Source organism: Malaclemys terrapin, chromosome 2 (assembly GCF_027887155.1).
Source record: "Malaclemys terrapin pileata isolate rMalTer1 chromosome 2, rMalTer1.hap1, whole genome shotgun sequence".
Lineage (NCBI taxonomy): Eukaryota > Metazoa > Chordata > Testudines > Emydidae > Malaclemys > Malaclemys terrapin.
In genome coordinates, this window is record NC_071506.1 from 263,393,675 (window position 1) to 263,465,763 (window position 72,089).

Genomic DNA, 72,089 nt, shown 5'->3' on the forward strand with positions numbered 1-72,089 from the left:
GTGCTTCATTTCATATCCTGAACCAAGGGGGAGGGGGAAAGAGGCTGTTTTCTATGTCAAACATTCAGCTGCTGAACTAATTCTAGGAAGTGAGGGAGGGTCCCCACTCTGTCTCCGGAGGGGACTGTGGTGTTCTTCTGTTGTGTTTAATGTATTAGTCCTACTGCTGTTGCTGCTCGGGGCTCCAAAGCATCCTTGTGCTGCTGTAAACATTGGCAAGTCTGGTAGGTGCTTTTGGCTACTGTTTCCCCCATAAACGCCACCAAATCCACAAACTCGCGTTAGACAAGAACCAGAAGGAGTGATGGGGAATGAGGTGGGAGGGGAGCAAGGGAATGACTGAGATGGAAAATATGCTGCTGTGTCTTCTTTAGGGTTATGGTGTCTCTTGCTATTTAAAGCCAAATTGATGCCAGTGGAGAGAGAGAGAAGTGACCTACATGTGAAGTGTCCTACCCCCAAGTGAGAATAGCCATTTACTGTTGGTGAATGCTCCTAATGAACTTCAGATATTTTCAAACAGCATCAATTGTTTTTTCATTTAAGGATACATTATTAACTGTTATGTTTTTGAGTGCTTAAGACTATATGTTTGCAGTTGTGCCCCATTAAAACCTGCTAGTCTTTCTGATTTTCCAGTATTTATCTACATTGCCTTTTAAAACATCGTCACTACTGCACTGGGGAAAGGGATCGCTTTCTGACTGGCATAGTTCAGTGTGGGTTTTCTCTGGTAGAGTAGTACTATTTAAGTGTAACCCATGACAGCTCATAGCATTACCTTCTTGTTACTTCTAGCAACCTGCGCTTCAGGAGCTGGACTAAGAAGATCAACTTGTTTAATGCAGGCTAATGAACAACCACCCAAGAGTAACAATTTTTCAGGCGCTACAAAAGTGGGAGGGATTTGAATCAGTGAGTTAGAGGTGAAAGGGTCTGCATCCCATTAACAGTGGTCTCTTTAGACATCCAGACTCCCAGAATCTTCATAATGGAAGAACTCCAAGACAGGAGGAAATTGGGAATAAACTAGGCCTGCAGAGGGAAGACAAGTATGCAGAGAGAATAAATGGAAATGAAAGATGGATAAATAGAAAATGGGGAAAGCTTGCACTTTTACTGGAAATGAGTTACAGGAAGGTCAGATTAACTTTGGGATTTATGAGCACTCATATGAAAGAAAAAAAGATGAAAAAACAGAGGGTTATTAAAGTGCTTATATACAAATGGAAGGAGCTTAGCAGCAAAGATAAGAGAGCTGATGGCGTATACACATTTGGAATGTGTGATATTATGGGAATAGCCAGAACTTGGCTAGGAAATGACAAAAATGAGGGGATTACTGTGAAAGGAGATAGAGTTTTGAGGAGACAGACAGAGATGAGAAGGGGGAGGTGTATGCCCATTTGTGAAGTCAGAGGGTTTGGTAGTTTCTGAAAGAGCAATTCAGGAATGGTATAGAGATATTTGAGAGAGTAATGCTATCGCTGGTGTACGCCATTACTCCTCAGTCCAATAAAGGACTGAATTTCAAAATCATTGCACAAATTAAAACAAAACAAAGCAAAACATGTGTATACTTGGTAATAATGGTGCTAATGTGAAAATATTTTAATTCAGCATGTAAATATACTAGCAAAGAGAAGGCAGAAGCCAATATGAATACAGACCTGCATGATCTGCAAATGTTTTATTCTGCCTTGTTGTTGGCTTCAAATACAGTAGTGCACCTTAAGATTGGCAGAAGCATGGTTAGCATTATTTCCCTCTTAGAGTTTTACTGCTTAAGGGCTCAGTCCTGGAAGATGCTGAACGCTCACAGCATGGTGCTGATGATCAGGGAAAAGCAAGGAAACCTTCAAAAGGAAACAATTGGCGTACTTTTCTTGGTAGTTTCCTTCTCTGAGAACAGGCCTGGCAATCTTTTACTGAAACAATGGGTAGTAATTCATAGCGATAAAGGAAGTGAGAAGGGAGAGGAAAGAAATACGTTTAAAAAACTGGCACCCCTCTACCAAACGAAAAATGTTTGTAATTTGGATATGTTAGATCAGACCATGCTCTGGCTTGATGATGAATTTACTGACGCCATACATTTGACCATCTAGTGTCTCAAGAAAGTATTAAAGCTTGTTCAGTTGGCGGCCTTACAGCTTCTGCTATGGCTGAGTCTTTTCCCATCTATGAGGTAGCTGTGGCCCTAGGAAGGCGACTGTATCGAGTTGGAGGTGGGAGCATACCTTTAATTTAAAAAACTTCTGCTAAGCATTGTTTATTGACCTTGTAAAGATATCTGCTGCCTTCTTATCCCTATCCAGGTAAGTCACAAATGGTGAAGATCATTTCAATCATTTTATTCTCATGAAAAATACACCACTTTGGTTCAATACATAAAACTACCCATTTTTTTCTTCACCGCTTGGGGCAGCAAAAAAGCTGGAGCCGACCCTGTAAATAGGATAATCACTGCTGTAATGAGGAGGAAAGATTATAAAGAAATAAGATATACTGTAAGAATCCCACGAAGGTGTAACTCTGCTTCTGATTTCCATTCTCTTTTGCACACAGGCAGAAATCTCGGAGACCTGCAGCCAGGGACTGGGGCTTAAGGGATGGTAGATCTAAACTGCCTTTGTTTCTTCCCAGCAGGAGTCACATTAGTAATAGATTGCCAGAACTATTTTCACAGGAGAAAGCTCTAATGGAATTAATTTATCTAGGGACCCAGAAACCATAAGGGAGTAGCAGAGGGGACATGATTCTCTTGCTGGGTAAGAGGATTAGGAGAGTGAGCTCTAGTCATCCCTCAGAGATTCTGAAACTCTGTGGATGAGTCTCTACTTTGCCCATCCACTTATTTGCACTTGGTTGTAGTTTACTATGCGTTCTAAAGTTACAGCAAATCTTGGCTACTAATCTGTTGGAATTGGTAACATTTGCAAATTATTTTTTAAAGATCTGTTGTCAAGGTTATAAGAAAGACATCAGCTCCCCTTCTTTCCTTGCTGCACTATCTTTTCCTGTTTCCTCATTGTATATCCTGGATCAGTGTGCAACGTTTCATTGTGGCTGAACCAGTTCAGTTGAAATAAGAATTGACCAGAATCTTTACGTACAACAAAAGTCAAACTGTGTTTCAAGGGTGAAAAGATTTAGATAACTTTTTCCTCATTGGTTTCCATTTCGGCCACCTCCAGTCTTTCTAATTCCGGCCTGGATAGGAAATGAAGTGACTCAAGAAAAGTTGTATGCAAGATAATTCAGGCCTGACTAGAAGAAAATACCATAAATAGCAAGGAGATAGATCCTCCTAACTTCATATCCAGCCCAGTTTTGCAGACTGAAGAAGACTGAAAAGCTCATATTATAGAAGCATCAAGCAAGAGACTGGAGTAGAAGACCTCACAAGATCCCTTCCAGTCCTACACTTCTATGATTCTATGATTTGGGTGTATCTGAATTCAACCAATGCTCTCAAAAACCCAACTAAACTTTTCAAACAAAGCCTGGGCCGCCTTCTAATCTTAAAAAAACAACAAGGAGTCTGGTGGCACCTTAAAGACTAACAGATTTATTTGGCATCCGAAGAAGTGAGGTTTTTACTCACGAAAGCTTATGCCCAAATAAATCTGTTAGTCTTTAAGGTGCCACCAGACTCCTTGTTGTTTTTGTAGATACAGACTAACACGGCTACCCCCTGATACTTCTAATCTTAAGTACATTAGTGTGAATCAGGAGTAATGCCTTTGAAATATCATGGACTTACACCACTGGAAAACTGGTGTCTATTATAAGAAAATCACACCTCTAGTGCATGCAGGAATAGGCCTTCTGGGGTCTCTATGTATTGCTGAATAGATACCTCTTACTCCCAATACACATGCTTAATGTAATTGATAGTTACTTTAATACAAAACGTTATGAGTTTTGTATGAGTTTGATCTTCCAGAAAGGTATTTTTACAACTATGTACCAACCCCGCCTTATGTGTGGAGGGAGAGTATAATGTGCAGAGGGTAAATCTGAGAGTTAAGGCATTAAATAGAGCAGTGGAAATGTTTCAAAATAGTATCAGAAATCATGTACTTCCAGCAAAACTTCAAACAAGCAAGTAGAGAAACAGCACAAAATTAGATATAGTTTCACATTCTTTAATTTTAAACAATATACACAGTTTTCCACTTCCATATCCATCCCAAACTCAGTTGGGAACAAAGAAGGCCTATGCTACAGCATCAGAGCATTTATAATATGACTGGGAAGAAAAAGCAAAAAGAAAGAGCAGATATAGGACATCCAAGGAGAAGGAGGCAGACAAAATAAGGTTAGATAGAATGGAGTGTAAAACATTTATTGAACAAGCTTGGAGGTAGATGAAATAAAAATAACAAAGGAATTAAAATTAGATAATAGTTTCTTTAAATACACCAGATAAAGAGTCAGTGGGGGCTATTAAGGGCTATTATTGAGAAGTTAATGACAGATCAGGTTGGTAGTCCTAAAAGGCTGAATGAATTCTTCACCTCAGTACTCAAGAGAGAAGCTGAAGGACACCATCTAGAAAGTAGGATACATTATCCTGGAGGAAAGTGAGATATTACTGTGTTTTGACTCCAGCTAGTGCAAACATAAAGTTAGTTTGGATAAAGTCAAGACTACAAAGCTGGAACATGTTCACATTTAGAACTTTCTAGAATAGGGAAAATAGTAGGAAATAATTTTGATATTTTTTAAATAGTTTGCTAATGTTGGAGGAAATAAAAAAATGGAGGTGGCTAATGTAGCTCTTAAATATGAGTGCAGGTGAGGAATTAGAATTCAATGACTATAGGTTTTATAAGACTGGATTTCTTTATGGTGAAAGCATTGATAAGGGCCAAGATTAAGTAATATTTCTGAATCTGACTTCTTCCTGCTCCGTCAAATATTGCTTAGAGCACAGGTAATATTTAGAGATGTGAAATACAGAATAGTTAGCATGAATTCATACAAGAGAGACTGAAGAATTTTTGAAAAGACCTATTCGATTTGTGACAAGTTGCACCCCTTAGGATGCCACCTGATGTGCTGAGATACCACTGAGCCCACCTGTTTGCTAGCCTGGGCACCCTTTCTACCTATCTTGCTAAGCCAGGCTATTAAGCCTCCTCCAGTAAACACACAGGCAGGGCCACACCCAACTGCAGAACGAAACAGACACTAAGCTCATTTGTCCCTAGACAAATTAGAGGATTGGGCCAAAAGAAACCTGATGAGGTTCAACAAGGACAAGTGCAGAGTCCTGTCGTGCACTGTTACAGACTAGGGACCGAATGGCTAGGAAGCAGTTCTGCACAAAAGGACCTAGGGGTTACAGTGGACGAGAAGCTGGATATGAGTCAGCAGTGTGCCCTTGTTGCCAAGAAGTACATTTTGGGCTGTATAAGTAGGGGCATTGCCAGCAGATCGAGGGCCGTGATCATTCCCCTCTATTTGACATTGGTGAGGCCTCATCTGGAGTACTGGGTCCAGTTTTGGGCCCCACACTACAAGAAGGATGTGGAAAAATTGGAAAGAGTCCAGCGGAGGGCAACAAAAATGATTAGGGGGCTGGAGCACATGACTTATGAGGAGAGGCTGAGGGAACTGGGATTGTTTAGTCTGCAGAAGAGAAGAATGAGGGGGGATTTGATAGCTGCTTTCAACTACCTGAAAGGGGGTTCCAAAGAGGATGGATTTAGACTGTTCTCAGTGGTACCTGATGACAGAACAAGGAGTAATGGTCTCAAGTTGCAGTTGGGGAGGTTTAGGTTGGATATTAGGAAAAACTTTTTCAATAGGAGGGTGGTGAAGCACTGGAATGGGTTACCTAGGGAGGTTTTTAAGGTCAGGCTTGACAAAGCCCTTAGTTTAGTTGGGAATTGGTCCTGCTTTGAGCAGGGGGTTGGACTAGATGACCTCCTGAGGTCCCTTCCAACCTGATATTCTATGATTCTATGATCACTTCTGGGGCGGTTCAGCTTAAGGGACTTGCCCCAGTACTCAGGTGTCCACCTCCCTTGGAGTGCAGAATGAAATGAAATCTGCCTCCTCCCTCAATGTGGAGGAAGGTATTCACAGCCTCTTATCCCCCTGCCCCATTATGAATTGCATAAACTGGGTTGTATTATAAACAAGAAATAAGTTTATTAACTACAAAAGGTGGATTTTAAATGACTATAAGAGATAACAGACAGAACAAAGCCGATTACTAAGCAAATAAAACCAAACACACAAATTAAGCTTGTTTCACAAAAGAAATGATTACAAATTCTAATTTTTCACCTTAGATATTGTTACAGGCAGATTACAGAAAGTCTTGAAAGGCAGCTGCCCTGGACTCCAGCTTGAGACATCTGGTATTATTACTTACAAACTAGACACCCTTCCAGCTTGGGCTCAACCCTTCTTCCCCCTCCCCCCATTCAGTTCTTGCTTCCAGATGTTTTTCAGTGTCTCTTTGGGTGGGGAGGCAGAGGAGAACCCCAATGATGTCACTCCCATGCCTTATATAGCTCTTGTAGAACCCTTTGTCTCCCAGTGGAAGAACACTGACATTGCAAGGGGTGGACCCAGTACCAGGTGACTCAGAGCCACGTCTCTGCAGGGCTGTGGCAGCCATTACTCGTAGGCTGTCTGGAGCATCCACAGGAAGACTAAGTTCTTTCGCAGTCCATTGTCTCTGCTAATGGCCTATTAGCCCTGTCTGGCTTTTCCATTGTTGTACCTGAAGGACTGGTTGGGGGTGACATCCAAAGTAACACATTTGAAATACAGATACATAGTTAATATTCCTAATGTCAGATACAGAAATGATACAAGCATACAAATTGAATAATCACATTCAGTAAATCATAACCTTTCTAATGATTGAAATAAAGTATATCTCAGTTATGTTAGATCCATATTATAAGCACCTTTTCGTAAAGAATATGGAGTGAAATATCATAAGATTATACAGGCCTGCTTCTCATACTTTGTCCAATGGAGTCTTAAATGTCTGAAAACACAATTAGTGAGTGATGAATACATCTGTCCATTTGCTTGGCATCACAAGGAGCATAACACACCAATTTTCTGAAGACTGGGTTTGTTGAAAAACTGGACTGCATTGTTGGTATCTCCAAATATATCTCCCTAGTTGAGTGCCACTACTACAATGGAAGCATGTTTGCTAGTAGTATCTAAGTTTGAGCATCTGAGAGCTGGAGGTAAGGTGTGCTCAATGGAGGAGCTTCTATTCTCCCATGGGCATTGAGCCTCCCGAGACTGAATGTTAGCCTTCATGGGACATTGTATTTTTTGACCCAGATTTTTACCAGCAATATGAGGGTGATAGATAACTTAACAGTAATTAGTCTCCCAGGGTGACAATGATCAATTTAAAAGCATTAAACAATTAAAATAATCCATATAATGTGGCTTCCATAAATTCATACATGGTGAACTTTGCTTAAATTCTTTGCATATGCTGCAGAATTACTAGGGAAAGTGACAGATGAAATTTCTCTGGATTTCAGAAAACCTTTTCTATCTCAGTGGATGTGCTTCAGTGTCTCTTGTCAGATTAAAAATCTTATGTTCTTAGAGTCTGAGAAGCATGAAATGAGTGATTCTGTCACCCTAAGGACTTACTACAGTCAGTGACACGAGTCTTGATCTGAAAAAAGCAGAGACAGGCAGGACCACTGGAATAGGCACAGACTTTTATTTTTAGTCATTTAAAAACCAAAGTTTTTACTTTTTAATTCAACGTTTTTCAGTTTTACACACTTCATAGAAATGGGCGAACTGATTCAAAAGTCATAAGAAACACACACACCGAGCCTTGGGCTGATTTTAGAACTGAGCTTGAGCCATACTTTTTTTTAAAAAAAAGTTCTGAAATATTCTGAGTAGTAAAATAAGAACATAAGAATGGCCATACTGGGTCAGACCAAAGGTCCATTCAGCCCAGTATCCTGTCTGCTGACAGTGGCCAATGCCTGGTGCCCCAGAGGGAGTGAACCTAACAGGTAATGATCAAGTGATCTCTCTCCTGCCATCCATCTCCATCCTCTGACAAACAGAGGCTAGGGACACCATTCCTTACCCATCCTGGCTAATAGCCATTAATGGACTTAACTTCCATGAATTTATCTAGTTCTCTTTTAAACCCTGTTATAGTCCTAGCCTTCACAACCTCCTCAGGCAAGGAGTTCCACAGGTTGACTGTGCGCTGTGTGAAGAAGAACTTCCTTTTATTTGTTTTAAACCTGCTGCCCATTAATTTCATTTGGTGGCCCCTAGTTCTTACCTTATGGGAACAAGGAAATAACTTTTTCTTATTCACTTTCTCCACACCACTCATGACTTTATATACCTCTATCATATCCCCCTTAGTCTCCTCTTTTCCAAGCTGAAATGTCCTAGCCTCTTTAATCTCTCCTCATATGGGACCCGTTCCAAACCCCTAATCATTTTAGTTGCCCTTCTCTGAACCTTTTCTAATGCCAGGAAATCTTTTTTGAGATAAGGAGACCACATCTGTACGCAGTATTCAAGATGTGGGCATACCATCGATTATATAAGGGCAATAAGATATTCTCCATCTTATTCTCTTTTTTTAATTATTCTTAACATCCTATTTGCTTTTTTGACTGCCGCTGCACACTGCGTGGACGTCTTCAGAAAACTACCCACGATGACTCCAAGATCTTTTTCCTGATTAGTTGTAGCTAAATTAGCCCCCATCATATTGTATGTATAGTTGGGGTTATTTTTTCCAATGTGCAGTACTTTACATTTATTCACATTAAATTTCATTTGAACATTTTGTTACCCAATCACTTAGTTTTGTGAGATCTTTTTTAAGTTCTTCACAGTCTGCTTTGGTCTTAACTATCTTGAGCAGTTTAGTATCATCTGCAAACTTTGCCACCTCAGTGTTTATCCCTTTCTCCAGATCATTTATGAATAAGTTGAATAGGATTGGTCCTAGGACTGACTCTTGGGGAACACCACTAATTACCCCTCTCCATTCTGAAAATTTACCATTTATTCCTACCCTTTGTTCCCTGTCTTTTAAACAGTTCTCAATCCATGAAAGGATCTTCCCTCTTATCCCATGACAATTTAATTTATGTAAGAGCCTTTGGTGAAGGAACTTGTCAAAGGCTGTCTGTCCCTTTACAGAAACCATGTTGACTTTTGTTCAACAATCTATGTTCTTCTATGTGTCTGACAATTTATTCTTTACTATTGTTTCAACTAATTTGCCCGGTACTGACGTTAGACTTACCAGTCTGTAATTCCCAGGATCACCTCTAGAGCCCTTTTTAAATACTGGCGTTACATTAGCTATCTTCCAGTCATTGGGTACAGAAGCTGAACTAAAGGACATAAATATCAGAAGCAGCATTGGCTCAGCACAAAATACTTTTCCAGCAGGGCCAACATCCTTTCACTTCTTACAATGCCTTTGAAAATCTGGAAGACTGCATTTGTGGACAGTTCTGAAGGATGTGCTTTGAGATGCATTGAATTAAACGTCAATTGTATTCAAAGCACAATGTTGTCTTCTGAAAGAAATAAATTGTGATAGATTAAGCTGAGGGTGAGGTGGTTCGTGATTGGATGATCCAGTAAGAGTGACTTGCTGATGGCAATACGATCATCCATTGGAGCTGTGTTCACAAAGTACTACCAGGAGAGTGGCACAAAGTAGGAAAAATGTGAACTATGTAATTTACCTCTTTCAGTGTTTGTTTCAGAGACTGGTGAACTCACTGAATTGTTTATATGGGCTATTTACATTGACATCTGTAAAATAAAAGGTAGTGTAATATGCAAATGATTTGTGTAGTTGCATTTCTTCTTTCCTCTTGTTCTGGGTAGTAGGTGGGAATTATGGGCTTGGGGATCTGGCAGTGATAAATAGGGATGGCTCCATTCACTGCAATGGAGCTGCAATAATTTATAGCAACTGAAGATCTGACCCTACGAATCTCCATTTAACTTAGAAACAATCAGAAAATCATCGCCAACTGAATCTGAACCAAACACGTGTAACCAAAGAAGAATAGTGTATCATGTATGGGTTCTATTGCTTTGATGAGGGTTTGATCTTCTAAGGTGTATGGAAATGTTGGCCCTGATCCAGACAAGTACTTAAGTATTTGCTTAAATTTCAGCATGTGAGCAGTCCCCACTGACATTGCCCTTGAGTAAACCATATGCTTAACTGCTTTGCTGGGTTGCAGCCAGAGTGCTCATCCCCCTGTAGGATAGATCTCTGAGTGTGCAGTAAACATACATTTTTATATAAGTATAAAGTTTAATACTCATTATGGCTGCCAATGCCAAACCACGGCCAAGTTTAGTATGCAAATGCAATTCTTATGATTGGCATGGCATTTTTTTGGTGTTGTCAAATGGATAACCAAGGAGGTATTCAATTATATCAATAACTCTTGATAAATAGCAGCGCCACCTGTTGAAACATTACCCAAAGTCTCTGATCTTCCTCTTTTTGGTTTAACTCACTCTAAGGTGGTCTCTCAAATGCCATTAGCTTTCTCTTCTATTTGTTGCCTTTCTCAAGTGAAATTTCAATTCACAGAAGACAAGGGCCTCACTTTAACTATATTGCATATTTCATCGTCTCAAATTGTTAAGCAAATGCCTTATTTGGTCATAAGGTTTTTATTCCCCCCCCCCCCCCAACATTTCACCCACTATATTATGGGCATCATCAGATTATTTAAATCCAAAAGCCGTTATTGTGGTTCCAAAGCTTCAAATCAAACTTGAAAGTTCAGCTGATCTTTTATAAATATGCAGCATTTATAAAGTAATAAGTGTCAATACAGAATCCCAGAGAGCATTGCAATAAGCTGCGCTCACTATATTTAACTAGGGACATGAAAGCTATTTAGTTTCCAAGAAGTGGTTAAGTATTACAAATGATGACTTTACAAATTCATGAATTATTGATAAAATAGAAACCTCACTGGAATTTGAGTAACTTTTATTTGAACATAATTCTCCATATTTGTGTACAGCCATCTTAACTGCATTTTTCAATTTCCGTTTCAGGTCTTGAATACGCAGCCCCTGTTTCTCATTTTGCAAGCTTCACAAATACTCCAGACTACTCATGATTAGAAACTAAGCTTCACACAGCACCAAATATCCAGCCTCACAATCTAACAGTGCACAGTGCTTTCAATTTATACCAGTTCCCTTCAAAAGAGAAAATGTATCAGCAAACTGTGACGCTGTATAGAATATGTGTAATATTATTGATACCAATTTTATAACATTGCAATGAATTGTCCCAGATATGCTGAGTAAGGTGTCAGTGAAAATGTTATGATTTGCCAAATGTGATAATCTTGTTTATGTTTGTATTTGTTTATCTTGTTTATGTGATATTTGTGAGTTATAGATATGTAGGGATATCTGTATTTCCAAACTTGTGCTGTGTTTCTGGGTGACATCCCCAGATAGATCAGTATCAGCACTGCCTAGCCTGTTTGATGGCCCATCAAGGGTCATTAGTTGTACAATGAATCTATTGAAAGGAGCCAGAGGCTACACCTTATGTGACTCATAAGCAAGGCATGTAGGGGCGTGCCTGTGGACAGCGGACTCTAAGGCTTTTCCATGCCATGCGCTGTAAGCTTGTATTTGGGCAAAGGACGTACAAGGCACATGGCAAAGGATATAAAAAAGCGGCTGCATTTTCTCTATTTTGTCTTCTTACCTTTGCAGCAACTTTTCTATAAAAGAAGCTGTGAACAAAGGACCAAATAACCCATCCAAGCTGTGGATATGTTCCAGGGGGACTCTCAAGCCAGCAAACTCACCAATCCCTCTAGGAACCTAATATATGGTCTTTGAAGTCTCTGTATGTATCTGATTGCTTTACCATTTAAAAATCTCTTCTTGTTCTTTTTTTCTTCTTTTATAATAAACCTTTAGTTTTAGATGCTAAAGGTTTGGCTGGCAGTGTGGTATTTTGGGTAAGTTCCAAACTAATATTGACCTGGTAATGTGGCTGGCCCTTTGGGGTCAAAAGAACATTTTGTATAGTGAGCAGAGTTTTTAAATAACTTCTCACTTTGCTGGACCTATGTGCTGATGGCCAGAGAACTGGCATGTAATAAAGGGGGCTGTGTAATTTCTTTTTTAGCTTCTTAATAACCAGTGCGGGGGACCAGGAGCACAGTTTCTGACTGGTTGGTGAATATAACTTCAGTGTTAACAACCAGTTTTAGGAAAATCTGCTCTCCTTTTTGCAGCCTGCATTTTTGCAACCTTGGCATTTTCAGTGAGGGATACTTTAGGCACCTTGGGTCACACAAATTTCTGCATGTTTTATAGAGACAAAGTGGTTGAGGCAATATCTTTTATTGGATCAACTTCTCTTAGTGAGAGACACATTTTTGAGCTCCACAGAGCTCTTCTTTAGGTCTGAGAAATGTATTCAGAGTGTCACAGCTAAACACCAGGTGGAACCAGATTGTTCAGCATAAGAGTTAATACATATTTCAAGGCACCATGCCGGTGAAGTGGCCCCTTAACCGCTCTCCAGTCATAAGGGGAAAAGGGAAAAAAAGGCTGGGGAGGGGAGTTAAATGGGCTACATATTGTCGTAACGATCCATAAATCTAGTGTCTCTGTTCAGTCCGTGATTTTTTGTACCTAGCAAAGTTATTAATTTAAGCTCCCAGGCTCATATTTTGAAGGTATTGTGTATGTTTCCTTTGAGGATAAGGACTGTGAGGTCAGATATAGAGTGGTTGCTTTGTGAAAAGTGTTCACCCATTGGTGATATAGTGCTTCAATACAGAAATAAACCCTCGTCTGACCGCACATCTTTAGTTGTCATCTACAGCCCCACACTTGAACCCATACAGAATATTATCAAAAATTACAACCCATAATCAACCCATCCTGAAAGAAATCTTTCCTGAACCCCATCCTCTGGCCATCAAACAACCCCCAAACCTCTCCAAACTCATCATCAGAAGCAAACTCCCCACAGACCAGGACACACCAACTCAAAGCAGCACCAGACCCTACCAGAACAGATGCAAAACCTGCAGGCATATCTCCACTGCTACAATGATCAACACCCCCCCCCCCACACACACACACACACAAAACACATCTTTCAAGATCATGTCTATCACAAATGTGGTGTACCTCATCCAGTGCACTGAATGACCCAATAACAGCTATGTGAGTGAAACTTGAATGAACTCTCACAGAAAATGATAAAAGACAAAAACACCCTATCACCTGTGGGTGAACATGTTTCACAAAGCAATCATTCTCTATCTGACCTCGCAGTCCTCATCCTCAAAGGACACCTGCACAACACTTTTAAAAAACGAGTTTGGGGGCTTAAATTAATAACTTTTCTAGATACTAAAAATCGTGGACTGAACAGAGAGCCTGGATTTATGGCTCATTACAACAATCTATAACCCACTTAGCCCATCCCCCAGCTTCTTATTTTTTCTATGTCCTCCTATGACTGCAGAGGTGTTAAGAGGCCACTTCATCGTGCACAGTCCCTGAGAGGGACAAGCTTTTGAGCTACACAGAGCTCTTCCTCAGGTCTGGGAAATGTACTCAGAGTGTCACAGCTAAAGACAAGATACAGCATAAAAGTCTCTTTAGTATATGTGCCACCTGCTTCAGGTGGCATGTGACCAGGATTCATCATCGAATTTGGTCCACTGGTTGGATCATTAGCTTCCCCAGCTTGGGTCGGGTACTAATGGGGAGTGTGATGTGAATGCTGATCCATGCCCCCTAGCATAAGAGTTAACACATATTTCAAGAGTGCCTGTTAGTGAAGATATGCTCTGAACTGACATAACTTCCCTGGTACTCCACCTCAGTCTGAAAATCCCACTTGGATGCCTGTTTCTCTGGCCACACTCAGGACACACAGAAATTTGGACTCACAACCCTGAGTGCGGTGTATCCTGACAGAAGAAGCTCTTCCATTGGCGAAGGAGTGTCTACACTAAAGTGCTACACCGGTGCAGGTGCACCAGTGCAGCTTCATTGCTGCAGCACTGTAGGTGAAGAGAAGCCCTTAGTAATAAACCTTTAATGGAAGTGACTTTTTGGTAGAGATCACCCTGGTCAAACCCACCCATAAATTTGGGATGGTTTGGAAATCTCCCTGATCTGAGTCTAAGATTCTATGGCTGGTCCCTATTTCTGTAATGACTGAACTGACAACTTGGATCTGACTGCCCATTACGTTCAGACATAGGGAGGGGAAATCTGGATCTGGTTTGACCCCTGATTTGTCCCAGGATATTAGAGAGACAAGGTGGGCGAGGTAATATATTTTATTGAACCAACTTCTGTTGCTGAGAGGGACAAGATTCTCTTTGGTGCCACATTGCTTTTATAAATGCAGAGAAAATGATTAATGAAAGAAACACTTGACAAATGAGTGGGATGGAGATATCCAGTTTATTTAAAAAAGTGTATTGGGACCCAGGAAAAAAGTGGAAATGTAATGGAGAAGAACATAATGATAGGTGAGTGGGATGTGCTTTATTTTTTTCTCAGATGTTTAAAAGTTGGTCCTGAGTCTGGCAGAAACTATGTCTTCATTGTTATCCATTATTAATTATTATTATTTATTATTATTATTGCAGTCAAATGAGGGGCAATAGTCACAGATCAGGACCTCATTGTGCTAGACAGTGTCTGACAAGGACCTCACATTCAAGATACAATAGCTGGGTGACACACATAAATGGGTGGGAGGCACAGGGTAGGAAGAGGTGACAGTATCTCGTGCATGTTTTATACAATAACCAGAGGTCCCAGCTCACCAGAGGTGAACTACTGAGTCTATTGAAGTAACAGGAGTTTTCTTGTGGACTTCTAGAAGTCAGGATTTCGTCACTGATATCTAGCCATTGATAGAAGACAGTGCTCTTCAGCCATCACAGAAGAGAGAAACTGGGAGTTCAAGGAGGATAAGGCAGAGACTTGGTTGATTTGGCAGCCAGGTTCTTCAACCTGCTGACTGGGCAGGGGCACAAATCTGGGCCATATCTGAGGGATGAGGGAGGGGGGATTGTGCACGTTGAACTGAGGGGCAGTTCCTCTCTGCAGACCCTGCAGCAATTGACAGAAGTCTCTTTCATAGACGACACTGTAGGAAGAACATGCCGATCTAGGAATTAGGCAAGCAGCTGACTGTCTGACTCCACTAAGGATTCTCTTGTGTAGTCAGCCATTCTACTCAAGGCCTTCATTACAGGCTCAGAGGGAGCCACTGCATTTTGATTCTCTGTACCTGCCATTTGGTCCATGCTTTGAGCTGATGCCTCCTTTCCTGATCTGAAGAAGAGTTCAGTGTAAGCGTGAAAGCTTGTTTTTCTCACCAGCAGAACTTGGTCCAATAAAAGGTATTACTTCGCTCACCTTGTCTCTCTAATATCCTGGAACCAACATGACTACAACACAATATACAGCCTTTAAAATGTGTGTTTTAAAAGCCTGAACACAATATGCATGTGTTAATTAGACAAGCTGGAGACATGCTATGTGTATTTACCCAATCAGGTGCAGACATTCAAAAAATCACCCTAGTAGCTGGGAACACATCATGTTTCACATAGCAGCCCCTCTGCGTGTCCTCCCACACAGCATGGTTTAGCGTTAATTGTTGCACCATCCAGTGCTCTCTGAGCTTTGCAATGACCAATATATGGGTGTCATACAAGCAGAAATCAGCCAGATTTGCCAACTTGCTGTCTCACTTGCTCTTTAAACATTGGTACAGTCTGCTGCCTGCCACACACAAACCTTTAACTTTGACTAGAGCAGTGGGTTCTCAGTCTTTCCAGACTACTGTACCTGTTTCAGGAGTCTGATTTGTCGCGTGTACCCCAAGTTTCACCTCACTTAAAAATAACTTGCTTACAAAATCAGAAATAAAAATACAAAGTGTCACAGCGCACTAGTACTGCAAAATTACTTACTTTCTAATTTTTACCATATAATTAGAAAATAAATTGATTGGAATATAAATATAGTACTTACATTTCAGTGAGTGCGATTCTTGAGCCTGTTTTTCATGTGAGCCTTGTCTGAAGCCCAAGTCCCACTACCCAGGGCTGAAGCACGTAACGTAGCTTTGCAGGGCCCCCTGTGGCATGGGGCTCTAAGCAATTGCCCAGCTCGCTGCCCCCTACTGCCAGCCCTGTGCCCTTGCAACCCCCCTAAACCTGTCCCGTGACCCCCCTGGGGACTGCAACCCCTGCATTGAGAAACAGTGATCCAGATGAGTTGAGTACCCCCTGGAACACCTCTGAGTAGCTCCAGGGGTACATGTACCTCTGGTTGAGAACCATGGGACTAGAGGACGCCAAGGTGGCAAGTTGTTTTTAACAAAATCGCAAACATGAGAGAAAAAAAGTGAGGAGAGGAAAAGCACTGTCATCTGGCTATAGCATGGAAGAACAGGGTCAAGCCCTTGCTTCTTTCTCTCTTTACAATGAATTCACACTCCAGACAGCTTGCTTTGAAAACACCAGAAAACTAGCTGAGTCTGCAGCAAAAAAAAAAGGATGTTACTACATAGCACCAGTAAGGAGAGAGAGAAGCAAAGATAAGGAAAAGAGAGAAGAGGCTCAAGGACGAGTGAGGAAATAAAATGCCTGATGTTGAATTCAGTGGGAAGGGAATTCAGGGAGTATGGGACCCCCCACGAACATTCAAAGGGCTAATAAGATAAACCAACCAAGATACTAGTGTGGAGCAGGTTCCTGTTCATTTCAATGGGAAGCTGCAGTGTCCCTTGCTAGCAGCAGGTGGTGCTGTGTCAGGTTATAAATAACAGCACTGATAATATGGCGTCTGCAAGCAAGTACTGCTTGCTGGCTTCTCCTGGATCCAGAGAGAAAATCCTCCCTTCAAGTAAGAGACACCTTTTGTTATCCTATAAAGGCAAGAAGAAGGAAGAAATTTCTGCAGCTGATTTCTCCTTATAATTTTAATGGGGCTTGATACCTGTTTCAGTGAAGGGTTGCTATAAATCGCATTTTATTTGGATTAAATCCTGAATAACTCTCTCCTGGGACCTGTTTCATCCTCATTTTTGAATAGTTCAGTCAAAATTCCCCTGTGCATTTTCTCTGGACTGTGCTGTGAGCTGTCAGGTATCCGCTGCAGAGTATGACCATTTTTCTGGACAGTGGGTTAATAGGTGGAAAGTCTAAGGAAACAATCTAAGGACAATGGGTCACTGCTCTAAGGAGGAGTACAGAAGAGCAATTTTTCTAGCTGTCATTTTCCAGTCACCCAGGGCGAGTGTAATGAATTTCTCATTTGTCCAGACCTCTAGAGCAGTCAGGAAGTTTTCAGAAAGCCCCTATCAATTCCATCCCACCCTCTACATGACCCTTCTCCACAACTCAGTTGTCTCAATGTGTGCTCAAGCAGCTCCATGACTGACTTCTTGGGGCATCCGTTAGCTATTGTGAAAAGCTGATCATGATTGAGGAGAGTCCTGGTAGGCAATTGCAGATCATGGATGTCTCTGGCAGATCTGTTGGTCTGAAGGAAGAGATAACTTGAACAATATCTAACTCTGTGCTGCCCCACCATTTTCCAAACACTCCCCCCCCCCCCCCCCCCAGGATATCATACCGGACAAAGCAGGCAGTACAGTGAAATTTCCTATAATACTGACAGAGTCTGTTTTCCAGTTCTGGGTTACAGCTCATCCATGAGACAATTACACATATGTGTGGGGAACTAAATCCTGAGATTCTCTGCAGAAAAGCAACATTTTGAAGTAGCAAATCCCACCCAGTAAAATTATCTCCAAGAAGATTACTAACCTTGTAACATTTCAACATTAAGAATTATGATAAGGGTAGGCAATTATTTTTTGTCATGATCCAAATTTCTTGGTCAAGGTATAATCAAGGTTCAGACTCCAGAGAAAATAATAATAATAATAACAATAATAATATTAAGTGAACCAAAAGATTTCAAGGTGTGTTCAAAAGCATCTGGCAGACAAGATTTGGCCCATGGTCTGCCTATTGATTACCCCTGAGTTAGAGTGATACTTCAATATTCCCCAGCACCCAGTAGCTCCCTCACTCCCATCCTAACACCCTTCACTTTCAGGGAAGGTGTGCCCCAATAAAAATCACTGATCAACTTTGTTAGTTGGTATTCAAAAAGGTTGCTGGAAATCCCAGCTCTCCAAGCAGAAGCAAAACCCCTGGGCCACTCAACTTTTGTCACCACAGTTCTCATAGTACATTTGCAAAAGATATAGGTGCCCTCAAAAAAAATCATATCTGAAAAAGCATATACAGACCTGAGCTACTAACATTAGACTTTGACCATATTTTTCAAAGCCGCTGATGCAACTAATATTTGAAGGTGACTATCATTGTGTCAGAAGTTAGAGTTAGAGTTAATATGTCATCTAGTGTCAGAGGTGGATTAAGGCAGCATCCTTCTATCTGGGCTTGGTAAAGGAGACTTTTGCACAGCACTCAATGACTAAGAAATAGGTGCTAGAAGGAGTAGATTAAGGAGTCATTTGTGGGATGGGGGACAGGGATGAAGAATCTGCGCATTGAAGCAATAATTCTGAGGATTCCTGACCCCCAAGGAAGCATGCTGCAGAATGTAATAGAAAATGAAAACCGTTCTGGAGGTATTTTGAAACTATAGAATTGAATAGAGGATTATGGCCTTTTTATCAATTTCTATAGAATGATTTAAGAAACGTACAGAAAGGTTTTCATTTTTCTATTAGTAGTAGTATTATACTAAAATCTGTAGGTTTTTGAATAATTTCTATAGAACCTTATTGGTTTAATCTCCATTAAATTCAATATGGATTATTTCCAAAAGAGAAGATTTGATTTCTCCTGGGCCTATTTAACACTGGGAATCCCTGTGTTTCCTACATTGCATTTCTAAAGCAAAGCAAAACAAAACATAACAGCAAGGTACATAATCTAGGAGACCCCAATGATAAACTAACAGGAGTTCAATTTTACCACTATTTTCATCAGATGCTAATTTTGCATTTACAGACTACAATTTATTGGATAATGGTCTGTTTTCTTTCTTTTTTTATCATGAAAAAAGGATTTTGTAGTCACATTTATGATACCAAATGCTCTCACATTTTCTAATTAAGAGCTTTGTTCAGCAAATGGTCGATGTTTGCACATGACAACCACAGGGAGAACCGTGTTGTGTGCACACAGAAAAGGCTCAAAGAACGCTGCTGCAGACTGTTGCCATCACATAAACTGAAATGTGTACAGTAAGATTTTTGGGACACTTTCTGGAACATCACTCGGACTTCCTGTTCTTCTTTCAGTGAAACAGTCTTTCATTAGAACAGCCACCTTAGAACTACAAATCCAATTCTTGCTTGATTTAACATTCTAGCCTTGTTATTCTGGTGGCTGGAATTAGCAAATTTTCATGTGTAGCAGGAGTAGTGGGGGCATCCTAGGAACTGGGTGAAACGTTTTGCACAGGAAATGAAAGTGACTTTTCTATAGAATGAAGCACACACAGTGAAGGAAACAAATTACTTTTAGCCTGGTACTACCTGTAACTCTTGCTTATGGCAAAAGTTTTCACTAAGTAAATCCCAAAGTACGAGATTGGAGAAGGTTGGTGTCCATGTGTTGATTGTACAAATAATGTTTCTCAGAGTCCTTGAAAAGAAATGAGGAATGGGAGATGTGTTTCTGAGCTGTGCAGTTAGAGGGAGCTAATGCTCCTTATGTAGCCTTTTTTGTAGTTTGTGCAAGCAGAACTCATGAATTAACCCCCCAACACACATACCCCCACACACCTCCCAATATGGAGATACATCATTGGCTTCAACTGGAGCATTATGGTAATGGAAAGCAGGGGAGAGCCACTGATGTAAATGAATCGGTTACAGTAAAGATAAATGCAGAGCTTCTGTTGGCGTAGCTGAATCATGGAAGAAATCTGATTTAATCTGACGCACTTATGGAGAAATATTTCTCCCAATTTGACCCTCCTGGAGTAGCATTCTTAAAGGTGCACTCAATGGTGGTTTTGACTACTCAGCTATATCTACAGCTATTATATTGCTGGAATGGTTATGGGTTTTGGGGTGAATTTGCAAAGTGCCCCCTTTCCCTTTTTGCTGTGTTTGGGTATCTACAAAACAAAAATCACATAGCAAAAATGCAGTGTTCCAATTCCTCTTTCCTTGCTCACCTCTGCTCTTGCCCCTTGTGTGGAGGCAGCATTCTAGAAATGTAGTTTGATCATCTCATCATTCCTTTCCACATATTCTCCTGTGCAGTTTTGAAGTATTTCAACTTATAGAGTTTTCACTTTCCTTGGGAGACTACTTCATGGTCTAATATATCTCACCATTAGGATTTTTTTTTTTTTTTTTTGGCTGTCTGGCCTAAATTTTCCGTTGCTTAATTTTTTTGCTCCTAGTTATACCTCTTTGTACCACCCTAAAAATTAATGGATCCATATATGCCAAGGCCAGAAATGATGATTGTGATCATCCAGTCTGACCTGTAACACAGGCCATTGAACTTCCCCAAATAATTCCTAGAGCATATCTATATCTATATATCTCTATCTCAATAGGTAGATAGATAGATATTAGAAAAACATCCGGTCTTGATTTAAAAGCTGTCAGTGATGGAGAATCCACCACGACCCTTGGTAAATTGTTCCAGCGGTTAATTACTCTCGTGTTAAAAATTTATGCCTTTTTGCCAGTCTGAATTTGTCTAGCTTCATAAAGTTCTCTTCCTTCAATGAGGCATTAAAATTCTGATCCCATGCTGCTTCTGACACAGAATTTAAGTAGCAACACGAAGTGGAACAAATGACTTTCCTCTTGTAAAAATAATAGAATGAGAAAACATGTATAGAATGGGTTAAGCCCATATCACTCTAGGGAACTTACATGGTCTCCATTACTGTAGTATGTGAGCACCTCACAGTCTTTAATGTATTAATTTTCATAATACCCCTATGAGATATCCCCATTTTACAGGTGGGAAACTGAGGCACTGAGGTTATATACCTTACCCAAGGTCATACAGGAAGTGTGTGTCAGAGCAGGGAATTGAACCCAGGTGTCCCTGATCCCAGGCTAGCACCCAAAACAGTGTGCCATCCTTCCTCTTGTTTAAGAATATAATTTTGTGCTTCTGTGTCATCCTGTTATTTTTTAAACACATATATAGCAACATCATTAAAAAATACATAATCAGTTTGTAAAAAACACATTTCTATTAGACATGATGTCAATTGCCTGCCCATGATCTTGGATATTACCCGTTTGCTAGTGGCACTGTTTTCTCATTGCCCTAAGGGTTACACATAAGGATCTATACAAGACATTCTGACCCAAGGATCAATTCAAATCACACCTGAGAAATACAATACCATAAATAAACCGGTGAGAAGTCAGGCCCCTTGTCTCATTGGAGGGGCCAAGGATAGGATTGAATTAAGCTGCTCTCTTCTATATGTGGTCTCTTCAGTCAGACACATTGGCTGGGCAGTGGGGGGATGTACAGAAGATGCCTATGCTGTACTTCTTCTGTTGGTAAAGGGCCTTTGTCACTAGAAAAGAACTCAGCCACTACAGAAATAAACTAGAAATCAATGCAGGCTTTGTCAGTCTATTCCAGCACTTACTGGCATCAACAAGCATAAGAGTAAATGATTTGGGGGAGAAAAAATATTAGGAGAGAAAAAGGCCAGTTGAGAGAATTAGATCAATATGTTAATATAGATATTGCCATTTAGTTTATTTTTCTAATACTTAGTGTTTAGTAGTAGGCCAATATCTGACTCGGTTTAAGAGTAACAATTGGGGGTGGGGAGATTGCCATTTTAAACGTTTCTTTCTTTTTTTATAAACTCTTCAGGACCATTTCTTTTTCTCTATATACATTAAATTGCAAAGTTCCACATAAATAGTGAATAATGTTAAATTCATATTATTATGATATTATTATTATACTATGGGACCATGGTCTCCCCCAGCATTTTTCATAAGATTTTTTTCAGAGATGCATGTAAAACTCATTCCAGACTAGAAGGGGAATGGTTTACATCAGCAGTTCCCTTTCCAGACATTGCTGTGGAAAATGGTTATGGTTTCTTAGCTGGTTATGTTACCTTTATCTGTAGAACATCACGGTAACCTCCCTCTCTCCATTAGGGTAAACCACCAGAACATGTTAAACTGAATTGTGTAGCAGATCCAAACTGAACTACAATTTTCATAACAATACCTGACCCAAATCTTTGAAGGGGTCTGATTCTGCGGTAGCGTATATTGTGGAGGCTACAGGAAAAGTTATGCATGCTGTCATAGTTCTTAACTAAAGATGCTTTGGCTTATCAAGGCCAGGTTGTGGGCAGCCAGACCCAGAGTCAGGAGTCAAGAATCAGCTGGGTCAGGGTACCAGGAGATCGGAAGCAGGAGACAAACTGGACATCAGAACCACACAGAGGTCAAAAGACAAGCCAGGTCAGTATGCCAGGAAGTCGAGCAGGAACAGGAGGCACAAGGTACACAATCCAGGGCAAGGTGGTTCCCAGTTGTTCAGACAGCTTCCTGTTGCTGGCGTAAGTAGGGTCAGTCCAGTGCTCTGGGCTGCTCTGGAACTCTGCCAATAGGGCATCAGGGTGGACCCTCAAACTGGTTAGGACTTCCTAGGTCAGCAGTTGTTAACAAGCTGCCATGTGGAGGGTTGAAGCGTGCCTGCTCCTGTGGATGTGGGTTCAAGGGTCATGATAGGGCTAAAGTGACTGTAACAGGAATAATGTGGCTATGCAGGATTGTTTGGGGCTGGTGATCCTTAAAATAGTCTAATAACCGATTTTTTGGCATTTGATGCTGCTGGAGTAGCATTTGCAAGGCTCTCGTGGCCAAAAGTGGTGGATCCAGCAAAGAGTAAGATTTTTATTATACTAAAATAATTCAGACATTACATACTTTGAAGATCTCATTGTGTACTGTAAGAGGCAGGGCGTAGGAGGCATCAAAGATGATTTCCAGTAAATATTTTCCAGTACAATTATTCTGTTATTTTACTCCCACCCACCACTATCATTTTCTGAAATTTGTTTCATTCTGCAAAAAACAGCTTTGTCACTTCTTTTCATTTTCCAGTGTCAGTCCTCTGTTTAATATTGTGAGCTAGTGGGTTGGGGTAATATACCCTAGGGTTCAATAACGGATATAGATGTAGTCTTCTAGAATATCTAATCATTTGTCTACTTTGTGTGATAATACGGTTGTACTTCATTTAAATTTATATCTGCGTATTCAAAAAGGAAGTATAGCTGCTCTGAAAAAAGACACTGGACTTTCTACCTGGAACACCTATCCCTTTGGTCTCCGTTTCTGCAATCAGCACTTAAAATAATTGTCTTTTAAAAGTTATTTTTATCTTTGATAATCCATAAAGCATCACACTTCACCAAATTATTGTCTAATAAGCTTGTCGCAAGAACCTGCAGTATGTGCTAAGAAGTCTCATTAGTCATTGTATAATAGTTTGGTGTTCTCTGGTGCAGAAATCACTGTTTAGAATTTTACCTTCAAGTAGCAAGGCTTCAAGTTGATGGTCTTGAAAAATGATACATTTTCCACATTTTTAAATGAAGAGTAATTTCTCTAAATAGGTTGTTTTTATATTTCTTTTCTGGATAATTTCATTCTTTTCCCCTTTGTGCCTTTTTTCCTCCTTTCATTGATGGTTATCAAGTAATATAACACTTTCACATATTTTCCTGAACTCTGAATTATTTGACTACATTTTAAAGGGATTTACAGAGCCATGCTAAAACTTTACGCATCTCGAATTATCAATCACTCAAAAGGAGGATAGATGGTTCAGTCTCCATGATGGTACAGTAGGGTATTCTGGTACTCCTCTTGTATTAAAGCAGGCAGTAGATTTATGGCATTGTTATCGAATAGAACTCCAGTTCCCATGATCTTGGACATGAAAGCTTATACTTCATCCTCTGAAACTACCTATGCTTTAGTAAATAGTTCCAGCTTAGGGCTTGTCTTCACTACCAGGGTAAGTTGCCCTAAGTTACGCTACTCCAGCTACGTGAATAACGTAGCTTAGGTCGACTTACCCTGATGTCTTCACTGCACTGCATGGACAGGAGATGCTCTCCGGTCAACTTACCTTATTCTTCTTGGGGAGCTGGAGTGTCGGAGTCAACCGGAGAGCACTCTGCTGTCGATTTAGTGGGTCTTCACTAGATGCAGTAAATCGATACCCGCTGAATCAATTGCAGCAGCATTGATCTCCCTGGTAGTGAAGACAAGCCCTTAGTTAGCCAAAGAGCCTACAATGGCGCGCACATACTTTTTAAGCTCTTTCACCAACACCTCTTATTGTCTGATCTCTATGTCTGACCTTCATATTTTTTTATTGTACCTGCATCATTTCCAGTGTATTTTATTTATTAAAATGAATGTTGTATGATGCCTTGTTAAATGTTCCCAAAAAATTAGCCACAACTTTCATACTTATTACTCAAGAGCACTTTTGCTTACATTCTAAAATCCTTCTTACTATTTGTGCAGTATGCAGAATAACTGTCGTTCCCAGAATTATTGCTTGTTGAAGGTAGTATTTTGTGGAGTGATGCAGAGATCCCACTTCTGGCATGTAGTACAGTTGGCACTCTGGCGGGCCAGAGCCAAAAGCATGAAGGAGGAGTGAAAAGGCGATTTCTCTCTGCACCCTCATACACTCTTAGTTCAAGGCAGACTTCTAATAGAAACTCTGCTCAGGAGCTACCACTAGTGGAATCCGTACTAACTTGTCCTTTTGTGCCTTCAAACCCCATGATGTTTCGGAAGCAGTGCCAGCAGAAACTTCCTGGCAACATGTTTGTTGAGGTGGCTGTGCTGCCTTCAGGAAGGGGAACCCAGAGAGCAGTGGTTCTTTGCACTGTGTGTTTATAGGACTGAACCCACAAATTGGAGTCAGGAAAACCTGTCTCCCGTGGAATAATCAGGAAGAAACCATGTTGAAACACCTTATTCCATGTGCTGGTTTTATGGGATGTCTCCTCTTGTCTGTCTGTGAAAGGAACCAGCAACAACAGATAATCTTTGTGATACAGAGGCCCATTGGTGCCAACTGGCAAAGGGATCACTACTTTGTCAGCAACTCCTGACAGACCTGACAAACTCACTACACCCAACATATGGCTTTCATAGCATTTATCCATTAATAGTGTCTTATGGGGTGTCAAATGAAAGCTGGCATTACACTGGTCATTAATAGCATTGTGAAATGTATGTACTGATGATATATGAACAGCTATGTATGCATGCTGGAATTATGTTTTAAAATCTAACCAGGCAAAGTTGACAAACAGGTTTTTTCCAGAGAGGAGATCAATGCCTAACTCTCTGTCAAATGTTAATGAAGCATTGTAAGGCAAATCTGCATATGGCTTAAACAGGGGATGGGAAGATACCGGACATTAAACCACAAGGGTTGTCCTGTCTCTGGGATGCAAAAACAATGAACTTTAGAGTAAGACATTTTGTTATCCTGCTCTTGAGGAGGTAACCGGACAGTGCATTACTTATGCCCATGAAAACAGGATCTCAACTAATTTTGGTTGAAAAGCTGAAAGAAAGGTCTTAGGTGAGAAATTGCTTTAGACAAGGTTGGCTTATTATAGTTAAGTCTTAGGCTAGTAGAAGCACGTGATACTTTTGGTTTATTTGTAACCTGTTGTTCTTATTACTCTTGCTCACAAGCTCTTAAAATCTTAATCTCTGTTAACAAACTTACGCTTGCTTTCACTTAGCTCACAGTGCTGTGTTGTTATATTGGAGCTGACATTCGGTTGAATCAAACAAGCTGGTGGTAGATACTACTTCCTTGGGAGGAGCAAACCTGGTGCGTGTCCAGTGACGGGCTGAGCACTGCAGGAGGACACTTCTGAGATGTTTGGGGACTGGGATGCACCAAGTGTTTACCTACAAGGCCAAGTCAGGGCTGGCAGAGCCCAAAGGAGAGTACCTGAGTAGCTGAAGTGCTGGCAGTGTCAGGGAGCTGACATCCAGCTACCACAAGAAAGAATGCCTTTCATTGGAGGCAAGAGGGTAGCACAGTGACCCACGTTGTGAGCACCCTGAAAAAGTCTCACAGCCCTAAGGCTCTATTACCAGAGAAAATTCTCCAGTTTTTACTTTGTATTTCTGATCTCCATTCTGAATAAGCAAAAGTCACTCCACCCTGAGCTGGACACTGCAGACCCTGAGCATGCTCAGTAAGAACTTAGGATTTCTTTAAAAAAAAAGTGTCCTGGCAAAGAGCCAAGTGGGTGTGGGTGTGGCTCGGCAGAATTGCAGCTCTTGAGCATGTGCAAGATTAGCAACTATTGAGCACGTGAAAAGACATGTCAAAAGCAAAGACAAAATATGCCCAGGCAAAGACCTGACATCTAATAGTTAGGAGCCTACCACATTCACAATCCATTTTAGTCAATTTCACAGTCATAGGATTTTTAAAATTGTAAATTTCATGATTTCAGCTATTTAAATCTGAAATTTCATGGTGTTGTAATTGTAGGGGTCCTCACCCAAAAAGGAGTTGGGGGGGAGGGTTGCAAGGTTATTGTGTGTGGGGGGGGGGAGGGTTGCGGTACTGCTACCCTTACTTTTGTGCTGCTGCTGGCGTTTAAATATAGTTTAGGAAAATACATAGTATTTAATATATGTATATTTGGAGTGTGTGTGTGTGTGTGTCTGTGTGTTTTAATTATGCTTTACTGTAAAGCAATTTTAGAGCTGCTATCAGCAATTTCTTGCAAACTGGCCACTTGCAACAATTTGCTTCACTTAGTGTCATTTGAACTGTATGCTGTGGTAGTTTAAGTGCTCTTTAAACTTGCATAAAAGATTTGTGTCTCAGGGATTTTGTTCTTTGTTTAGGATTTGTAGGATACACTGTATTAGGGATTATAGGTTACTTTAATAAAAAATACTTTATTTTGGAAAGATTACTGCCAGTGTTGGTTACTTTATCGGAAGGTTATATCCATGTTCTTTGAATGTTTTCCTTAGCAACTTTTACCTCGGGAAGAACAGATTATGGGGGCAATAGGCAGGTTAGTGGAGTAGCACCCCAAAACTAATTTTTTCAGGGTAACAGCTCCATCTGTAAGAAACAAGAAGGCAATAGAGGTATACAGGGCAAGGCTATGGCCCAACCACTACTCCAGTCTTCTTTGCTCCCCTCTTGGTTAGGGTTACCATATGTCCAGTTTTTCCCAGACATATCCTCATTTTTACTCTCCCGCCCTCTATCCAGGCGGATTTTTCAGGCAATGTCTGGGATTTCTGTGGAGCAGACACTGCAGCTCAGAAAGAGCTGGCTCCATGTCCCAATTAGTCCCTTTCCTGCAGCCGCAGCTGCGGGATCCTGCCCATCCAGGCCCTGGCTCCTGTGGAGGAAGAGAGGTAGAGAGGTGCAGACTGATGGGCTGGCGCTTCGTCCCGGGCCAGCCATCCTGCCACCATGACAGGGAACGACACTGCCACCATCTTAAGAGTGAGGCCCTAGGTGCTCCTCACAGTATGTACACACACTCCTCCAAGACCCTCCAAATACTTCCTTCAGCACCCCCAAATGCTCCTCCCAGTATCCACATACCCCTCTACACCCCCCAAATACTCCCTCAAGGAACCCAAATACCCTTCCAATACACACCCACCCATCCCACACTCCCCAAATATCCCCTCATGAACCCCCCAAATACCCCTCCCAGAACACACACACCCTTCCTATGTCCCCCAAGTACTTCCTCCCAATAAACACATCCTTCCAGCACCTCCAAATACCCCCTTCCAGTACAGACACCCCTTCAGCACCCCCCACCTCACAGTACACACACCTCTCCATCTCCCCCCCAATAACCCCTCCAACACCCCCAACTGTACCTCCCTCCAGCTATCCCCAGACCTCCTCCAGCAGTGCCCTCTTTTTGGGAACCTGAAAGATGGTAACACTAATCTTGGTGAAAGTGCAGAGTCTGTGCCTCAGCCCTTTGATTCCTCTGTTGACTCCTCAGGACTGGAGAAGGAAAATGAGAAACGGAGGAGGAAGAGGAGAAGAAAAGAAAAAATACAGTCAGAAGAGGGAAAAAGTAGTACTAGTGAAAGTTGGTTCCAGACTAATGGATGAGTCCCCTGGTAGTGTATCTCCCTAGCTCCCTTAGTCTCTGGGGTGGGATATGCCATTAATCATTTCCCTCCACGATCTCTGTCTCCTTGGTCTTCTTGTACTCTAAACATTAAGGAGACAGATTCAGAAATTGGCCATTTAGATGTTGTGTTACAGATCGCTTTGACCTCCATTTAGTTGTACCTCGTTAGAAGAGCATGCTTTGTTTAAGTAGCAATGAGGTTATTCGTAAGTAATTCAGTACCACTGAGAGAAAAAACAATTGTAAGAACATTAAATTTTCATTAACCATGTTAAATGTAACCTGACAGTCAAATAGTCTCCAGTTGTATGGGTTTTAGTGCAATATTACTTTAAGTAACAGATGAAAGCAGGATTAGGCAGTAAAGAATACTTACATTGCTTAAGATAAAGGATAAAAATGGGGTATTTTTAAGTTAGCATGCTCTCAGTGGGGGTCCTTGATCACTCACAAGGCCATCTGCAGCTCTTGATATAATGTAGGCTTGGCATGAATACTCCATGGCAGAGAGCAAGGCAGTAGAACAGTAGTTTGGACCAAAAATAAGGCTTCCCTGTTTCTCTATAAACTAGAGGGGCACACATTTTGTAGCTTCTGTAGGTCGAGCACATTGCAAATATCAGGGACTCCTTGCATTCCTTAATGTCCATGACCACCACTCCACAGGTCCCCTGGGTGCCACCATCCCATGCCCCTTTATTTCAGGGACTCCCTGCAACTCTACCCCCCCACACACACACACACACACCAGGGGCTCTGTATGTCCCCATTTCCCCACACCCCCAAGGCAGGGGCATTGTGTTCCCTTAATACCCCTTTCCCCATCTCCCTCCCTGCATTCCCCAGGTCCCCAACTACCTTTGGTATGTGTAGGTGGCAGTAAGGGGAAGTAGAGAGATTCTTCTGCCTGAAGCAATTAGGCAATCTGGAGGACTTGATTTTCCCTATGAATCAGGCTCTTTTGGTGTTCCAATTTGCACCAAAATCAATAGGCTTGAACCCATTACCTAGAACATTCCCTGAGCTATTATAATTGATTGGTTGCCACAAGCTATCACATTAGAACAGGCAAACAGAGAATTATTCCTGGGGGAATTCTGCACCACTACTCACACACACATTTCATGTGCCATGCCTATTTTAATTTGGGGGGGGGGGGGGCAGAAAATAGCTTCTGCTGAAAAGTTGCTGTAGGTGGGCCCTGTGACACTAGAACACAGCAGCTGCTCCTGGCAAGCCCCAGCCAGGATAGGGGAGAGAAAGAACCTGCCTTCTTCACAGCACCTGTCAGGCCAGGTCAGGAGACAGACAGTGTGGGGATACTGGGGGGGGTCACAGATAAGGGCTCATAAGGGCTAGTGGGGGAGGACAGACTGGGGCAGGGGCTGAATGGAAGTGGAGGCGCAGGGCCACAGGGGGCAGGGATGTGCAGAGCTACATGGGCAGAGGGGGAGGGGGTTCAGAGCTACAGGGGGAAGAGGGATGGCTGAGTGGGGGCACAGAGACACATGGGGGCAGGGACAGATGTGCCTGACTGAATGGGAGAAGTTAGGGGTCAGCCAGGATCTGCATGGGGATGCTCTCTAACAATCCCTCTCCACCCCCCAAAAAAACCTTCTTCCATATTTTTCCCACCCAACAACCCTTCAAGTTTATACCCAGGCTCCATCCCAGCAATTATTACCCCTTAATACCCCAAACCTTCACACTGTTTCTGAGGGGTGCAGGAAATACAGTTCTGTGCTGCAGTTTAAATGAATGATTACTCAAAGTTCTTTATTAATATGCCTAGTAAGGAATCTATTTGTCAAAAAACATTTCCTGAATCTTTTTAGTTGTCTGTATTGTTCCAGACATACTTGCTGACAGGTATTTGAAATAAATTGCCAAAATAATTGAAACTGGTGTGATTATATTTGACAAATACAATATGCAGAACTTTACAGAATTTTAAAATATTATGTGCAGCATTTTTAATTTTTTGGCACAGAATTCCCTCAGCAGCAAGAGAATGCTGTTGAGTGTAGGGCCTTCCTTTGCTTGGAAGACTAAGTGTCTCTTTGATACCCTGTATTTAGTCTTCCATCCAAATCCCCGAAATAACTATTTTTCAAAATGGGGTGCATATATAACATATGTGTGTGTCCCGAGTTAGCCGGGACAATATGCTCAATATTTAGCATTCACCCAGGTACAAGTACGGAAAGAACTAAAGGTTCCTTTATTACTCTTGCAGCCAGTTTTTACAGTACTGATTCGTCTGCCTAAATATAGACAATAATGTTATAAAAGTCCCAAAAATATGACTAAATGTATTATATCTTTGACTACAGTCACAGATAATTAAGCTATGCTGCTAAAACCTTTGAAGGTGTTCTGTTATTTACCAGTTCTGGCTTTAAAATACAGCAAATAATGGCCTTTCAGAATTGGTTCATGCTGAAGTTTACACTTGAATACAAAAGAAGTCAAGCAAAAAAAAAAAAAAAAATCTTCAAACTGCATATAGTATAAAAATGCTGCTGGCTGCAAACAAGCAGAATTTGCCAGCATATGGCAAAAAAACAGCCTAGATTATCAAAATGAACTGAAAAACCTTTGTTCCTCACAAAGCTAAATTCAGACTCTAACGTAATCAAGGTGAACTCCATTGACTTAAATGGACCTGCATCTACAGATACCAAGTCTGCATTTGGCCTACAGTCTTCTTTTCTGTTACCTTGGTAGCTCTAAACGAGGGATTGTCAAATGGGGTTGATCCAAACACAAATCGAGCCAAATCAACTTTGAAATATTCTAAAGTTCGGTTAAAGGAAACTTGCAATATAACAAAAAGAGACTCTGGTCACTAGGTCAATTGACTTGCACTTCTTTGCAATTAAAGAAAACGAAAGGGCCATGTTTCAAAATATGGCCTCTAAATTTGCTTCCACTATGTTATGAATCACATTTGGATACCCAAAATCTATATTTGTGCATGTAAACCAGATACAATAACTAGACAGTTAATGAAATCTCCAGGAGGTCTGTGTGGCCCAGAAAGAGAGAGATGTACAGTTCTTTAATCCTGTTTGCCTGCCACTTTCCCTTGAGAAATTCAGAATCCCAGCAGTTTCTTCAAAACTGCCACCTGGATATGAAATAGGCTCCTCCAATCAGAGAACAATAACAAAAGCATTTGCGTCATGTGTTCAATCACAATCAACAAGCAACTTGAATACTGAATATCAAATATTAACAATGAATTGTCTGCATAGAGTTTACTGCAGCTGTTGGGAAGATGTGAGGAACTGATACCTTTGAACTCTTAAAATGTATGTATTAAATGAACTCTGGAAGGACCAATATGAAACCATTTTCATAGTAAATACAACTGTTTTTAAACTCTGAAAAACAATAATTAAATTTACATGTTGGTTTAAAAAGCTTTTAGTTTCAAGGAAGGTGGGTGGCTTGGGCTCCTCCCATTCTCATTAGTTCTGACCCCGCCTGAGATTCTCTAACCCTCATGTCTACACTACAAAGTTAAGTCAACTTCATGTAAGTTGACATCGAGCCTCCGATTTAAGCAAGTCGATCTTGCGTGTTCACACTATACTCATTGTGTCGGCGGAGTGCATCCTTACTAGCAGGGCTTCCATCGAATCATGGAGCACTGCTCTGTGGGTGGCTATCCCACAGTGCAAGTAGCTGAGTGAAATTTTGGGTTGGGCTTGCAATGCCTTATGGAACCAAAACATTGGTGTGGGGGGATATGGGAACATGGCGTTAGCCTCCCATGATGCACTTACTTCCCTCCCTCCCTGAAATCAACGGCAAACAAACCAAGCCTTTTTTGCAAACCTGGGTTACCCGCGCAAACACCACAGCATGATAAGCCTGTACCCACTCAGCTGTACATTGTTGTGAGCATTACAAACACCTTGCACCTTATTCTGCAGTATTTACACAGCCAATAAAAGAGCCACCACACAGAACAATGTGATGCCAGGCAAGGAGCCCTGCTGGAAGACATAGAGCGGAGCAATTTGCAGGTGCTGGCGACAGTCACGCATCACCTTGACACAGTTGAGCGCCATTTTCCCCAGCCCTTAAGCACAGCAATATTAAAATGAGAGCTGCTCTGACAGTGGAGAAGCAAGTGGCAATAGCTCTGTGGAAGCTTGCAATGCCAGACTACTACAGGGGCATCAATTTGGAATGAGTAAATCTACCATGGGATCTGTTGTGATCCAAGTTTTCAGGGCGATCAACAGACTTCCGCTAAAAAGGGTAGTGACTCTGGTCAATGTGCAGGACACAGTGGATGGTTTTGCAGCTATGGGGATCCCTAACTGCGGTGAGGCGATAGACGGAATGTATATCCCTATCTTGGCACCAGACCACCTTGCCAAAGAGTACATAAACTGAAAGTGGTACTTCTCAGTGGTATGTCAAGTACTGTTGGATCACAGGAGCCATTTCATTGACATCAACACGGGATGGTCGGGAAAGGTGCATGATTTGCGCACCTTTATGAATTCCGGTCTGTTCAGAAAGCTGCACGCGGGGACTTTCTTTCCAGACTGCAAAATAACCGTTGGAGATGTTGAAATGCCAATCATGATCCTGGGAGACCCAGCCTACCCCTTGCTCCTATGGTTCATACTGGACAGCAATAAAGACCAGTTCAACCATAGTCTGAGCAAGTGCAGAGTGGTGGTGGAATGTGCCTTTGGACATTTAAAAGATCACTGGCATTGTTTGCTTACTAGGTTAGACCTCAGTGAAAGCAAGATCCTCATTGCTATTGCTGCCTACCATGTGCTCCATACTATCTGTGAAACAAAAGGAGACAAGTTTCTACTGGGGTGGGGGGTTGAGGCAGATTGCCTGGCAGCCTTTTGAGCAGCCAGACACCAGGGCAATAAGAAGAGCACATCGAGGGGCTCTGCATCTCTGTGAGGCTTTGAAAACCAGTTTCAGCAATGAGTCAGAGTAATCTGACATTTATCTGTGTTGTTCCTTACCAAACTGTCCCTTCCATTGCATTTTCTCTCATGTAAACTCCACCCCACAACCATGTGTTGAATGAATAAAGAGCCTTTTCTCCTCAATCTGTTAAGTTTTATTATGCACATAAACACACAGACAGCAAAGAAAAGTAAGACAACCTGGGGCAAAAGGGCTGATAACCCTGTGTGGGGAGAAACAAGGAAAGCTTGCTTACACATGCACTGCAATGACAATCAAAGGTGTGAGAATGGGCGCCTTCTGGTCCTTTTACCCTCCCCTGGTGTTGAGTGCAAGAGATACTGAACTCCCCCCACCATAGGACATTTGGGGGAGGAGGATGTAGAACTGGGCGATGATGGCAGCAGGTTCAGCATAGGCTGCAGAGGGACTCTAGCATCCAGCTGCCTTTCTTGAACCTCAACCAGATGCCTCAACATGTCTGATTGCTCCCTCATAATCTGCAGCATCTCTTCCTGTGTGGCACGCTCTTGTTCCCTGCATGCTCTCCTGTCCTCCCTGTCCATGTCCAGGTTTTTGGACAGTGTAATCCTCCATGTTCTGAGCTACATCTTGTCACTCTCAGAGGCACTCATTAACTCACTGAACATGTCCTCCCAAGTTTTATTTTTCTGTCTTCTAATCTGGGAAAGTTGCTGTCCCAGTGTGGAGGATGCACTGATGGACAAGGTTTCAGCTGCAAGGAATACAAAGCACAAGGTTGACAGTGCATACATTCTTTCTGGTGCAAGATAATTTTTTTTTATATATAAAATAAACAATCCTCAATACACTTCACTGCAAGCTGCAATGTAATCACAACCGCTGGCTGTTGCAAGAGTCAGTTTGCTGCTCCCGCCATGGTGAGTAAGGCCACGAGGCATGGGCGAGAGGTCTTGTGCTGCTGCTTTTGTGAAGACATCCTTGGGATCACAGGTTGGAACTTGAGAAAAGCCCCCTTTCCTCTTAACAACCTGGATGGTGCAACCTGGATAGTTTGTTTTTTACAAAAGCGTAAAAAGGTTGGGGGGAAAGGAGACAAACAGGAAGCCACCACACACACACACTTTTTTTTTAATGCTGTTTGCAATACACGGTGATCCCTTCCTACCACAACTATGGCACATTTGGGAAAGCGTGGTTGTGTGACCCAGATTTATTCAAACAGGGGCGGATTACTTATTAAATTGTTTGCGGTTTAAGGGCTAGCATTGAAAACTTCCCCCATTTCCCCTATGCAATATCACTCTCCTGAGCGAAACAGAGGAGGCAAGGGAGCAGATGCTGCAAGCATCTGGATACAGACCTGGTCTTTATGCTGTGTGCTGCAATAATGCCAGCAAAGTTAATACTGGAGTGGCATGGGAAAGTGTCCTAATGTGGTGAACAAAATACAGCAGCCCTTCCCAGAAACCTTCTGTAAAGGGTTGCAGAGTACCTCCATGAAAGCTTCCTAAGGATCTCCATGGAGGATTCCCAAGCCATCCACGTGCACATTAACAGTCTTTTTCAGAGCGCACTCTCTGCATAGCTGGAGTGGCCACCGATACCCACTACCCCTACTTTTTTGTTCAGATTAAACATAACAAATAATAGCATGTAACCCCTACAGTTTGATTGGAAATGTGTACTTACCAGAGGTGCCTTCCCAGGCATCACGCTCCACCACCAACTGGTCTTGTGAAGTGATGGGCTCCGGGGTTAAAAACAGTTCTTGGCTGTCAAGGAGAATGGATCCTCCGCTTGCCTGCCTCACATGAATCTTTAGCCCATCTGGCATGTAAATATCTTGCAATGCCAGCTACAACAGTGCCATGCAAATGTATGTTCTCACTTTCAGGTGACATTGTAAACAAAAAGCAGACAGCATTGTCTCCTGCAAATTGTAACCAATCTTGTTTGTCTGCGTGATTGGCTGACCAAGAAGTAGGACTGAGTGGACTTGTAGGCTCTAAAGTTTAACATTGTTTTATTTTTGAATACAGTGTTTTTTGTACATAATTCTACATTTGTAAGTTCAACTTTCATGATAAAAAGAGAACTTGTATGAGGTGAATTAAAATTTTTTTCCTTTTTTTGTTTTTTACAGTGCAAATATTTGTAATCAAAAATAAATATAAAGTGAGCACTGTTCACTTTATATTCTGTGTTGTAATTGAAATTAATATATTTGAAAATGTAGTAAACGTCGAAAAATATTTAAAATAAATGATATTCTACTGTTGTTTAGCAGCACGATTAACCGGGATTAATTTTTTTAATCGCTTGACAGCCCTAGTGTAGACACATGCATTATTAACTCAACCTAATGCGGCTTATGTTGACCTAACTTTGTAGGCCTAAATAGCTATCATAGTGTCAGTTTGGGAGGAAAAAGAATTTCTGGGATTATAGAGATACTTAAGATGCCACAGCAGGTTTAATCTTTCCCAGCTTCAGAATATGTTATGAATTTGTGAGGGAAGAAATTTCAGAAAATTTCATCCTGGCCCCAGGCAGTGTTGCCTTTATGCTGCTTTGGTGGTACAAAGGGGATAGAGCTGCCCTAACCGTTTAGCTAGGAATCCCTCTGATGGAGGGCATACCCAGGTGGTGAGTGAAGCCAGGAAAGTTGCCTCAATACCTCCTGCTTACCTCACCATCTCTAGCATTGGGGTAGGGTTGCCAATTTTGGTTGGATGTATTCCTGGAGATTTCATCACATGACATAATCTTCATTTAAAGATTAATCTTTAATTCCTGGCGACTCCAGGACAATCCTGGAGATTGGCAACCTTAATTGGGGTGTGTTTCTGGATGGGAGGAGGTGAGCTGGAACAGATTGCACTTCAGTGACCTCCTACCAATAGAAAGGCTCATAGGGGCCACTCTAGTTGGCACAATTTAGAGCAACCTAAGGCTCTCAGTTAAGCTGGGGGCACCGAGGGCCACATTGTTCCCAGCGGGGCCAGGGATCAGGATCAGAATAGTACCTTCAGCCATTTTCACACACCCCTAATCTGGGGTCTGTGTCAAGTACTACTTGGTCAGACCCAGATATCTGGCCCTTAGCCAAATACTCTATGAATCTTATTTTTCAATTTATGGGCCAAATCCTGAGGTACATGCCTTTTTCACTCTGTGCCTACTCTGGTGAACTCCTATTTGTGTCAAACTCCTGTTGACATAAATAGGAGTTTGCATGGGTATCAAGTGAGTAAAATCCAAGCGAAGAACAATGTTCCCTCTAATTCTTTACATCCATGTGCAGAATGAATGTTGTTATTTGCACCAATATGGAGGTGATGGGGTCGAGGGGTTTGGAGTGTGGGAGAGGGATCAGGCCTGGGGCAGAGGGTTGGGGTGCAGGGGGGTGAGGGCTCTAGCTGGGGGAGCGGACTCTGGGGTGGAGCTCAGGATAAGGGTTTGAGGTATGGGAGAGGGTTCAGGGCTAGGGCAGAAGGTTGCGGTAAGGGGGGTGAGGGCTCTGGAGTGGGGCCAGGGATGAGGGATTTGGGGAGCAGGAGGTGGCTCAGGGCTGGGGCAGAGTGTTGGGATGCTGGGGGTAAGGGCTCCAGCTGTGGGTGAGGGCTATGGGGTGGGGCCAGGGATGAGGGTTTGGGGTGCAGGCTGCCCCATGGCTGCGTGAGGGAGAGAGGACTTTCCCCAGTCCTCTCTCACTGCAGCAGCCCTGGGCTGGGGGAGAGGTGCCTCTCCCTGACCGTGGCAGCTCTGGGGCTGGGCCGGGGCCGGGGGAGAGGAACCTCTCTCCTCCTGTGTAGCTCCTGCACAGCTTAGAGGGAATTTAGGTGAAGGACCTCCCATTTTGAATAACTAATTAGCTACCAAACCAACTTGGAATTTTAATTTGTGGATTGTTAACACTTAGAATACTATTTGTTAAACTTATGTATTAGTAGTGACATTTTAGAGAGCACATTGTATAAGTTGAAATATCTGCATTAAATTTGAGTAATGCAGAAAACTGAATCATAGAATATCAGGGTTGGAAGGGACCTTAGGAGGTCATCTAGTCCAACCTCCTGCTCAAAGCAGGACCAATCCCCAACTAAATCATCCCAGCCAGGGCTTTGTCAAGCCTGACCTTAAAAACCTCTAAGGAAGGAGATTCCACCACCACCCTAGGTAACCCATTCCAGTGCTTCACCACCCTCCTAGTGAAAAAGTTTTTTCTAATATCCAACCTAAATCTCCCCCACTGCAACTTGAGACCATTACTCCTTATTCTGTCATGTGGTACCACTGAGAACAGTCTAGATTCATCCTCTTTGGAACCCCCTTTCAGGTAGTCGAAAGCAGCTATCCAATCCCCCCTCATTCTTCTCTTCTGCAGACTAAACAATCCTAGCTCCCTCAGCCTCTCCTCATAAGTCATGTGCTCCAGCCCCAAAATCATTTTTGTTGCCCTTTGTTGGACTCTCTCCAATTTTTCCACATCCTTCTTGTAGTGTGGTGCCCAAAACTGGACACAGTACTCCAGATGAGGCCTCAACAATGCCGAATAGAGAGGAATGATCACGTCCCTCAATCTGCTGGCAATGCCCCTACTTATACAAATCATACAGAGCATACATTTCAGAATACATAAAGCATGCCACAAGTAGATGTGTTTCTATACAAATATGTCAGCTGATAAAAACTGATAATGTTCTGAATCATTTCAATGTATATACTCATCCACCAAATCATGCAGCATACCAGGATGTATCAAAATGAGGTTGATGACAATAGTTTGCTCCCAAATACAATGGAAATAAGATTTAATGTGTTGCCGCTTGCCGAGTTCTGAACTTCTCTCTTTTTGGAATGAGAAGGCTGTTCAAAAGAATATATATCATATTATAATCTCTGTATCCTCTGCAGTTTACATTCACTACATAAAAGCCCACAAAACTAAGGAAACTCATAGTTAATGGTGTAAGGGTGCCAATCCTGCAAGGTACAGAGCACCTCCAACTTCCGCTGATTGCAAACGATTGCCATCACCCTTGTGTTATATACAATGGGAGCTGGGGATGCTCAGCAAATTGCAAGAAGTACAAGGCACCTTGCAGGATAGAACCCTAAAACTCCCATTACTTATACACAATAGAATTGTAGCTTAATATTATTCTAAAATCAGTCATGCTGCCGAAAGATTTGGGTTCAGTTACTAACTAAGAATTCCTTTGCCTTTGCGGGTTTGTTGCATTCTTACTGTACATTTGAAATAGGTTTCACTGTGAAAATTAAATGTTTTTAAAACCCTTTTTAAAAATTAAATCTATTATCAATTCCTTATCAAAAAATGATGTCAAGATGGAGTTTAAGGTTGAGAATACATACCTTACTGGTGAAAACAATACAGTGACACTGACTATCCCCAAAACAAGCCCAGGGAATTCAGAGTTAAATTGAAAAGAAATCTAAATATAATTAAACATATGGAAATGCACAGCCAAGGCATCCAAACTTCTTAACTCTGCCCTTTTTATGACATTTTTGCAGTAACCATTCAATTAATGATGAGTGCATTTTGGTGTTTCTAGTTCCACAAACTGTAAACTCCACTGGCTTCTATTTGCTACCCCAGATGGAGTTCAAGGTATTGTTTTAATTTATAAAACTTAATGAGTTGGCATCGGATCTCCCTTTCACCCAATGCAGTACAGGTTCTCAAACTGGAACATCTTCATTATAGATGGAAGAGTGTACTGGGAGGGCATTTTCCAAGGAGGAGTCCTCTGCTTTTTGCTTGCTTTCCCCTGTGGTCTGCTATAGCCAGGAGTTGATAACATTCCGATCATGTTTCAAAGCTCACCTTTCCTTGTGGGTATCTGGAGAGGAGTTGAGTTTATGGAATGAGATAGCAGGATTTTTTATGAGTAGTGTTGTTTATGGAGTAATATATTGTATTGTTTGTGGGTACTTTTACTTCCTTTATTTCATTGTGTGAAATAAGAAGGTAAATTTTGTAGAGCTCTCCTTGTTTAAGACGGGAACTTAATCTAAATAAGTGGATAAATTATCTTTAAACATTCTTACTCTGGTCCTGCAAACCTGCTAGGAGCCCCATTGAATGGGAAACCAAAGGATTATTTTACGAAGAATGAAGTGACAGTAAAATATCTGTTAAAAACATGTTTTTGTGATTAGAGGACTAAAAAATGTAACTGTTGGCAATTCTTCAGCTCACCCTATTTCCGTTCTTCTTTTTCATTCTATTGGACAGTGTTGTGACATAATTACAGATTGACTTCAGCACATAAAACCTTTCCAATAAATTTCAGTCTTGTTTCAGATATTGGCACAGTACTGGAACTGCTCTTGTGAGGGTTTGTAATGATGAAGTGTTGCTTCAAGCTAACTGAGATATGCTTTCTTTCATCATCTTACTTGATTTATCAGCAGCCTTTTATACAGTTGAGCATGGGGTCCTATTATGTTGCCTTTAGCACCTCATGAGTTTTTCTGGCTCGGTGCTGGCATGGTTTACTTCTTATTTAATGGAGCACCATCATTACAATTATGTATCACGTCTCTCTTACCATCTTGATGCCTAAAGCTTTATTGTGCAATTGGATTTTGATGATGCAATTTGCTATGACAATACAGCAATAACTGTAAAATCCTCACTATTGTGTGTTAATTTTTGTTATCTATAACATATGCATGACATGAGCGGAGGTGATAGATGTGTGAGAAACTGTGGAACTATGCAATACATTTTATGATAATATGACCTCTAATGAAACCCGGAACTTGAATCTAGCCCCGAAAGGCTACAAGATATATATAGCATTACAGATGCGATTTTTTTATATGTAGAAAAGCTATTTTAGGCTATTTAAAGAGGTACTTTAAAATTTATTAGTTCTATTTTTCTCTTCTTTGAGCCCTGTGTTGGGCACATGGTAGTGAAGTACTGTTTTTCTGTAACATATTTGGCACCTACCGAATACAGTGTTTACATACTCATTCATCCTATATATATAGTATGTTCGTGTACTAAGCAATGTGTTTATATGGATGAGTGTATGGGGATCAGCAGGGTAAGGTCTGCCACATCCCCAAATCTAGGTCTAAGATGGAATGCTATTGGGAAGTCCCCTGTGCCTGCTACTTCAGCCTGCTTTCAAGAAGCATGTTGATAACTTGTAGAGTGTTCACAGAAGAGGCACAAAACGGATTGCTGTATTTTGAACCCATTGCCTCTTGTTCTGCCCTCTGTGGCAAGAGAGAAACAACTTTTCTCCATCTTTTTTCTGGCAGCCTTTCACGTGTTTGAAGGCTGCTACCATGTCCCCCCTTAATCTCCTCTTTTCCTAACTAAACTTACCTAGTTCCTTCAGCCTTTGCTCATATTGCTTGCATTCCATCCCTTGGATCATCTTTGTCATTTGCTTCTGGTTCCTTTCCAGTTTCTCTTCATTCTTTCTATACGTTAAAAGAAGAACAGGAGTACTTGTGGCACCTTAGAGACTAACAAATTTATTAGAGCATAAACTTTCGTGGACTACAGCCCACTTCTTCGGATGGAAGAAGTGGGCTGTAGTCCACGAAAGCTTATGCTCTAATAAATTTGTTAGTCTCTAAGGTGCCACAAGTACTCCTGTTCTTCTTTTTGCGGATACAGACTAACACGGCTGTTACTCTGAAACTTTTCTATACGTTGGTGACCAAAACTGGACACAGTACTCCAGCTGAGGCCTAACCAGCGTCTGAATAGGGTTTGAATAGCATCAGGCCCCACTGACTTGAATTCATTCAAATTGGTCAGAAGATCTCTAACGTGTTCTTTACTTATCCTGATCTGCATCCCTTCCCCTTTATCGTCTATGGTGACTTTGCTAGTCGTCCAGTCGTGTGGTGGTGTTTTTTTTCTTTTCCATTACCAGCTCACCTTCTCCATTGAGCAGCAGACCCACACCATCCCTGTTCTTTCTTTTTTGTCTGACATATTTGTAAAACCCCATCTTGTCATCTCTAACATTTCTTGCCACCTGTAACTCATTCTTTGCCTTGGCTTTCCTGATTTTGTCCCTACACACTTGCGCTATTCCCTATATGTCCTTGGTGGCATGCCCCTTCTTCCATTTCCTGTATGTATCCCTTTTGGTTTTTAGATAGCTAAAAAGTGCCTTGTGCAGCCATATGGGCTTCCTGTGACTCTTCTTATATTTCCTCTGTATATCCTGGGACCAACAGGGGTACAAATATGCATAAGAGCCTGTAGTAGTCTCGGCCGAGGTTTGGCCCTCAGCGGGGCTGTGGGGTATCCCACCGCCTCGCTCTGGTTCGCCGTCCGTCCTGGTCCACCGGTAGTGTGGGACAGCAAACACATGGTTAGGGGCTCAGGCCCTTAAGCAGGGGCTGAGCCAATAGGTCAGACCAAAAGCCCCGGGCCCTCAATCAGGGCGGGGCAGCAACCACACAGTCTGGAGCTCAGACCCTCAAGCAGGGGCTGAGCCAATAGTTCGGGAACCCAGGCCCTTAAGCAGGGGCTGAGTCAATGGATTGTAGTAGCCCAGGCCCTAGGTCAGGATGGGCAGCAATCAAATAGTTAGGAACCTAGGCCCTTAAGCAGGGACTGGGTCAGGGTTTGTAGCAGCCCAGGCCCTAGGTCAGGGCGGGGCAACAATCAAATAGTCAGTTAGGAACCCAGGCCCTTAAGCAGGAGCTGGGTCAGTGAGCAACAGGTCCCAGCCTCTCTAGGCCAGGGAAAAGGGGGAGTCTGCCACCCAAGGAGTGGGTGGCAGGGGGGACGCAGGCCCTTCCACTCCACTGCGTCCCAGCCCGGGGCCCTAGCAGCGGCGGAAACTCGCTGCTGTCAGTGGGGATCCTGGCCGCAACACACTGACATCGGCTCTGGCAGTGCTGCAGCCAGACTGGGGTTGGCTGTCCCCGGGCTACTTCCACACTCCCCCTCGTAGGGTACCTGGGCCGGACTAGTGTCCTCGGGACTCTCCACCAGCATCGGTTCCTCTGGGTAGCTAGCGAAGGGTAAGCTCGGCTCCTCCTCGGGATAGCTGGAAAGGGGCAGGCTCGGCTCCTCCTCGGGATAGCTGGAAAGGGGCAGGCTCGGCTCCTCCTTGGGATAGCAGGAAAGGGGCAGGCTCGGCTCCTCCTCGGGATAGCTGGAAAGGGGCAGGCTCGGCTCCTCCTTGGGGTAGCAGGAACGGGGCAGGCTTGGCCAGTCCTCCTCAGGGTACCGGGCGAGGGGTAGGCTCGGCAGGCCTGGTGAGTCAGCAGGCCGGTCGCGGCCTGCGGCTGTCTCCCAAGCGGGAGCTCGGCCACAGACGTCTGCTCTCTCCGCCGGCTTGTCCTCCACTGAGCTCTGCAGGCGGGCTTTTATACTTCTGGGTCGGCGCCGTGACCTCTGAGGGACGGGCGCCGGACCTGGTGGCTCCGCCCACGTTGGTAGTAGGGGAGTTTCGGCCCTCAGCTGGGCTGTGGGGTATCCCACCGCCTCGCTACAGAGCCATTATACTTTATTAATAAGGAGAGTCATAATTTCCCTTTTGAATCACATCTGAATATGCCATCTCTAGACACAAATCCCTATTATTCATTGAGAGATCTGGGTACATATTTGATTCAGGTTCTACTGGGCAGCTCAGATGGCATTCGGCACCCTATAAAAACTTGGATATATAGTTTATATCTATCTAACTTGGATATATAGTTTATCTATTTAACTTCCTTACTCTCACTTACATGAGGGACTTTATATTCATTCCCACCTCCCCATCCCACAAAACATAACTACGCTGTACTACAATATATTAGTTAAAAGAAAACAAAAAACAAAACCCCACAACCATTGTATATTATAGTACCAAAAACGTAACTTGATTTTTTTTTTTTGTAGCCTTTTCTTCTCACTGTTAAGGGAATCCTGCAGGAATAGTAGCCAGCTCCAATTGTTCAGTGAAGAATTACCTAGTATTTCAGACAAATCTCGCTCACCTACAGTTATTGGAGAACTTACTATCTTAAAAAAAAGGCTAGTTGATTAACTCAACACAAATGTATATGCAATTAACCCATGGAACTCATTGCCTCAGGATGCTATTGAAACACATACCACAGTAACATTGCAGAGTGGGTTAGACATTTAAATGATGAACAGCAGCATTTTCACTTACACTGAATCTGAATCCTTCTTGATTTGTCAGGTGTTATTAACATGAACATGCTCCTCCATCTCTCTCTATTGAGCTACTTGCCAGGATGGCCACCTGGTTGTGTCTCTGAAATTAATATATATATTTGCAGCAATAGGTTGTTGACTTATTGCTCAACCTCTAACCTGGAGGACCAGTGGACTGTTTTTTGTCTGATCCATGCTCTTTGACCTGTCCTTGGGTGACCCTACCAGGAGTTAAACCTCCTGCCGGCATAGCACACAAAGTCATTGGAACACACAAGCCTTCCACCATGTCTAGGTGCAGTCACCAGGGAAGTTTCACTTAGATTTATGAAGTTAAATATGACAACGGATATCAGTCCTCATGCTCCAGAACATAAAGTGATCATGGGCTCAGGCTAGGAAAGGTACTTTCATAGATTAGTAGTTCACAACTGAGTATGTTAAGGCAATGGTTCTCAACCAGGGACCTGGGGCCCAATGGGGGGCCCACCAAGCAGGGCCAGCATTAGACTTGCTGGGGCTGAGGGCAGAAAGCCGAAGCCCCACCACCTGGGGCTGAAGCCCAGGGCTCCCAGCCCTGCCACCCGGGGCTGAAGCCAAAGCCTGAGCAACTTAGCTTTGCAGGGTTCCCTATGGTGTGGGGCCCTGGGCAACTGCCCTGCTTGTTATGCCCTAATGCTGGCCTTGGCTTTTATATGCAGAAAAACAGTTGTTGTGGCAAAGACGGGTCATGAAATTTTTATAGCATTTTGAGGCGGGGGGGCTCAGAAAGAAAAAGGTTGAGAACCTGTGTGTTAAGGGGTTGCAGAGCCTTCCTATGAAGAATATGGCATTGTCTACTCTTGTAGACAGGATACTGGACTAGAAGGACCATTGGTCTCTTACAGTAGTAATCATAACATATTGTAATGGAACAGAAGTAGTTATGGCACCTTAGAGATTAACAAATTTATTTGAGCATAAGCTTTCATGGGCTACAGCCCACTTCATCGGATGCATGCATTGGAAAATATAGTAGGAAGATATATATATACACAGAGAACATGAAACAATGGGTGTTACCATACACACTATAATGAGAGTGATCAGTTAAGGTGAGCTATTATCAGTAGAAGAGAAAAAGAACCGTTTGTAGTGGTAATCTAGCCTGCAATCAGTCGTAGGATAAATCTGCTTCTCTCTGTTCTCATTAGAGATGGACTAATGCCATAAAATTCAGCGTCAGAGGGGTATCCGTGTTAGTCTGGGTCTGTAAAAAGCGGCAAAGAGTCCTGTGGCACCTTATAGACTAACAGACATATTAGAGCATAAGCTTTCGTGGGTGAATACCCATTTCGTCAGACGCATGTGGTGGAAATTTTCCAAAACATGCATCTGATGAAGTGGGTATTCACCCACGAAAGCTCATGCTCCAATACATCTGTTAGTCTATAAGGTGCCACAGGACTCTTTGTCGATTTTTATAAAATTCAGCCAGATTTACAGGGTATTTGGATCCAGAATTTTGGTATAGGTTTGTCTATGCTTCTTCATACTTCCCAGTTTCCATTAGTTTGTTGAAATAGATTTTTAAAATGTGGGAAGAAGCCCCTTTTGAAATGACTAGCTATTATCCTTGTGAGGCCCACATTTCCAAGTGTAGCAGGGCAAAGCAATGTGGAATCCATTCATTAAATGACACATTAAGCAGCAAGAGCCTTTTCTCTGTATTGCCTGCAATAAAATATATTCAAATCACTCCATATTTCATTAAAATTATCAGTGAAATGATTTTCATCTAATGTTATTTCTGCTTTTAATAAAAAAGGGCCTCACAGAATGAATAAATGAACATTTTTTCTCTCTTTCTTTCTCTTTTACAGTTATGATATTGAAAATATCCCACAAGTGAAGGAATGACCCATAAATTGAGTCATGAAGGTCATATTCTATGAAGTGCAGCTATTTTCCATATTTCTGCAAAGGTATGATCAGTCCCATTTGGATATAAACTATTTTAGTTCATGGTAAATTTAAGGACTATGTTCATTGAGCTTGATATAGAATTGTTTACAGTAGGCTGTATTGACTTTGAAGTGCAGGTTTTGAAAGCCTGTATGTTCTTGGTTCCTGTTTTTTAAAAGTATATGAAGTATATTAAGCCTTCAGCAATAGGCTTTACTGAAATTGTCAAGTTTAAAGTAGTTTTGAAAGCTTTTTTTGGATGCCAGAGCTGTGACAATTAGATTATATTACTGTGATGCTGCCCATTGTTTGCTGATTAGAAGAGAAGCTTTGAAACCAGAGACATGATTAAATCAGAAATGGTCATTTGAAGAAAAATAATACTTGGGAGACAGATTAATTTTATTTCTTTTGATCTTAAGCTTATTGTGAACATAGATAAATGTAAGCTTTGCTGCAGGTATCCCAGATGGATGTCAGATACCCTAAAGAAATTGGGAGGAGGTGTGTAGCTAAGCAAGAAGAGACAAGGATTGTCTCCTGGTTGTGTACTCAGAAATAAAGATAATTCTTAGGAATATATATAAAATAATTATAATTACAATTGAGGTAAAAATGGTTGTCAAAACAGTACAGTAAACAAAGGCTAGTGTCGTGATGAGCCAGACACCTTGAAAGCTCTTTTTACTTGTAATAAAATAATCAGTCCAGATTCTTTCTCTTTTAATTTTGAGCATTAGCATAATAAAAAACAGGACATATCAAGGAATGGGCATCATTATGAACTATCCCCTGCAGCAGAATACTGGGAATTAATATAAAGCACAGGGTTGATCACATAATAATGCCCATGTGCATTTTTTTCTTAACAGCTTAAATATGTGCTTAATTATAAGCTTCCCTTCTGCAGAATTAGTGAAGAATACAAAGACAAAGAAAATAGCATTATTTAATTTGGGTCAAGAAGTTAAAAAGAATAAACACAAAGCACAGGCAATTTGTACATACTACTGTGATTTGAAAACTCATAATCATATTACATTTCTGGATCCGGTAAAGATGTGTTTAAAGTAAAGTACAAAACTTAATAGCATAGGAGAACTCAAGCTGTGGATGAAATGCCACATTGAGAGAAATTATTTTAGTGGCAACTTTTTTTCTAATTTAAACTAAATGTTAAGCCTTTGATGATCCTCCTGAACTAAAAAGTAATTCTGTCTGTGTTGAGATTAAGTGGAAGTGGAAAATAGTTCCAGATTTTCACAGGTTGTTGTTGATTTAGATGCTTTAGTTACCTAGCTTGTCCTGTTTCAATGCTGTTTATCAGAATTCTTTACAAACCACCTTAATTGCTTTCTCTTGGATCAGCCTGTTTAGTTACTGCCCCTCACACGCTGCAGGTGTCTCCTTAGAGATAGCAGGGTTCTGGCCTCATCAGTACCCTGCCGAGACCTTTATCAGTTGCAGGCAGTGAGTTTTCTGATTGGATTAAAGATTGATTATATTCTAATCACACCATCTAGACAGGCTGACAGGCAGCTTGTGGTCAATGGGATCTTGTAATCAGTGCTGAGATAATGAGATGCATACAGCTGGGTTTGTTGAACATCAGGTTTGCGCCCACAACCGCTGCTGTGTTCAGAAAGAGACCATTTACATCAGAGACGTGTTTGAGAAGAAATGGGATAGTCAGTTTGCCAGTGGGAACTTTAGTTTAAAGTATTTCCCAAAGCATTCACGCTGCTGTTAGAATGACAGTAAGTGCCTGAATTTCCAAAAGCTATCTGCAAAGGTCTCCCCGCAAAAAGTCTGCTAAAATGGCTGCAGCCTCCAAGCTGCGTACTTAAAAGAGCCTGGAAGACATCAGAAATGTGCCATATCCTAAATATTTCAGACAAACAAAACAAGGTTTCAAGTATCAGAGGGGGTAGCCGTGTTAGTCTGAATCTGTAAAAAGCAACAAAGAGTCCTGTGGCACCTTAAAGACTAACAGATGAATTGGAGCATAAGCTTTCGGGGGTGACATGCGTCTGACAAAGTGGGCATTCACCACGAAAGCTTATGCTCCAATACATCTGTTAGTCTTCAAGGTGCCACAGGACTCTTTGTTGCTCAAAACAAGGTTTGTTATGTTGAGCCAATTCCATTTTACCTTCCTCATGAAAGTAGCCCCACTGAAATGAATGACGTCATACCGGGGTGAATTTGACACTCATGTCTCAACTCATGAGAGAACCATGAAATCTTGAAGTAGATTTACAAAGAATAGAGTATATGTAAATATAAGATATTTGGTTTTGTCTCCACTGATGATTTATGCAGTGATAGTGTGCTCAATGGTACGTATACAAAACAAAGGTTTCTCCAAAAAAGGACTCTATGGCTTGGAAACTTTGTTAGCTGCATATTGTTTACATATATGTTTGTGACAATGAACTATGAGTGTCCAGTAGCTAGATTCAGGACCACCTCTTGTTTGTTTACTGTATTAAAATTAATTGTCTAAGTTTGTCTCACCATCATCTGTCACTACTTCAGACAGTGATTCTGCTTTGGGTGATCTTGGTTTTCCAGTTTGGGGGAAACCTGTCCTAGTCAGCTGGGGTTGATTCTGTTCTACACTATGAATCCTTTAGGGCAAAAATCAACAGGTACATGGACCAGGAACCACTTTTGAAGAAGATTGATGTATCCTTACATTCTATTGTAAATGAACCAATAAAGAGAGTTTGTCAGAAACCTTGCACCTCTCTTCCCCTATTCTGAGTGGTTGAGAAAAAGTACATCTTACCTTAGGATTCAGGCAGCTGTGTATCTGTCTCACACATACAAATGCACATGAAAGCTTTAGCAGTCAATCAGTAAAGCACATTGTGGTGAGCAGTACTTCTGGAGAGGAAAATTCACAGCTGGGAATTCAAAAATCTAGGACATCAGTACTACTATATGTGAGGTTATGTACTTCTGGAAGTGGCAGTCCAAGCAGTGATATGACATCATCTTTACTTGCCCCCTGAATAAAGAGGAATAAATATTTCTGTATACAATGTGAGCTGAGTGGTACCCTAATGTTCAGAGGTATTTACCCAAACTTTGGAGAAATTGCACAAGAAAAAAACGTAGGAAAAGAGATTACACATGATCACAAAATATCCCTGTATTATACTGATGTATATTGTGTCAGAGCATGAACTGTTTAAATATAGAGTTTTAAAACTGTATTTCAGCATTTGTTGTAAACATCAGCACTTATTGTAAACTGTTGAAGGTAGTGATTATCTTGTGTGCTCAGTTTGTACACTATAATTACAGTACCTAATCCTAATCATGAAAGGAGTCTATTACTTGCCAGAAATTTAATATTTTATTTTTAAAGGTGCATAACTACAAAATCTTAGCAGATCAGTAAAATGCACAGCGAATGGATAATTTCCTCTAGATTTCTCACTATAGAATAAAAAGGTACACTTTTACAAGTTTGTCATAAACTCTGCACTGTCTTAATTTAGCATGCCATTTAATTCTGTGGATTCTGCCCTTGATGAATAACAAGCATGAAGTCAGTTGGCTAAATCCTGAAGTCCTTACGCAGACAAAATACCTATTGGCTAGAAGGAGTGATTGCTTGAGTAAAAACTGAGCAACAACCTCAGGTTTTGATCCCAGGATTGGGCTCAATAGATTCTTGTCTGCTGTAGAAAGCTTGTTTGCAATATCATCAAAACCATCATTCCATTTAAAGCCCCCCTGCTTAACACTGATACTGATGGACTAATTATCCAGAGGTGAAATTTTTGGGGGGGAAACATTTTAAATATCTAAATGTGAATGCAGTATATAACATTTCCTAATCTCTGTTCATTTTAAACTTGAATAACCTGCTACAGACTCCATGTGCTCTCTCTGCTGAGCTCAACTTTTCAAGCAGAATAATCTGAACTGTATTTTACAATAGCATCTCTTATTCAAAGGGGTGAATTTCCCTTCCCCCCCCCCCAAATTACATGTGTGCAGTCCTACTTCAGATCATGAGATTTCTTGCCTGTGACTGAAAGTAGAATTTGGTCTAGTATATTTTGAAACAGTTTGAAAAGCAATAAACTAGATACTGCAACTAAGGTGGTTATAGAGGCAAAGGTGGCAGCTCAGCTACTACGCAGTCATTAAAGGTAGCAAACATTTAGCCTGGGACAGTAGGAGCTCTTTCACTGAGGAGGGAATGTTGTACAGGAGAATATCACTCTTTCTCCTTTCCACCATGGGAGTTTTGGTAGCCAATTAGCAAGGCTGACCTTTCCTGGCTTTCAAATGTGACTCCATTATTGAGAAGACCGTAGTTCACCCAGATACCTTTATGGTATTAACATGCTATCCATGCTGACTGTGCTGCTTGCTGCCTGTGTGCTGCTACCCAGTGCATGGTTCTATACAGCATGCAAAGGATGCATTCTGTCACTATGAGATACACCATCATCTATAGCCAGCTGTCTCTGAGGTGAAGACAAAGACTGCTGCTGGGAAGAGGAGGAGGAAATAGACGGTGTCACACTCACTAACCTGGATATGGGGGGTGGGGGAAGCGCAGGAAAGCCACTTCCTCTCAAATGATCACAGGGGAACCCATTTCCCAGAATCTCTCCGGCACCTGTACTACTTTTAGAAGGCACCCACGTGAATGGGCTTGTGTATTGGCACAGTCATGTAGTGAGGGAAGATGAAGTCATGGATCCTCCTGGTGACACTTGCGAATAGCTACTGGCTTCTAGAGCAGATTCCTGAGGGGAGTGCATCAGAAATGACAGCTCCATGCTGTCCTCTTTGGAGAGTCATAAGGAAGGGATGCTGTAAGCTGGAATTTGAGTTAGGAGCTCTAGGGGCAGTGACATTCTCTACCTCTACTCTGAAACACGCAGGGTCTGTCTTAATTCCCACTGCAGGCAGGGGCGCAGCTGGCAAGGATTCTTGGAAGAGCAGAAGGTTGTGATTTTATTCTTGTTTTCAGAAACTTTGACAAAACTTCCTGGCAGTTGCTTTGTATTTTGAAGGCAATCTCCAGAAGGAAAAGGTCTAGAGACTTTGGCCTTTTAATGAAAGCTTAGGATTCTACCAGTTATCTGGCAGATTAAAAAGTGTATTGGGTACCTTTGGGCTGTTCTGACATCTAATAACTTCTCAAATGAGGTTTTACTTTCTCAGAACTTTTCCAATGTACTAGAGCTCACCACAGCCTCATCAAATAAACCTCATTGTGAAGTTTTTAAGATAACCTGGTTTGTCCCATTTCCCCCAGATTAGAAGTTTTGAAACACAATTACACTCTATTTTATTGAAGTTCCACCCAAATCAAAGTCTGTTGTCCAAATTACCTCAAAGCGTTGTCTTCTGGCTGTGGATCACTCATACAAAATTTGAAATAGAATTGACCTCCTCTAGGGACTTTTGGAAGGGTTCTAGAGTGACAAAATAGGTCCAGTCTTTAACGCTGGAGATGCAACTCTATCACCTCTCCATAATATATAGCATATACAAGATCTGACAGACTGATTCTAGTATAAGAACATAAGAACAGCCTGTATTTTTCTGCTGTTGTATCCAAAGACAGGGCTTTTGACGTCCTGGGAGATAGATCACAAAATTAGAAAGAAAATCCATCTGGTGAATGGTCAATGGATAGCTCAAATGTCTGAAGAAAGTGATTATCATTCAATGCTATGTAGTAATCATTCAGTGCTACTAATGATCAAGACAAAGAGGAAGTAAACTTTAGCAACCTGTTATGACAGCCATTGGCAAAAATCTGTGCCTTTCACAATCTCTGACAGTGAGTGCCAACCTTAGGGTAGAGACCTCAAACTGGTTGTGTGTTCTATAATTAGCTTTTACCAACTCAGTAACTAGTATGAACCCCTAAAGCACTATACCAGTTTTACCATGGAGTCACAGACAGTCCTCTTTGGCATTCCAGTCTATCTTGCCATCCAGGCAAGCTGTACTAAGAGATAGTTGGTTGCCTTACACCAAAGATCACAAAAGATACGGGTTGCTTCCAGTCCTAAGACACCAGTCACTTATCCCAGTGTACCACAGAACTCACACCAAAGACGACATTTGTAGACAATCCTATAGTAAATTAACTAAGGATTTATTAACTAGGAAAAAGAAATGAGAGAATTATTTACAGGTTAAAGCAAGCAATATATATACACAAATGAGTTACAGTCTATCGTTCCAAAGGTGACAGAGGTGTAGTAATTTCTCAGCACTGAATGTCTTTTAGAGCTAACCCAGGTTGACCCTGGGGATCTCTGCCCCTGTTTCCTAGCTCCAGCCCTCTGAGAGTCCAAACATCAGAGAGAGAGAGAGAGAGAGAGAGAGAGAGAGAGGAAATTTTTTCTTGTCATCTAGTTTTATTTCCTTCTTTCAGAATTCAAGCTGATGGGATAAGCCTTTTTGCCTCTTTCTTGGTGTGATGAGGCAATTGACAAAGCCTTTGTGTTGTGATGTCCCACGATGCTCCATTTGGAGATAACGCCTTTTGTAAGAATTCAGCGTTTTGCATTAGGTGAAGTGTTTTCCCTGTTTGGTGAGTTACATAGTTCAGAACAGACATTTTACAGTTATGGAACAACTTAAGTATTACCTGATAGCATGGGATACAGACATTATAAGTAGAATTAATACATGCAGCAACTTACAAGCATTTCATGAGGTCTAAACACACTTGTAGAAGTCCAGTGCTCATTTTAACTATGCTAACACTTAAGTGAGCTGGTCTGGTTTCCAGCAATGAATTTGTTAGTGCTTGACTGAGGCCTAAAGCCTTGGCAAGATCTGGCACCTGGTCTGCCAGCATCACAATGCCTTTGGTGGTTGGTGGAGGGGCAGGGATCGTGAGAAATTGTAGCAGAAAATAAAGAATGGTCTTGCTGAACACACATTTTGTATTTAATTAAAATGTTCTCAAGGACAGAACACACATCCATTGGATCCCAGGAACAAAAAAAGGACACAGTTCTGCTCTATCATAGTGTAGATTTCAAGTCTCATAATGAAGGCATATACAGCACACATTTCCTTTAAAGCTCCACCTCTTGGAGTAAGAAGCATCTCAGAATGGACAGCCTCAGATAGGTCATAGCATTCTTTTATAGAGGCAAACTACACACACAAACATTACTTATTTTTAGTTGTCATTCCTCATAAATCAATACACATTTTGCAATGTAACTTAGGTTCAGAAGAAATGGAATTGGAAGTCAATGCAAGATGTGAAAATGTGCCATAAAAATGATATTGGCAGTGATCACTAACTCCTAATAGCATAGTTGAAGGTTAAGCTAAAGGTTGTCAAAAAGAGAAAAGTTGCTGATCATTTAATGGTCTGCTGATGAAGTCACAAAGTAATAATATCAGTGGGGATTCTGAAATTGGTACAAAGCATTAGGCAAGGCGGAAGATGAAATGGTATGGAAGAAGTTGTTGAAGATAATAAAGTAGCAGTTTCACAGCTGAAGGAGGAACAGTGGAGACTTTCAATTCAATTGATGATAGGACTGAGCTAGACTGTAAGCATAAAGCATGAACAAACAACTTTCTAGAAATAAAACTTTGAGTTAACAAGGCAGTATGCTAACAAGTACTGAGAAATCATGTGAAATGCTTCAAGGCGTAATAGGATCTGCATAGAGGAAGTGAATTAGGCAGTGAAGAGCTCTGTTAAAATTTCAGCTGAAAAGAGCTCAGAATGAACATTTTGTATTATGAGTGGAAAAAAATAGTAGAGTATTAAAGCTAAGTACGGTTTTGACATGAAACCACAAAACCAGTCACATTCTAAGTTAAGTTTTTCTGAACCATCTTAATTGTGCCCTGCCCAACATAACCAGTGCAGTATGCAATATTAAGCTTATCCATTATTTCCATGTTAACATTTAAATATATTATGGCAACAGTGGTGATGGTGAGGTAACCCAGACTGAAGTACAGACATGTATGCAGGTATGGTTTTCCTTGCATGATTTAATTTGGACACAATCTCCCTATTCAGTTTCACGGATCAGGGCCTCTCTGATTAGAAAAGTAACTACTGTACTATGCATATGCTTACAAGGAATTTGGTGTGTTTGGGTTTTGAACTTCATTTCTTGCAACTGATGGAATTTAATTCACCTTGATGGGCAGTGCACCAGAAAAAGATTCACCCCTCAGAGAGGCCAGTATAGCTGGACCAAACCCACCAACTAATCTCAAGGCCATCTCACTGCTGCTAGTTTCATGCTGCCAGTGGCTCTTTTTCCTTCTAGCCTTCCACCTCCATTCCCTACAAGACCCATCAGTTCCTTTACAACCTGTGCTCTGAGGGCATTTGTGGTTTGATTCTTGTCTGGACACTGCACTGCCTTTTTTGTTTCTCTGCTCTTTCGTTCACTCAATTTTTTCTGCCTATGCGCTTTGCAGATCAGTTTCACTAGCTTGTACAGTTCAATACTGAATTTTTCTGTACTGTATTGTACTTACATAGTTTGTTTTTTATTATCCTACTTAATCATATGTAATTTCATTTGGTGGTTGCAACTTGCTACTCTGAGAGGAGTTGTGATAAATGAGCCCACACATTTACCCTAGTTGTAAGCTCAACTAAATAGTGAGTGCAGGTTCATAAAATGTCAAAGTAACCTATAACAACAAATGTTGATGGGAAAAGGTATGAAAGGGAAACAGACTGAATTAGTGCAAACAAAAAGGCATGCTGATATAACTCAAGGATTGTGTAAACAAGAAAAAGTTTGGAACCAGAATGCAGCAAACTAAAATTGATGTGTTAGAAACTAAGACTAATTGGTGAACAAAATAATGCAGGGATGGGCTATTCCACCCATCACTCCCCTTTGAGGTCCTTAAAGAAAGAGACTTTGGGGAAAATTGACTGCTGGAGCGAGGTTCACTATCTTGACTGCCACCACCACTATCTCCAGGAACTCCAGACCTTCTTTGTCCTTATCCTGGGAGATGTCCTGACCATATGAGTCCCAGGAGAGGGATCCAGATGACATCACCTCCTCCTAAATCAGGAATACCACCTGGGATGTGAGGCTCCCTCCCCCTGTGTCACCTTATTTCTTCTTTTTCCTAGCCCTCTCCTTTTCCATTTTGTTTAGTAAAAGACTGGCTTAGCTGGCTAAGACTGTGTATTTTGCAACACTGATGTAAGCCTGTGACCAGGAAGAGGCAACTAAAAACAGTGACCTACACAGCATAGACGCAGACTCCATGGGTGCTCTGGGGCTGGAGCACCCACGGAAAAACAATTGTAGGTGCTCAGCACCCATCAGCCACCCACCAATCAGCTGTTCAGTGGACCCTGCTGATCAGCTCTTCCTCCTACCCCCAGCGCCTTCTGCCCACCACCGATCAGCTGTTTGGCAGCGGGCAGGAGGCACTCGGGGAGACGGGGAGGAGCGGCGGCGGGAAAAGGTGGGGCGGGGCCTAAGAGGAGGGGCAGAGAGGGGGTGGGAAGAGGTGGAGAAAGAGGGCAGAGTTGGGGGAGAGGTGGGGGAGCAGAGGGGGGATGGAGCACCCCAGGGGAAGAGCTGAAAGTCGGCACCTGTGCTACACATCCCAATGCTGGTACATGTTTGCTAAGTCTCAGTGTGGCTGGTAAGACCATGTGCTGTGCTGGTGTTTCTCCAGCAGTGAGGCTGCAAATGACAGTCAACATCACAGACAGAAGCTGCATTTTCAATCATTGCTGTTCTTTTCTCTCTCCTTCTGAGTGTGTCTTGTTTTGTCTTCTAGGGTACGGAATCAGACTTTGACAACAATAGCAATGACAGCTCCAGGCTGTGTCTACTGACTTCTTCTCTTTTCCTCAAAAGGACAGTTACCACCATCTATAATATCATATAAGAGTTTCTCAAACAAGGAGTTTGTTCCTGCTAAAAACTCTCTCCAGTTAAAGACAAAAGGAACAAGGGATGCTGTTAAAATGAAAACTTTCTTTAATACTTTACATTTCAAATGTTTTAACTGTTTTCCTTTTCTGTATCTTCAATAAAAGTTTTAAATGGTTTTTAATGGTTTGTTTGCTATGGTGCTAAGCAAGCTGAGGTCTGTGAATACCAACCCCTAAACCTTGTTTAAAACAGTTTGATGTTGGACAGCAACTGGGTTATGTTAACATCTTTGGGCCTCTGTATTCCATCTAAATTAATACATTAACGTCATCCTCACACTTGTGTTATTTCCCAGGTTCCTGAGCATACTTTTCCCTCTTCCAACTTCCCTTCTTTGTAATATTGCCAGAATTTATTCTGCCATTGATCCTTTACCTCTGTTTGATACCCTGATTAATGCTTTAATAGCTTCCCATTTTAAGTGTTTCCAATGGGCTGAATCCTAAAGTCCTGATGCTGTCAAAGTCTCTTTGAAGTCAATAGAACCACTTGAGTGCTTTTGTGCTATTTGGGATGTGTAAAGTAGCAGAATCAGGCCTTTTGGAATTCACTCTGGCACTTTTGTAGCCCCATTGATTTATTATTCCCTCCTCACCTTCCCTCTCTTTGAGCCAATGATTTGTTTCCTAGGGATAGAATTTCCCAGAGAGTTTGGGATGCTGCAAACATCCTTGCTTACCTTGTAAATGCCTGGTGCCAAGTCAGTCAAAAGCATAATCAACTTACTAGACAAGGGAAAGGACAGAGGATGATCTCTACCAGGGAAAAGGCATGTCTGCTGTGGTCAATACAGAAAAAAATAACAGAACTGTACTTAAAAGTAAATTATATTGTAAGACATGAAACTGGATTGGCATAACAGCTGTTTTCACCCAACGATACAGCGATGTGTGTAACAGATAGCAAGATCTGAGCCTGGATTTTCTGCCACCTTAGTATTTTGACTGAATAATGTATCTCACATCACTGCACTCTTCAGAGAAAACCTTCCCTTCTGAATTGTTTTGAAAATCCCTCCTGAATTATTTTAAAGGACATCACAAAACAGAGTGGTATAACATGGCATAGAGATTGCAGAAGGCAAAGAAATATTCCTTCTTTAAAACCGCCAAATAGAATGCTCATTACCTTTCCACAATAGAATTCCACATTTTGTCATCTGCTCTTTATTATACAATAGGCCTTGAACTTAGTTCAATAATTCCAATTGTTACTGCATATGAAAGCTATTGGAGGTACCGACTTTCCAGTTAGAATAGTTTAGGTGATATTAAGATGGTAGAGCATGAGGGATGACTAAAATGAATAATAACTTGTTCAAACAAAATCCAATCCATTACTAGAAACAAGACCATGTGGAAAAGCCAGTTCACCTCAAATCTTAGTGTTAAAATGGAGACAAGTTCAACCAAAATGTCACAGTGAGTTCAGAATAAGAGTTTAATATTATTGTTTTCAGTATAAAATGTGAATAGAAGCTCAGTAGGATAACATGAATTTTTGTTTAAAAGGACAAGTAGTTTTCTAAGGCAGTAGTCTAAATTGTTTCTCTCTGTTGTGGTTATAACAGGATAATCCATAACAGCCATCAATAAAGATCTGGGACAACTAAATGCAATGGTGAAATTTCATTATAGAAGCCTAGGACATGACATATGTAGTGCTTATTGGTTTTGGAGCACAGTGCTTACACAGCAAACATAGCCGACAAATTAATCTAGGAATTCTTTTTTTAAAGCAGTTATGACACTTAATTATGCAGCGTTCTCTCTATTCACCACTGCCATAAATATTGCTACTTGTCCTACAGCATGGCACGGCCGTGTGTTGCTAAGCAATTCTTGACATTAATGGAGAGAAGTTAAGTAAACATATAGGCTGCATGGAAATGCATGCATATGTAATCATGCAATCAACAAGACTCCTCCTTAGCTCACAACAACAGCTTAAAATAGTTGCTCTATATTTTCTTTGCAGTAGTTGTTTTTTGCTAATTTGGAGCTCCATTCTCCACTTACTTATGCTGAGCAGCATGTAGTCACACAGATAGTCCCATTGAAGCCCAGTGGGGCTTCTCTCACATGAGTGCAAGTTGAAGAATTAGGCTCCTATGGAATTATTTTACCTGTTTCCTGGCAAAATATTTTCAGTCTCATCCAAAAACTTATGGAAAACTGGGTTTCACAGAAGAGACAAAAGTATCACCTTGTGGGTACAGCAATGAGTACTATTAACATCCATCAGTTTGTGTAATGTATCCTAGAACCAGATTGCGCTTGGCCCTTCTATCGTGTGCAGTAGGGGTGAAGTACAAAGGAGCCTTCCTCTTCCCTCAGGTAGGCCCTGTGGGGGCCAGGCAGAATTTCTATTTCAGCAGTCTGGGTGCACAGACTGCTCCCTTCCTGCCTCCTGGGTGCACAGCAGGGATGAGGAGAAGCCATACTTCCAGCTTCTCATAGGCAGGCCACAATCTGACCCTAAGTTAATATACTGTTTTCTATTGAACTTTTTAAAAGTGTTAATGGTATAAATTGAAATTTCCTATCACAGGTAGACATCCTTTTCCTGCTATGTGTGGCATATAAGGATGCAGTCGAGCAGCGGAAGGACACCACTCTACTACCCAGGAGAATCAATGAGGTAACCACTGTTTCAACAAGTAGTTTGCTTGTTCAAGACAAGTACTGCCAAAGTGACACATTTCTGAGGATATTCAAAGATCATTCTCTTTTATTCCAGCACAGAATTGAGCCCTAAAGACTAGCTAGTGCTATTCTAGTTCACTCCTCAGCATTTGGATCACTTAAGACCATTACATACCAAGGTCTGTATGTTTTCTAACACAGAGCTTCTGAGTGCAGTAATTCCACTTCCAATTAATATTTTCTCAACTTCAGAATCTTTAAAATCATGCAAGTTCCCCAGTATTTAATGAGGCACTTGAAGCTGTGCAATCCTGAATAGAAAAATAAAGTCAGGAGAAAATATATGTATATAAAACCTCAGACTTTCAAAAAAACTGCTCATGACTGTTACCAAAGAGAATGGAAATTATCCCCTGGTTTACAATATTCTTTGACCAATGTGTTCATTCATTCTTTTCGACTGAATGAATGTTCTCTTTAGTGGAAAATTGCATGGCCGGCGGGAATGAGAATGATATCAGCTCAAAATCTGGCCTACTGTATATCAGAGCAAACATGAACCGCTCTCGTATTTAAATGAAAGGCTGGCAAAGTGATTTAAATGCAGTTTGAGTTGGTTTTAATATCACAGGTCATCAGAAACATTCGCCACTATTTGCATGAATTTTATACAAAGCCAAATATATTACCTCATAGTCTTATGTTGTATATCAGTACACTCTAGGCCACATACTGATCTCAGTTACACCAGGCTAAATCCTGAGTAATTTCTTTGAATTTATTCCTGCATTCACAGCAGTGTAATTGAGATCAGATTCTGGCCCATAGTTGTACCACAATTGTGCCTCAAATACCAAATTCTACCTCCAATTGAATGTGGTTACACCAAAGGCAACTAGATTAGGAAAATTTGCACCAATGTGACTACACTGGAGCAATCTGTTAATATAGATGAAATGAAGCTTGTTCCAGTGCAATATCTGTCTTGGCCAGGGCTCTGCCTACCCTGGAAGGATCCAGCAGGACAGCACTGAGTCAGAGGGCAGGCATCGCTTTCACAGGCAGTTGGATAATAAGGTGCTCAGATACTGTGGTGGCGGGTGTGAATATAAGAACTTGGAGGGATGGATGGAGAGGTAAATAATGCTGTAGCCAATCCATTGCCAGCAGTTCTCTGCCCATCACCTCACTGAAGGTGTTATGCCTCTCAACGTATTACCCGAGAAAGAAAATCCTGCCCTAGTGTTTTGTGGGCTTTCTATGGTAAAGATGTTAAAGCATTGTATATAAAGCTCCATGTCACTCTATAGATCAATGAATACGTCTCAAAATTGCAAACATGAAAGATTGCCATTTCATGTGCACAGATTTAGCCCAGCAAAGGGTGCTCTTAACTCTAACACCTAATATATTATAGAAAATATGTATTCATTGCAACCCCCCATATATTGGATTTGAAGTCTTCAGTGCCCTAAAAATTCCAAATAATTTTGTCTCTGAAGCTATGGCACACCATACTATAGCTAGCTAGATAGATAGATAGATAGAAACAGAATATACTTTAGTGTTGGTTCTTTTACTCTGTTTTAAAGATATAGCAATGAAGTACCTGAGCCCAGATAGCTCAGAAGAAGTAAATGTTACAGAGATTCTCCCAAAATGCACAGACAGTTTGTCTTGCAATTTCTTACTGCCTCTGGGATCAAGGAAGAAGTATAGGAGGAACTGAGCATGTGTCTGACTCTGTGCCTCCTGGGGCTACCCCTGTAATGGTACAGAATCAGATCACAGTAGCACCCAATGTTCTAGAGGCTTTCCAAGCACAGTCATCAAGACAATACATTTCTTGCTATAAAGTAGGACTTGGGTGGTGGTTTTATTGGTTGCAGTTTCTTCTTTCCTAACATTTCTTATAAGAATGCAGAAAACGGGGGCTATCAAGTCTTTCCATTTGTAAAAATGAACATGTAATGTCTTTGTCATCAGGATGTGCCTTTGGGCAAGGGTGCTGTCTCCTAGAGAGCAATCTTTAGGCTATATATAGGAGACGTGGGTTGCTGAAGTTCATGGGGACTCTCCAAGGAGATAAGTCTTCTAATATATTAAAGGATCTGATGTGCATACACCTTGTAACACAGTCCAATCACTTAGTTCAAGCTTTAATCTCCAAAGAAAACTTTACAAGGAAACTCAGTAACCCATTTACACTAGTGGGAGTGATCTGAAGAGTCAATAAAACGCTGAAGGACAGTAAAAGCACAGGATTGGGCAGTCCATCCTTAGGGACTTTATTTGAACTAACAAGGTGTAAGAAACTCTAAATGGAACTTTAAAAAAAAGCTGGTTTAAAAATGTATGCAAATTGACTAACAATAGAAAACCCATAATCTAACATTCGCGCCTCAAAATTCGATACGAGTTTTCCATAAAGGGTGTGTGTGCTTCCTAACTTGAATCTGGAGTAGATGGATTTGCTGGTTTTGAAACCTTTATGAGTCAATTATTTTTATTTGTTTTCAATTGGCATTGCAGCAATCTCTTTCAGGACTCCATAGGCTAGAGTTGCTGGAGGCTCACTCCTTTTAAGACATTGGAGCAGAAAGAAATCATGCTTTTCAGTTTGGACCTGGAATAAAAATACTGTTCTGCTTCCTGACTGAGCTCTCCCCATCATTTTAGAAGCTTGTTGGTGCTGCCAACTAGATAATCACAGCAACTTTTTTCCAAGCCTTTATTGTTTTTCCTTTTCAGAATTTCAGCAGCTAATTCTAAAGGCAGGTTACTTATAAAATGAAGCTTCCTTAAAAAATTTTAAAAGCTCACACGCTGTTTTTTGTCATGCCGTGAGGTTAGATGTGCATGTACATTCATAAACATGTTGTGAATAGAGCCTTCAGCAGTGAACCAGGTTCCCAAGACTTGTCTTGTCAGCCAGGTGATAAACTGTCACACTTATGAAAAACACTTGTATAATTTTGTTCTGAAGAAGTCTTCAGATTTAGTTCACAGATTCCAATGAGTAAAAAGTCTCTTAGACTTGTTACAGTAGCTATTCTTGTTTAGTACTTCAAATATTTTCTACACAGAGAAAATGCACTTTCCTTTAGAATTTAGGGGCAAATTCCTGTACAAAGTTCCAATAAATGATGGAAATACATTTCCTGCTGTTACATGCAATATGTAAACTAAGGATCTTCAATTTTAAACTAATCACAGTTTTCATTCTAGTGATAATAATATGTTTTAAAAAAGCAGTTGATATCATCACCTTGGAGTATTGCAGGAAAATATTTTTACAAAAATTGCAGTTTCAGAAGATGTCTATCATTTATTGAACTAGCAACAATATACAGCAAATCAGCCAATTAAAACCCTCTATAGATAGTGGTATTCTGTGCTTGTAATGAACCCAAGCCTTTGCTGCCACTCCACCATGCATAAACCTTGGGCAAACGAGGAACATTTAGAAATTTAATTTATCTGATATGAAATGAACTCCATGGTATCTGGAGATACTAGGATGGGTTACAGTGCAAGTTTTTTCTTTGAAATCATTGTTGACCCCAGTGGTTTTAAACCTGTGATCCGTGGACTCTTGGAGGACTATGTCTAAGGGGACCATGAAAGGTTGTCATTACCATAGAATAGTGGTTTTCAACCTGGGGTCCATAGATTATGTCAAAGATTTCCAAAGGGCGTCCACACCTCCATTCAAAATTTTTAGGGGTCTACAAATGAAAAAAGTTTGAAAATCACTGGTCTATCCTAAGCTAAAATTGGTGATAGTACCAACAATATTCAATAACCAAAGTCAAAAGTGAAAAAGAAACTTAAAGATTAAAAAGACAGGCTTATTTAATTTGCTTAAGAGTGAGAATGGTTTAGAAAAAGCATATATGTTACAGCAAATGCAAGAATCCATTAACTCAGTTAATATTGTCCTAAGGGCTCCAACTGAATGAGAATCTGAAAGGTTACCAAGTATGTTGTTCAACAAATCTTCAAAAGAGCGTTCTCAGATATTTTGTATAAGCACGCATTAGTGCAAATGTGTGTGTTTTAGAATTTGTGCTAACATCTACTCCTCCTTTGTCCCCACTTAAACATTAACTTCATTCATTCATTGAGTAAATGAAGTAACCAAGAGTTAAATGAAAGGGTTTGCTTTCTGTTGAATGTCATAGAATAAGATTGCCTCAGAGTTATTCCAACAGGTTAATCCTGTGCAATTCTCTTACTGCAGGTAAAGCAGTTGAAAAATAAAATCATAAGAAGGAGATGTGATCACAATTGACAGAGAAGGGAGGAGGAGAATATTTCTTTAAGCTTCAGAAAAAGGTACAATGTTATGTTGGGAAAGGTAAAACTTATCTTCAGCACAGCTTCTTTTCTAACAGTCCAAATCCTTAGTCCTGGAACCAGTGTTGTGTTTTGGCCTGCAGAAGCCTGCAGCTATATTTAAAATATGTAGTATTTTCTCTTCCTGATTTTCTAGACCCCACAATCTCCTGAGAGCTGATTCCTTCTAGCCTCCCTCATGGGATTTGGAGCTGTTTAGAATGGAATTTAGGCTGAAAGTGGGAATAGACTGTAGCTAAAATAATCAAATACTGTACTTTAATGTTCATATTATTGGTGAATTTCTGATATTTCTAGATAGACCTGCTGAAAGGTAGTTTGGCCACCGAGGATGGACTAGGAGACTCAGGTATCCTTTCCTGTGTTCCAAATTCATTTCACATAGACCACTAAAAGTCTTTCAGAGGATAACAAATTCTGTTAATAATTATCCTGAACTGGTGAGCCTGTATTAGAATGTTGGAAATGCTTTGTAAATGAACTTAGAATTTTAAAAGTATAATTTGGAATTATACCTGAATGGATTGTCATTTTTATTACATATCTCCCACCCACCCCACCCCCACTATGATAACTAGAGCTATGCTAATAACTGACTTTTTTTTGGCATGCTGGTAGTTCCAGGGATTTTTTTTTTTTTTTTGTAGGTAAAATAAATAATTTTGTTTCTGAATTTTTGGAGTGTGACACTGATAGGCCAGCTCATAACAAAACCTCAGACTAATTCACTTGTGTGTGGATATCAAAGAAATGGCAATGTTATTATCTTCACTTACTTATAACCTATCATTTAATGTCACATTATATTATTTGTACCCAGTAATTAGATAACCCTAGATTAAAATGTGTTGTAGTGTTAAGATGTAAATGTACTGGATGTGTAAACTTCATGAAGACTAATGAAGGACTGTTTCTGGCTATCACATTGTGTTTACATTATGATTACCCATCACATGAGATTGGAACTTTGGAAATGTAAAAGATTGCTAACTTCAATGCATGGGTCATTGTGTTCAACAGTGGAAGTTCACAAGTGAGATCCCCAGGGAGAGATCCCCAAGGCTGTTTTGGGGAACCCTGACAGACTGATGGAAAACTAGCGGATCAGTACATCTCTGCTATCATTTTGGACTTACAAACTTTGACTCTCCTGCTAATGCATTTTACCTGCTTTAACCTCTCAATAGGGTTGCCAACCCTCCAGGATTGTCCTGGACTCTTCAGGAATTAAAGATTAATCTTTAATTATAGATTATGTCATGTGATGAAATCTCCAGGAGTTCATCCAAACAAAGTTGGCAACCCTACCTCTCAATAACTCTCATTTCTTTTCTTAGCTAATAACTCTTTAGTTAGTTTACTAGAGAAATTGGCTACCAGCATTGTTTTTGGTCTGAGATTAAGAGTATGTGATATTTGATATTAGGGACCCTTATCCAGGAGTGAAAGTAGAAATAGGGATTTACTGGTACGGGGCTGAGTTGGGGCCGGCCCTGGCCCCCGGAAGGGGCGGGGCCTTGGTGGAAGGGGCGGGGGTAGGGGGGTCAGAGCCAGCCCCGGCCCGCCCTGTACCGTTAAGTGCCCTCCCCATCCCCCGCCGGGGTAGCAGTGGCAGCCGGGGGCTCCGGCAGCAGTTTAAAGGGCACAGGGCTCGGCCTCCACTACCCCTGCTGGAGCCCCCAGCTGCCGCTGCTACCCCAGGGCTCCGGCAGCAGGGCTCCAGGGGCTATTTAAAGGGCCCGGGGCTACCCTGCCTCTACCACCCTGGGCCCTTTAAATAGCCACCGGAGCCCCGCAGCTACTCCAGGGCTCTGGGGGCTATTTAAAAGGCCCAGGACTCCCCTGCTTCTACCACCCCGGCCCTTTAAATAGCCCCCGGAGCCCTGGAGTAGCGGCGGCAGAGCTTCAGTGGCTATTTAAAGAGCCCAGGCCAGTAGAGGCAGTGGGAGCCCCATCCCTTTAAATAACCCCTGGAGCCGCGCTGCCGCTACCCCAGGGCTCCAGCAGTGGGGCTCTGGCAGCAATTTAAAGGGCCTGGGGCTCCAGCTGCTGCTGGGAGCCCCAGGCCCTTTAAATTGCCGCCTGGGGAAGCCGGGCCACCCCGGTATGGCGCACCGGCTCTTGCCGGTACGCCGTACCGGGGCGTACCAGCTTACTTTCACCTCTGCCCTTATCATAAAGTCTAGTTTGTATGGGTGGTATGGTAGGCTGGAGAGCCTCAGAGGGACTGTTTGTGATGCCACGGTAAGATTACAATATTGATCCATGAGTGCACATTTGTTACTGACTTGGTGAAGTCTCAGTATAGAATATACCACCAGTGTGAGGGGTCTGCCCTGTTTTCTGACAGTCAGACCCAAGATTGGCACTCGCAGTTATGGGCCACTTCAGACAGCATGATGTGGAGAATCAAAAATAATTTTTAAAAAATTGTTTAAGGTCAAATTAAAGGTTTTGTGGCTGGGCACTTTTAACCTTTTTTAATAAAAGCAAAGGAAATGGTGGGTTAGCTCTGCAAAACCAGAGGGGTAGGTTTCTCCTTTATACTCAATAGCCAAGGATGTGGGAGACCCAAGATTAGGTGCCTGCTCTGAATCAGGCACAATAGAGACGTGAAGTTGGGTGAGTGCGCTAACCACTAGGCTACTGCTTATGTTCTCTCTCAATTGAAGCAGTTCAATGTTGTAAAAATACTTAAATATGCATTGGGCCAGAGAGAGTAAGTGAGAATGATTCTAGATAACCTGTCAGTTAGGCCTTTGATCTGAGACGGTGGACAGCTGGGTTCAAGTTCCTGCTCCAGAGTGGGGATTTGAAGCTGGGTTTCCCACAACACTGGTGAGTGCCCTAATTGCTGAGCAATTCAGTAAAATGGCACAGCATTGCCTTCTCCTCCAGTTTTGTGAATGGTGCCTGAGACCCCTTGGGAATCTAGCCAGAAATTTTTATTTATTTTTTTGGGGCTGAAACTATTTGGCAAATTTTGCCAAATTTGAGAATCGCTTCAGTCGACTCCAAACTGCATTTTTCGACAAATAAACTATTCATCCAAAAAATTTCACCGCGCTCTAATCTTTAGTTTGTGTACTGCTTTACAGAGGGGCTTTATCTGATTCTTTTACAGCTGAAGTTCAAATGGTTCCAAACTGTAATCTGTCTGCCAGTTGTTAAAAGGGATATCAGTATATATCTCTCCCTCCCACCTTCACCTCCTCCCACCTTCTCATGCCAAGTTTCTGTATCTCCCTGGATAGTAAAATGCTGTTAAGACGAAACAAACAGTACCCTGGGCTCACAGCCCAGCATCTCAGTACAGCAGCTTAAAGGTTGACCCATGCTGGGCAAGAGGCATAGAAACTATATAGGGCACTTCAAACAACTCTTAAAGGAATGTATAATAAGCATCAGCAACTCCCTCAATAATGTGAACGTTTCTTTCCAGCGTCATAAGGCAAAAAGGAGCCAGTTATAATATCACGAGTTAATTATATGACTCCTCTCCTCAACAGACACATAAAAGAAACAGTGAAGAGCAAAAGGAATAGACTGCAGCAGTGACAGATTGAGACTCTTCTTGTTAAATTAAATCTGTCCGAAGATACAATGTATTAGAGTGGACAGCAGTGATAATGGGTACTGTTTCTTTAGTGTGTCTATGTATAAATTAGCTACCTTCAATTGCTATTTGGCCAATAAAGCTTCTGCAATTTTGCTTCTAGTTCCATATAGTACAGTAATTACAAATGTGACTTTATTTACTTCTGACGGCAAATAGGAATAAATTATGTCACATCACTTTGCCCATGTTATGCCTGGTCTCTCGTTCCAGTATATATTGTGTCATGTCCTATGTTCCAATGATTCTATGCAATATGATGCCTGTGGCAGATGTGTCCCACTGTGACATATTTCCCTTTCAATCAGGTCTTTAAACATTAGTCTACCTATTTTCTGAAAGAAGCTTCAAGCCCCAATAGAAATAGAATATCTATAGTGTCCATAGAATGTAATGGTGCTTTGTCACTGCCAAAATTACTTTTGTTTGCAGTGTTGTTAGAGCCATGTTGGTCCAAGGATATTAGAAAGACGAGGTGGTGAGGTAATATCTTTTATTGGATCAAATTCAGTTGTTGAAAGAGACAAGCTTTCGTGTTTACACAGAGCTCTTTAAATCAATTTGGAGTGACTTAAAACATCGTTGACTATTACCCCTTTGTACTTTTTATAGGGCTCCCCTTTCTTAATCATAGCACCATTCCATCATTACTAAAACTAATTCTTCAGTGGCCCTTATGCTTTGTAGCTAAATTGATTTTTCTCTTCCTAATTCCTGTTTTTACCTCCATTACAAAGCCCACCAGGATTCCCACATGGGCAATGGATCAGTGTTTTCAGACAGCTGCGTAAAAGAACTGAGCATTCTCAGGGCTTTCAAAAAATAGCCTAGAAGTAACACAAAGGTATCCAAAGACAGCACAAAAAGTAGGATACAAAGAAAACAAGAGATTGTATTTTGTCAATTGAATGTAAAAATTGTGAAATCCTGTGGTAAGTATCTGAAGAAGTGAGGTTCTTACCCACGAAAGCTTATGCTCCCAATACTTCTGTTAGTCTCAAAGGTGCCACAGGACCCTCTGTCGCTTTTTACAGATTCAGACTAACACGGCTACCCCTCTGATACTGTGGTAAGTATATTTATATTGTACCTCCTTTTCTGGAACTACATTTTCAGAATTAATTCTAACAAAATGTACAAAATTATTACTTTTGACAGATAAAATTTTAAATAAAAAAATCATTTGAAATGTATGGTGGTTTCAAAAATCATAGAACATATTGTGTATCTTTACATAAAAGTATTATGTTAGCCCTTTATAGTTTTTGTTTGTTTTAAACTTCTCTTTTGAACCTTTGAGCCATTTTCAAACTGAAAGAAAGTAATTGGAAGAGCAATATGCAATCATTACAAACATCAGGCTTTTTAAAAAAAAAGCAAAATAAAAAAAGCTTTAACACTTGTGTAGGCGACACAAATGAACATATTTCAGAAACATTACACTTCTTAAGCTTCTGACAATCCAACAAAAGCATCTTCCAATTTTTAAATAATTAGCTCTCCTATTCTGAGATGTGAACATCTGCAAATCAGAACTTTACTCAGCAAACAACATCAACCTCCTTGTGCACCTTCAAAGCACAAGAACAGATGCTGCTTACCACTTCTACGTAATACAGTTTGGAACATATTATCAGTAAGTAATACGCTCTTTCTGGATTGGAAAATACAAGTAGGGCAAACTAATGTGAAATGACAGAGGGAAATGAAATGCCATATGACCAAAATTGTTAATGCATAAAGCTCCTCTTAACAGGATGAATATACATATGTGGGGTGTGTGTGTGTGTGTGTGTGTGTGTGTTTTCTATTGCAATCATTATTGGGCAACTAGGCACTGTTCTTTATTCTTTCCTATATCATATGAAACGGTCAATTAAATTAATAGGCAATAAATTTAAAACAGATGAGGAGTTATAAATGCAATGTATTATCTGTAGAATTCACAGCCAGATGATATGGAGGGAAATAGTTTATTAAGATTCAAAAGACTCTTCAGCTCAAGTCTGCAAACTCTCTGAGCACAGAACTCAGTGGGAGGTATGTTTGTGGAGAGCTTGTAAGACTGAGCCAAAACCTGAAGCCTATATTAATCTTTACACAGCAAGCTCCCGGTTTGCCTGGGTTTTGTTAATCCCACCAAATCAGTTCCCTGATCCCTGTTTTATATAGTTGGCTTTTCTTTGAGGTAAAACAGATAATCATTTCTAGACTGAAAAAAATGCAAGATTTAATCCTAGTTCTTCAGTACATACAGATCCTTCTATCTCCAGCTTTGATGATCCTAAAATTACTTATGTTTCAAAAAAGAAAAAAAGAGAGAGAGGGAGAGATATGTAACAGCATTGGATTCTCGTCACCTGAAGTCAATGAGAATTCTGTCCCTGACTTCAATGAGCAGACAATCAAGTCCTCAATGCCCACAAGATAATCATATGACAGGATGCATCCCTTTTATATTTTGTTAATATAGTTAAACAGATTTTAAAATGGGGAATGGAGTCTTGGTATCTTTCTTAATTAGTTGGTGAAAACAATTAATTCCTATTTAAAGTTCCAGTTCTGCAAACACTTAAGCATGTGTTTATCTTTAAGCATTCTATTTGCATGTTTAAGGCTAAGCAAACTTGTAGGTATCTCCTCTTGGGTGAAGCTACCAGCTGAGGTGCCTGTTAGTACCCATTGTGATTAGGGTTGTGTTATCCATTTGGATATGTCGAAAACAGATTGATACCAGCAACTCATTTTATGGGCCTCTGTCAGCCATTAGATGTAACAACTGACCAAGGTCAGATTCATACAGGTGATGTAGTGATAAAAAGCTGCATATCCTGTTGCAATTCCCTGAACTATCCAGCCTCCAAAGCCAAGATTTCAGCGGGCTCAAATACCTTTGAGGGTATGGATCTAAGAGCCTTACATTATCCATTCTACTTGGACAAAGATTCAAGTAAAATTAAAATAGGTCTTATTGTAGCCCATAGGGCTAGCTTGCCTTCATTATATTCAGCTGTAATGCAAGGAACTTACAGCCTTTATCCTGTAAGACATTAGCTTCAGCAGTTTTAGCTGAGTCCTATGAATTTTGGCACAGACAAATGGCCCAGTGGAAAACCCCAAGTACTGGGGAGCTGAAAAAAGAGTGTTTAAGGGGAATTTCCAACCCTGGGAACATGAGTCCAACCACAATAGTGTTATGGCAACAAATTGACGTACACAACAATAACAAGTGACAAAGAGTCCTGTGGCACCTTATAGACTAACAGAAGTATTGGAGCATAAGCTTTCGTGGGTGAATACCCACTTCGTCAGACGCTCCAATACTTCTGTTGGTCTATAAGGTACCACAGGACTCTTTGTCGCTTTTTACAGATCCAGACTAACACAGCTACCCCTCTGATACTTTACAATAATAACAGATATATAAACTACATCTGCAGATACCTAACCACAAGAGGGCTGTGGCAATGAACTGACATATATGATAATAAGTTGAGATCATTGATATACTAACCTATAGGAGAAAGACGCTCTAACATTAGTAAGGGGAGGAAATACAAATAAGGAAAAGGGGCAGATCCCCTACTGAATATGTATCAAACATAGTAGCATCAGCGTAACATATTATAAAAGTTGCATACCAGCCCAGTAGCAACTGGAGAGGGAGATGTAGTCCGTGGGAGGTACCACAATGATGACCACTGGTGATGGGGGGAAGATGATGGTGATGAGGAAGATAATGACTAACATTTCAGGTTGTTCTGCAGTGGACAGTGTGAGTATATGGCTGTGCAGATGTACATTCTGTAGTACCTCTGTGCACCTTACTGAGTTCAAGTGTTTGTGACTGTGCTAAATATATTAATAAACTATTTATAAATATAGGAGAGTGCCTATAGTGTGAGTGTTGCAGCTGTGCACATCAGGGTTCCCAAATATAATAATAATTTGAATAATACTGGGCCAGATCTTGTCAACCCTTGAAGTGATAACTAGGAATTCTTAAGTAATCAACATAATTAATACATAATCTATAGATTAGGCTACATTAAGAAAACTATCTTTATATCTTTTTACATCATTCTTTGTGTTGTTAGAATAAACACTGACCTTCAAACTTAAATTTGCCATAATCTGAGGACTACTCCAATGTGCTTTTTTTCTTCTCATGTGTACTTTTTTTTCTTCTCACATTGAGTTAAATATTGACTTTGAATATCCAATTCAGAAACCTCAACATTCTTCAGTAATTACATATTTTTAATCTACTCCAGATTATCTGAAAAATCACAACAGGCAGCATTTCTATGAAGTAGCACCACCATAGGATCCATTAATGGCTTCATTTCTGGCCTTTGTTTGCACCAGAGCACATATTATTTGTATGGTGCTTTTTTCCCCTACTAATTACCCCTGTATTGCCCTGCAAACAAAAACAAAATAAAGCAAAGGGGAACTCTCAATCAGCACCTCAAAATCTCCACTAGAGGAACCAACCACGTTCAGCACTTAAGCACATGCTAAACTCCCATTGACTACTTTCCTGAGTTAGAGCTATAACGACATGCAGTCAATGAAAAAATAAGAGCAGCTTATGATGTTCATATTGCAAATATACTGTAACAAAACCATAGCTGTCTAGGAATATCATGCTTGTCTCTATTCGTCACAGAATGGACATTCATAACTTTATGGTGACAGCAGGAACTTAGATTTTCCTGCTCAAAAAGTACCACTTGAGCTGAAAGAAAATCTCTATTTACTGTAACCCATATAGATCTTAAGGTACACAGTACCTTCTGTACTTATACTTCTGTAAGGCTTTTGACATAAGATATGACATTCTGAATAAAAAAAAGAAAAACGAGCATGATACAAAAGCAATGTAACACAGATTAAATGGCTTAAAAACTGGTTAATAGATTTAAATAAATAATTGTAAATGGTGAATCAACACCAATTGTGGGAAAGAGGGGCACAGATCCAGTGGGGTCTTAAAAGGATTTACTTGACCCAATGCTAATCATATATTTATCAATGATCTGGAAGAAAACACACAATCATTGCTGGTGAAATTTGCTGATGACACTAAAAAATGGTGGAGTGATAAATAATGATAGCATCAGGTCAGCTATTTAAAGCAATCTGTATCAGTTGGCAAGGTAGGCTCATTTTAGCAAGAATTTTTAGTACAGCAAAATACAGAGTCATACATCTAGGAACAGAGAATGTAGGTCAGGTTACACTTAAAAGATGGGAGATTATGGGTACGTCTACACTACCCGCCGGATCGGCAGATAGTGATCAATCTATCGGGGATCGATTTATCGCGTCTAGTGTAGATGCGATAAATTGATCCCCGATCACTCTGCCATCGACTCTGGAACTCCACCACAGCGAGAGGCGGAAGCGGAGTCGACGGGGGGGGGCAACGGCCATTGATCCCATGCCGCGAGGATGCGAAGTAAGTGATTCTAAGTCGATCTAAGATACGTCGACTTCAGCTATGCTATTCTCGTAGCTGAAGTTGCGTATCTTAGATCGATTCCCCCTCCTCCCTCCCCCACAGTGTAGACCAGGCCTATATCTTGAAATGCAGTGACACTGAAAAGAACATAGGGATCCTGACGGATAACCAACTGAACATAAACTCCCAGTGCACTGCTGTAGCTAAGAGAGCAAATGGGATCCTGGGACATATAAGCAAAATATTATAAAAACAGAAATGGGGAGGTAGTTGTACCTCTGTATACAGCATTACTGAGACCATTACTGGAGTACTGTGTCCGCTTCTTGTGTCTACATTTTAAAAAGAAGGTTTACAAATTGGAAAGGGTCTAAAAAGTCTACAAGAAGGATTTGATGACTGGAAAACATGATTTAAAATGAGAGATGGAAGAAGCTCAGTCTATTTAGGGCACGTCTTCACTAGCAACTGCCGCAGTAATGCTTTGCTTACAATCTACAAGTATGTACATGGATGAAGAGATTTCTGATAGTTGTGGGCTCTTTAATATAGCAGGAAAAGGCATAAGATTCAGTCATTGAAGCTGAAGCTAGACAAATTCAGACTAGAAATAAAGCACACTTGTTTAACAGTGAGGGTAATTAACCATTGGAACAAGTTACCTAAG

The 72,089-nt window shown here is 41.1% G+C and overlaps 1 long non-coding RNA gene across 1 annotated transcript; it reads left to right on the forward strand.

Annotated features, from left to right (window-relative positions):
- The first annotated feature begins 16,918 nt into the window (after window positions 1–16,918).
- On the forward strand, window positions 16,919–55,350 carry LOC128831232 (uncharacterized). The gene is made up of 3 exons (XR_008443780.1): window positions 16,919–16,965; window positions 45,301–45,402; window positions 55,178–55,350. It is a non-coding gene; the product is annotated as an uncharacterized LOC128831232 (long non-coding RNA).
- Window positions 55,351–72,089: the final 16,739 nt, after the last annotated feature.